We start from the raw sequence: 60,948 nt of genomic DNA on the forward strand, positions 1-60,948 counted from the left end.
ACCTAACCTAAACCAATAATTATGAATAGGACCGATTCGTTTCTGGAACTTGACTGAATGACTGGAGCGGGACTCTGGCTTCGCTCGCTCGGCTCGTGCGTTGTGGTCACAGTTCTAACCTAACCTAAACCAATAATTATGAATAGGACCGATTCGTTTCTGGAACTTGACTGAATGACTGGAGCGGGACTCTGGCTTCGCTCGCTCGGCTCGTGCGTTGTGGTCACAGTTCTAACCTAACCTAAACCAATAATTATGAATAGGACCGATTCGTTTCTGGAACTTGGCTAAATGACTGGAGCGGGACTCTGGCTTCGCTCGCTCGGCTGGTGCGTTGTGGTCACAGTTCTAACCTAACCTAAACCAATAATTATGAATAGGACCGATTCGTTTCTGGAACTTGACTGAATGACTGGAGCGGGGCTCAAGTATACGTGCTAATGCCAGCAAACTTGAACTTTAATATATCGTCAAAGAAAGAAATCTAAACAAAAAAGATATGGCTTTGAATAATAGTGTAAAATATGGTTATGTTTAGAAAATCTAGGAGAACAAATAAAAGTATAATAGATGTTTATTGCTAATGACATTATGAAGTTGAATGATTCGGAATTATGAACATTAGAGACAGAGTAGTTAGGAATTGTGATTGTTAGGATGAAAAATTTTAGGAAGAACATTTTCGGACTTCCAATTTTCGGAGTTGAAAATTTAGGTGAACTTTGGCGCACCCTTCTAATTTGTTGCATCGGGACCGCGGGGGGTCCCAAAAGTGCGGGGACTTTTTAGTTGACGTGACGATTCGGCGACGTTCCGAATTCAAATGAAGGGGATGACAAATTAGGAATGTAACTCTTTATAATGCTCAATCTGGCATGATTGATTTCCTTCTCCAAAAACATTAATTATACCTAATTCTGTTAATAAGTACGAGTGCAAATAAAACTAATACAATTTGATAACGGGCTAGGGTTAAACTATTTGCGGAATCAGGATGAGCGATCGATGGTCGTTCAACTAATAGCGAAAAGAGGGATTTGCATTTGGCTTTAGTGGGTTTACATACTCAGTGACTAATGGAGGATAGTCGTCACCCGTCAACGGAATCCCGCATGACCTGCTGTCGTCCCCACGGCGGTAGTAGGTTTGCTTAAATCCTTTCCACCTCATAAACAAGGAGCTAACAAACATGTACAATATACAAACTAACTATACCTTTTAACGCAGCTAACGATAGAATAAATAAAACTTTAAAAAAATAGATCGTAGAGAGTAAATTCAATATTTCGTTGCATTCGTTTGATTAAAAATATAGACATCAAAATAAATATGAAAATGTTAGAGGCTTTATATTTGAAAATGCTCGGGTTTCATAAAAGTTCAACTGAAAATATTAATTAAGTACGACTTCGCTCGTATTGCGGAATTTTAACGAACATATTAACGCGTCATTTCGCTTATCATCGGTAGGTAAATAAACATTATTTCGATGTGTCATATTTTTTATGTTAAAATAACGTACGAAAGCATTTCAGTTTGTAAATTCAGCGTTTTTGTGCTTTTGCTTACTTTATAATTCGCTCCGATTTAAATCGAATAATTTCGTTTGACTTTTACGAAATTATTTGGTGCTATTCTCGGCACTCACACTTTATTTTTCGCATACGAACATCCATTTGAGGTTTTATAATCTACTATTTCGAGCAGCCAAAAATTTCAACATTATTAAAGAGAACATCCTCTTGTTTAAAATAAGAACTCCTTTTATTTAAATTATAGCATCAAAATGGCATGCGTCTACATAATGGGTGCCTCACACGGTGCGATACGAACGGTGCGGATTACGGTGAGAAACGTGTTTTTAAGAATACGTTCGGTGCGAGAATATTAGTCTGGTTTAAGGTAACGGATGACGTCGATGCGTCACGGACTTTAAGTACCGTGTTACATACATGTGTGTTACACCCATTACTTATTACAAGTGTGTTTTAATACTGGGACTATTTTACCTACCACTGGTAGTGGTAGGGTAATTAGTGGGGCGTGTAAAAGAGCTTTTTAAAAGCCCACTTACAAACTAAACTATTTGGATTTGGACTGTTTCGAGACAATAAATATGACAATACTGAGAAGAAGCAGAAGGAAACGATATAATCCAAAATCTGTTTGTAATTGCATTATAGATAGCTCTATCTTTGCAAACAAGACATATAAGTGTTCAATGAACAATAAGTACCTACACTAACTAAAAACAAAAGTTCATATTACAAAGACAAAGTTCCTACAGAACAAAATGTTGTGTGTTGTTTACGGCATATTATTGCAATAAGTGATAAAGTGAAACAAAAGCAATATTTCAGATGCGTACGTGCGATACAGCTAATAGCCGTTATAAAGAGTGAATTAACGGAAATTTGACTGGTTTTTGTACGCTAACATCCAATTAATGTAATGATAAACCATAATAAAACCCATAACAATAGATCCGGCACAGATAAGAATTGTCACAAATGATAATTGTCGTTAATTCTTATATTAACACTAACGAAAGATACGTGACATACTTTTAAGTCACTGATCAATTAACTCAAACCTATTTTTATATTCGTAGCATATGGATCAATGTCATAAAAACAGAATTGGACTGCTTCAACTTAAAGTATATTATAAATTCGATAGAACTACTTAGTCTGAAAAATCTGTGCGTCTATTAAGTTTTCACGTCTTGGGCCTAACCCGCTTAGCTAATTTGGATGAATTTAGGTATAGAGAATGATTTGACCTAGGCGAAGGATATCGCCTACCCTTTGTCCTAAAATAGTTAGAAAGGGTAGCGAAAAGCCTATTTCTTAAATTCGGGATATGAAAATGCTTTTGCTAATAAATAAGCAGTGTTTAAATATTAGGAACGTTTTAAATCGCGTGACGGATAAAGCCACGAACAGAAACTATCAGTTTATATTTTATAATTTTAAGAGGATCAACACCTAAATTTCCCTCAAGGTGTGCTCTATAAAGCTGGCGTTATAAAACGCACAGCTCACACGATACGCGTTATAAACTGCCGGATCATCCGGATTGAACGCTCGATGGGACAGCGTTACGCTCGTACGCTCGTTACGTTCTTATCCCGTCCCGGGACGCATCGAGTGACAACTGTCCTGTCATAAAAATAAATGCGCAAAGGTAAATTGTTTTTTTTTTTCGCATACGAAAGAGAACGATCCTGGTTCTGGTAAATGGACGAGTTGCAGGTGGTACGGATTGTCTTTGAACATTCGCGTATCATTTTCTTTATGGAGAAGTGTATAGGAAATGTCAGCTGTAGATTATGTAAGATATTCGTTTTCCTAAATTGGGTACCTACTACCCGTTCGCGCTAAGTTTGCCGATCCGTGGAATGCGCGTCCCCTAACCGCGATTAAACGCAATTCGTTAGTGATTAAACGCAATTAATAATAAATATTTTAAAAATAGTTTGATAAAGTTATAGACGCTTCCCTTCGAATGACGTCATATCGCCAGCGGCAAACTTAAAGCGAACGGATAGTAGTCGAAACGACTCTCTCACATAGATTTTGTATAGCAATAGGAAGTAGGAACTCTATTATCATCTATCTCACTATTTCGCCACCTTAATTGACATAATTAATATTTGTTAAGTTCTAGACAAATAGGTTAGAATCTAATTTGACAATTAATTTGAAACTAATTGAGTTTTCAGATCCAAACTGAAATGATTTTTGTGTTCGTTTCTTAACTAATTCAACTACCCAATTTGGGTATAATTATTGAAAAGACTTTGAATATAAAGGCGGTTAGGTACTTAACGGATAAGCAAAATGAGTTCTAGTAACATTTAACGTTACAGGCCGATGTGATAGCCGTTTTTCGTTTAAACGGTTGATCTTACGTGGCAATTTTTGGTAACGACACGACTATTTAATGGCACTAAGGATTTTGCTCGCTGTTGACTGGTGGAATGAAGGGAATTGTAGTGCTGCTTTAAGTTGCTTTCGATCTACTTGTATAATATGGAAAAATTCATTTTAATTTTAAAAGTTGTGCAACACGTATAGTCAATTTGTCAATCTGTTTAATTTGTTTATTATTTTTAGCTATTAAATTTATAAGACTCTCTTAAAAAGTTATAAAATTTTAAAATTAAGTTATTAAAGTTTTTGCATATTACTACGTGAGAAAATCAATAGCCGCTTTGAAAAAAATAAATCAAGGGTTTTATCATGTTACATCAATATAAATTTCAAAAATTCCAATCATGAATTTTAAAAACTTTAAATGACTGATTTAGTTATCACCGTTATAAATTGACTAATAAATCTGAGGTTTTTATAAATAAAATTTTAAGTTCATAATTTAAAAAATATACTTAATTAATGTAGGTATGGGGTCAGTCTTTCAAAAAGAGTGATTTTTGTGATTTATGTAAACTTAAAAAAGTTGTAAAAAGTAGAGAACAGTAGTTACTTACAGCTTTTGAAGACTGGGCATATAAATTAATTATTGAAATTGATATATTTTTTAAAATTGTAAGTAGGTACTAACGTAACTAAGTTGAAAAGTAGTTTAAAAGTTTTGTAGGTTAGCCAGAATATTAATTAGAAATATTGCAGTTATGCAATACTATTTTAATGCATAATTAATTCAAATAAATCAATCAAAAGGCGAATTTCCATCGGCAAGCAAAAAAAACTTTTTTACTTTCAAAATTTTCGAACTTATAAAACTTGTTCCAACTTTGGTCGGAGTTGCAGTTGTTTTTAGAGTTCAGTGCACTACGATCGGTGGGTGCAGTGCATGCTGCGACCGCGAGCAACGAGGGTTCCGCGACGACTGTCCACTCCAGCACCAGGAGTTGGCGACCAAGAAGCGAAGCATTTCTTCAGCGCGACCACCGCGCATGCGTGAACAAACTCCGCCCAACAAAACTTTTTAGACTTCTATTCGCGTGAACTTTTGGTAGACATTCTTACTAGGTATTGACGAAGGAACACTTTATTACCAACTATCTATGATCATGAATTTATAGAACTGTGACGTCATAAGTACGTCAGCGGTTGCGTCACAGAGGCGATAAAGATTTCATAGCCGAATTTCAGATGATTTCATAATATGTTTGACATTATTATTTGCATGCTTTAACTGGGTTAATGTGTGTGTACATTATTACGTAATAAATCCATTAATTTCTGATTCCATTGTTATAGCGATTATCTTTCGTGTTTAAAGCTAGGTAACCTACTTACCTGTAACTATATTTTTTAACTTTCCCGTTGACGAAAAATGTTGACTAATTTTAATTAAGCAACCCCTATTCCAATGGCAATTCAATAACAAGGAATTCTGCAGGAATGGTTTATCCTCCTCCTAAAGATACGCACTCATATTTTGTGTAATTAAATGGAGGTATTATAAAGTTATAATAGGTTTCCTGCGGGTTCCAGCCTGCTTATCATAAAAGGGCCTACGCACTGCTCGCTCGTGATATTATGGCAATGATTTTTTTTAGTGCTCCAATATTCGTGAACTTTAATCCATTTTATTGGTAACGAAATTCCAACTGAAATAACAGAGAAATTACAAAGATTATGAGCTATACTCGTAGTTAGGTTAAAAAAATACACACTTACTCGTATACAGGATATAAGTAACTAGAACGAATTTTCCATTAAGGAAAACTGAAAGTTATAAGAATAAAGTGTTTCTTTTATCATATCATCTTAGTGTCTACAATATAACATTTTCAAATACCTACAATAAGACGTTTGAAACCACCTTAATATTATATTTCTAACAACCTTCAATTAGTTAAAAAGTATTTTGTGTAAATATTAGAGATGAAACGGATATCCGGTAACTATCCGGTAGGCCGGATATCCGGCCTAAATTTACTATCCGGCCGGATACCGGATAGTAACTCACTATCCGGCCGGATACCGGATATTAAAAAACTACAACAATTTCCTATTAATAAAATGAAATACATTAATCTTTGAGGTAAACATCAATAAAATGGCTTATAATAATGACGGCTTTTATTTAAAGTCCAAAAAGTTACAAAAAGCCATATTAAGGCCTTTAAAAAAACTAATTTCTTTTTCTGGACTATTCACCCTAATGACGAATACATAAATAGTAAATATCTGTTAAGTCGAAATATTGCCAAATAAAATAGGCAATCTTTTTTTCAATGATGATATCATGATGCAGTTCAGTCAGATTACGCAGCAAGTAAACTAATTTAATTTTCGCTATTCAATCACACACTCACGATGGCAACCGAAATCGCCCGAATTGATCTGCCCCCTAGACAAGTGGCAAAATCTGACATTCTACTCGGACTGATTCGATTTTCGTAAAGTGTGACTAGTCTAGTCTACTAATAGACCCACTGATCGCGTTCGAAGCACCTGTGCGGCGCTAAACTCGTCACGACATGCAACGAGACAATGGGCCAACTATCCGGCCGCCGGATATCCGGTTATCCGGCCTAGCAGCTGGCCGGATATCCGGTATCCGGTATCCGGCCAAACAACTATCCGTTTCATCTCTAGTAAATATCTATCTGTAACTTATATTAGTACACATTGCAAATTCTACAACGCCCGTGGGGTCATTCCAGTTAACCTCTGTACCGCTATCCGACGTTAAACAACTGTTCCGAGTATTCCAGGGATTCCAGATTAGTTTCACATGCAACTCAATATCAACAACCTCAATTGCACTAATTAGCTTTCTACGTAAATTAGTTGTGTTAAGTTTCACACGCGGAGTGCTTCAAACTGCGTCTTACGAGCTCAATCTTGAGCAAGACTAATGGTGACCACAATTTTTACAAATGCTGCGTGGATTTAGTTAAACGATTACTTATGCTGAGTTGCACCATCTTACTTTGACTTTAACAAACGTCAAAAATCTGTCAACCACCGGTTATCGTTCAAGTTACCGTTAAAGTTAGATGGTTCAACTCAGCCTTAAAGCATCAATATTGAAATAACTAGTAATTAGAGATGGGCCGACTAGTCGCCGACTAGTCGGGAAAGCCGACTATTCGGCATCATTTGTAGTCGGCCGACTAGTGACGACTATTCGGCAAAATATGCCGATTATAATCGGCGCATTACAAAAATAAATATGTGAATAAAATAAAACTCATAATCACCAAGATGAACATGAGGTAGACCTAGGGCGTTTAGCGAAACCACTTTTTACTGCAAAAATCAGTTAAAAGTGGTTTCATCTGATTTAAAATTTTGGCAATCAGTCTAAATTCTTACAAAGTTAAGATTAATTAAAAATACCAGGAAATCATCATAAATGTGTAAAGTGTATGCAATTTGTCCATATAAAAATGATGACACTTTTTTTGGGGAAAAAAATGCATGGAATTGCATACCTACCCTGCGGGGAAGTGGTTGATTATGTCAGGCTACTCTCATGGGAAGAATGAGGAATACCTACACAAATAGCCCCTGAGCTCCGTCGATCGCCTTAGTTTGAAGTACTATGGGAATCCAGACTAAGCCACCAACTATCACAGTCCGTCCCGGCAATTGCCCACCTGTATGGCGGGCCCTGCCTATCCGACGGTGGTGGTAGTCCGTGCAATGCAGGCAGACCCTACCCCCACGCCCTCAGCTCGCTGACCTTCACCGTGGAGAGTGGAAAGGAATCAGTGGGCCTAGGATGCGCGCCGCGATAAGCCTTTTTATCAATTTTTCCCACACATTTTGACGTCTATAAGAATTTCACGCGCATCCTAGCCCAGCAGGAGGCGATCATTATTATTAACTCCTATTTGACATCTACGTTAGGTACTGTTAGGTTAGATTGTAATGTTGCTTTTTATTTTTTGTCATATTAAAAGTTTTATTTCTCAAGAAGTAATACTCGTATTATCTCTTAAGAAATCTAGATATTCTTATTTCTTTGAGAAATCTAGATATTATTCTTCGGACAAGTAGGTATTAGAATGATCGGCATTGCCGACTAGTCGGCCGACTAATCGGCAATTTGAAAACCGATTAGTCGGCTAGTCGGTTAGTCGGCAAAGACCATAGTCGGCCCATCACTACTAGTAATGTCTGATTTTGGTATTTTATTTAAATTTTACTTTCTCTATTTCCTTAAAAAAGGCTTTAACCTTTTAATGTATCTTCATAAACAAGTTTCACCTACATGATCACCCATATTAACAAAAAGTTACTATAGTTGAACTCTGAAAGTGATGTTTAGTATGAAAATGACACTTTAAAACAGTGTTGCTAGGGTGAAATTTTTTATCAATATGTGGGACAGAGTATGAATTACACCTACATAATATAAGATATGACGTTGTTAAACTTTATGTCCCTTCGTTAGTACAATGTTCACTATAATTACAATAGTAGAGATTTAAAAAAATCATAAATGAAATTTTCTGCAAATAGGCTTAAAAACACTTCTATGTTGGTAGGTAGAGCTAAACTATGAGATAAAGGGGAACTATATTTAACTCTTTCAAACGGAATTCTCGTGTTATTGAACGTTCCCATGAATAAACCGTGTTCGTGGAATCTAACTAATGGTGTGACAGATAGCCGAGTATGATATTCGCGGAAGCATATGAAAGATGCATTCAAAGTCTGAGAATTTGCAATTTCGACTAAAGCTTTCAGTAACAATCGTTCTGTGATTTTTAGATGCTGTCATTTTATATTTATTGAAATTGAATTAAATATGACAAAAATTAATATCTACTTAAGATTATCTCTCTGCTTAAGGTCCAGAACAGACGGTGAAACGCAACTGCAACGAAATTGCAACTTTCTGATGATTCTGATGAATGAAACTGAAAGTTTCAAACTGACACTGACTCTCAACGGATGCTATGGCAGAAACTTAGATGCAACTCAAAAGTAACTAGCAGTTGCAGTTTCGTTGCAGTTGCGTTTCACCGTCTGTTCTTGGCCTTAGTCTAAGAATTATCAAGATATAGAGACAGCAGAGTTTTGTTTCATTATGTAGCAAGAGATTTCCGAAACCACTTTCCTTAACATTAATTGAACATTAAAATGTACTTTTTCAAACGGCTGTTATACAGGGTGTTGATTTCAATCCTCGCCATATTTAGGGAGTTGATTAAGTAGCTTATTCTGATCACGAACCAGTAAAAAAAATTAATTTGATTTAAAACGAACTTTAACTTTAGTTAGTCAAAGAAAAAGTTTACTTTTTAAATAAGGTACCGTATAAAATTAATGTGTCTAAAGAGTCATTAAGAAAATCTCTCTCTAATCACAGCTATATTAAGAAATTAGTGCCGTTAATAGGTCTAGCCCTAGTAGGTACTACTAATACCTTTTTTTTTCTTTTTTATGCATACAAGGCAGGTATTTGACCACAATCGCACCTGATGTTAAGTGGGATGCAGTCTAGGATGGTACATATCTGCCCTGTAAGTGCCTATTCACTCTCGCCTTGAAAAGGCCCGGATTATAGTCTTCGGGAAAGACAGCAGCAGGCAATGAATTCCAGTCCCTAGCTGTGTACTTTATGTAGTATGAGTAGAGTAGTGATTTGATGCGATAAACGTGTTCGAAACTCTCGCATTCGAGTATAACTAGCAATGCAACGAATGCCTGCTGCACAGAGCTGTTCCACCAAACTTTACTACCCTTTGAACATACGTGTTCAATTCCGGGATGCTCTCGTTTGCATAGAAAAATGCTAACACTAATCCTACCGGGAAAATCGTGGGTAAATATTTCGTGTCAGAGCTCAGGGTGCCTTTATACCTGCCTGTAAACCGTTTACAGCCGCGACACGGTCGCTTTACACCCAAATCCTGTTTTAGAGCCCATCCCGTTACCCGTAAAGCCAAATTCTGAATCGTATTTAATAGCCACACTCGATGCTCTATTCTGAATTTAACATCTGTTCAAAGGTAGGTTTGATAAAGATAGGTATTTTGGGAAAAAGTTATAGTGTTTTTTTGTGCATTAATAATTATTACATGTACATATAAGCATAAGGCTTTAAGATAACCTTGATTGATGATCGACAGTTTTACCAATGTTTCTACGGAGCGACTACTCTGACCACTGAACTACGGTACAGTGGTCAGAGTAAGTAGTCGCTCAGCAAGCCAAAGGTCTTGGATTCTAGTCCCAACTGAGGTATGTAATCAACTTTTTAAATATAAAAATAATGTATCACTTTTCTTTCACATGATTTTTTATTTATAAAGGTCATACATAAACTCGTAACTGCATGTATCACAACTATTAAAGAAATAATAGTGGTGAACGAACAGACAACTGCTGACGACCCTCGTCTATATGGTTATGAATATGATCGCGCTGTTTCAATACAGATTGTGTTACCTTTATGTATTCGAAACTAGTTCGATAAGTTCTTTATGTTTTTCAGTATTGGTAAAATCAATATTGGGTACCCCGCTAAGCAATTTAAAACTTATCATTTGATCTTAGTTATTCCTTCTTTTGCCGTTGGCTTTGTGTAGTTATAGGTTCATAATTTTTTACCTACATAGTATTTAAATATACAGGATGTTGATTTCAATCCTCGCCATTTTTATTTAGGTAATCTAATAGACCTATAAAAACGCATTATCCACCAAAAAATAAATTACAAACTAAAGTGGAATTTTTAGGGAATATTTTCCGTGCGTAATCACTGTACTGTGGCTCGCAATATGCAATACGTTTACACTGCGGCACCCATCCAGCTACGCGGATCGCTCGCTTATCATGTAGGATAGCCTACTGAAGGAAGCCACGTAAAGTAGGTAGTGTAAATATATATTTTTAATACCCTACAACTTTGCACAAAGCCTGTATTGCTAATCTAAATATATAAAAGGAGAAACTGACTGACTTAGTGACATATCAACGCACAGCCTAAACGGCTAAACGTAGGCACTTGAAATTTGGAAGGGACGTAGCTTAGGTACCGTAGAGGTGCACTAAGAAAGGAATTCCCGAAATTCCCACGGGAACGGGAATTAGCGGGAAAATCCTTTTGTATGAAAAATCTAAACCGCTTAAGTTAGACGCTTGAAATTTGGTATGTAGGTACCTTAGTAAACTTAAAGCTTAGTTACAACAGGATATTGCAAAATTCCCACGGGAACGGGAGTTAGCGGGAAAAAACATTTGTATGAAAAAATCTAAACCGCGTAAGAAGATGAACGGGATCTACGCATACGAAGTCGCGGGCGGCCGCTAGTTAATGTATAACCGTCCGTCCTTATTTATCCCAAATATTCACATTTCCTGGTTATACCATAAATTGTTCCTTTAACCCGTAAAGGACGAGTTTATAATGAGCGTTTTTACTACTGCCCCCGCTCGCGCCAGATTAGAAATGTTATCAACCGTTTAGCCGTATTCTGTTTGGATACACACAAAGTTGAAATTGCTTGCAGCCCGTAAAACAAGCGTAAAAGTTGCTAGCTAACAATGTATGATTACTGTACGAGCAAAAACATTTGAGGTGCTTTTATGAATGTTACGTTTTGGTTTACGGTTATAAATGTTTTATCAGGTTATTTGGCCTTTCAAATGATTTAAAAACTTGTAACACTGGCTAAGTTTTTATTGGCGGTCAAGCTGTAGATCCTGGCTACACAGGAGTTGCAGCGGTGAGAAAGAGAGGTGGGAATAGTCCCGTAAATGTATTACTCTTATGATTAGGCAAGTATACAATTGATTCGTTTCATGTATTTAATATGTTTTTTATTAACGAAGGACTAACGGGAGTATTAGTAATTTGTTATTTGACAAATTACTAATACTAAGCTAAATATGCTTGTGTCACGAGTGAGCTCACCACAATAGTCGAGCGGCGGTGAGGACCTAACCCCCGAACCCGCGTTCCCCGGATCACGAATCGGCCAGTCACCATTCGGCTATCGTGGATTAAAATGCATGCATTCATGAAAAATTCATACATAGGAAAGTTTAAGGACTTACGAATATTCTACTTTCTGTCAGGTAAGTAGGTATCTCAACATGCAATCATGGTTCATTCAACAGGTGTAGCATAAACAAGGCATCATGGCAATCACGAGCGACGTAAAAGGAGATAGTCCATAAAGCGAACGATCCATTCCCTTTTAAAACCACTATACACTCTATGGCTTGATAACTATTTCGAGCCCCATCTTTGTGGCCCCAGTTTTATGGGAGCTGATGAGTTCGGCCCCCATCATACGCCATAATAGACATTAACTCTTTAATCAAAAGAGGTATTTTATCTTATAAAGTAAAGCTATAAAATACAACTGTTAACAGGACCTGTCAGGACTATTCAGCACTATTGTGGAATTATCCAGCGGTCGATGAGGGTTGAAATAGCGAGCTGATGTCTCGTTCAGTTATGTATTTAAGGCTTTGGATTTCGTTTCAAGCTCAAAGCTAGAGCATGATTGAACTTGGTAAGCTACTTTCGTGAGAATTAGATTTATCAGATACTAGCTTTCCGCCCGCGGCTTCGCCCGCGTGGAATTTTGTCTGTCACAGAAAAACATTATCGTACGCGTCCCTGTTTCAAAAACCGGGATAAAAACTATCCTATGTCCTTTCCCGGGACTCAAACTATCTTTATGCCAAATTTAATCAAAATCGCTTCAGTGGTTTAGGCGTGAAAGCGTGACAGACAGACAGACAGACGGTCAGCAGAGTTACTTTCGCATTTATAATATTAGTATAGATTTAAGCCCTTTAAGACGCTGTTTAGTTAAATTTTTTCTCTATTTCAGCGCTCATTTTCGCTTGATAACACGTTTTCCCTGCTTATCACATTTCCTGTGCCATACCCAGCAGACTAAGCGTTCGTTAGACATGTAAAGGCGCTGCGGGAATCTGTAATATCCACTTCGGCGGATTGACGTCGGTGTCAAATAAAGGAGATCAAAGGAGCGCGGATCCTATAGTACGAGCACACGCAGTATTTTGTTATTTCACGTCACTGAACCGTTTCGGCGAACTATTTGTAGGGTTAAGTTGAAAGTCGAGTTTTATATGAAAGCTATAATTGCGTGCGGATATTTTAAGATTGGTGTTTGACTTGAATGAAAAATATCATCTGCACTAGACAATGATTTTTCACATAAAACTGTAAAAATAGATCACAGCTTTAGTTTAGTAAATGGATGGAGGTTTTGAGATGAAGTTTGTGCTTTAAGCTTGAATTTTGAAGTTTTTTTCCTGGTATAAATAAATGGCGTTTAATTCTCTTTTTGTTAAATAATTACTGAAAGGTAAATCATTTTGTTTTGTTTTCGTGACAGCTTATGAAAATATTTCAGATTAAACTTAGATTTAACTGTGTTATAAACCATATTCCTTTTCATTATCATCTAAGAGGCAACGACGTGCAAGATAGTGTCGTGTGTCTAAAGAGAATTTTAACTTCTCAATATCCATTCCCACGATCACGGCATTCGAAGCATTGTCTTCCACGCAACGCGATAAGATACAAAACATGGTTGTTGGATTAACATTTGTGAAAACTACCAAGGTTTTTTCTGTTATTAAAGTTTTATGTGGTTTCCAAATGAGCAAAGGAAGTGGTGCTTACGGTGCATGGGGCAAAATGTGTGCATTATAGTACCCGGTTCAAAATAGTCACGACCGATAAATGTAATTATTTTGTGACCCAAACACTGTCCAGGATATTGACCACCTTCTCAAAGTTTCTCCGAGATATGCCTGGTTGGGCCTATGTCCAACTTTCTTCTCTTCCTTTTCTTCGGTGGCTCCAACTCTCAAATTATCTAGCTGCATGAGATGGTTTCCCACTATAATCTGTTTATCGGATTCGGGGCCAGCACCTTCGCAGGAGCCAACCTTCGCGAAAGACCTCTATGGAAAATTAAGAAAAAACTCTATGTTGTCTTGAAACGTCTGTCAATGAAGTCAATGTGAAAAATCCGCTGAATATTTGCTGAAGATATTGAAATAATCAAAACCGCAAGAAATATCGACGGGTCGACCCTCGAAACCTGGTCTCCGTCTTCTGATCCGCAGGTTGGTGGTTTCCGTTTTATGCAGCTGTATTTTTGAGTTGTTTGGAGTCACCAGCCGACCCCCGCATCATCTTTCTTCCCCGCAATTTTTTATTCCTGGTGTGGCTATTTACACGCCACACCAATGCCCAACAAAGGGAGACACATGTAGCCCTATGTCATCACTTAGACGTGTCTCCATTCGACATACCAGCACTAACAAATAGTGAAATAGCAATTAAGTCTTTCGCGGAATTCTGTAAATATATTGTAAATGCCCTTAAGGAATATAATTATACATAGTTCATAAAAATGCATAAATAAAAATTAAAAAAACAAACAAAAAAAAATATAATTAAAAAAATGACAAAAAAAAAGATCTTGTAATATAACCATCATCATCATTTGCAAATATAACCATCATCATCATTTGTAAATATTGTCTCGCATCAATGTCTTTTTCAGTTTGCTCGTAGAAAATTGCGAGAAACTATCCTACTCTCTCAAAACTCAATAAAAGTAACTTAATAATAACTTAACATCCAATTTTAAAAAAAAACATTGATTCTGGTAGCAAAATACCAGTAAAAAAAAAGTAGTTTTCAACTACTGATATCCATTTAGTCCCAATTTCATTGAATTTTTTTATCCATGCAAATGGTCCTTCTTCTTTCTTCCCATAAAATATTATAGCTTTATCAATGGACACTTGCCTAATAAAAAACTTCATCTAAAATAGCGGATAATGTACACTTAAAAACACGTTTGTTAAATTCACCAATTAGTTTTAAATACAATACTGTGGTTTACGATTCAATGATTCTAAGACCGCTATAAATTACTGTAAAAATTTACGGTGTCCGTAGTGTGTTGCATTTTCTCTTGGATATCGCATCACTACCATAGATCCATCATCATCATCATCATGAATTTTCTTGTAAGTAAACTTATTATTGTTATTATCATTAAATAATTTCACAAATAAAGCTTTTGTATTGTGGTAAATACAATACAAAGACTTACATGTAGTAAACTTCTAGAAAAGCGGTATAAAACAAGTATTGTGTAACAAGGCGGGTGTGGGCACCGTTAACCTAAAATACATTCATATCACGTAAATTCTGTGCACGTAAATAATGGCTATGTTTTATCAGTCTAAGAGTAGGCGCACACCGTTGATTTTTGTCGGCCGATAGTCGGGCTGTTGATCAGTATGGGCATGTATGGGAGTGCGCACACTACGCCGATTCGATTTGGCCGATTCTTCATACAATTTGAAAACTATCGGCCAACTAAAAAACAACGGTGTGCGCCTACTCTAACTATATTATTATGATATGAGCTTAGGTTTTTGATAATAACCTTGTTTTTTTTTTTTGTATTTGTACTATTTTGCACCGCCCACTTAAATTCTCTGTTTTGTCTAATTTTCTGGTTAGCTGGAAGAGAATGCCACATGGCATTAAGCTCGCCTGTTGTACCACTGTTTCTTATGTGTGCAATAAAGATTTTAAATAAATAAATAAATAAAACCTGATCTTATATTATGACCGAAAAATTAGGTAACTTTTCGCGTGTATGGTTAAAAAGTAAATGATAGTAATTAATGGGAACTGTAACTGAAGGTTACCTTAAATAATTAAATAAATAGACTAATTTATGATGTTCCAGCTTTTAGTTCACCTGCAAACCTTAAAGTAACATGCACACAAATATTGAGTACCTATGTTATAAAGTAATCAGCAAATAACTTACTTGAAACGCCTGTTTTTTCCAGAAACTTTTCTTCGCCATGATCCTCCTAGCCGCCTGCTTAAGCTTGAGCGCTGCCAGCCACAAGGTTCTCAAGGTGGACAAGCCCCCGGTAGACCCATTCCTGCCGGTGCCCCCAGCGGATCCCGACCGCGCGCGTATCTTGACCATCTTGGAAACCATCCGCAACCCTGGCACCGTCAACCCGCTGCTGGCCAGCGCATCTGCAGGACGAAAGTGAAACAAATGAAAGTTCTGAATTCCTTATTTGAATTAAGAATGACGCATGAATGATTTGAATGAGTCAATCTTTTTTTCTTATTCTTTTTTTTAAAGGCTGTTTGACTTACAAAACTTTTATTACATTATTTCTTTTTAATTTTTAAGTGATGAGTTAGCTACTCTTTGCAATATTTCGTTCCTTATTTACCGTCATAGGTACTCGTTGTTTGTGAGGCTTCTGTCTCTGTTCTTATTAAACATTTTGTTGAATTTTCATGTTTCTTTATTTAACTTCTGAACTACTTTTTTGTTTGGTTCTGACCGTTTGTTTATTCAAACTATGGCTTTATATTTTGATCTGTGCTAAATGATTTTGAATTACGAAATTAAATCTGGTCGCCGAAAGCAAGCAAGAAAGAAATTAAATTACTTAAAACGATCGCTAAAACAGGCTTTAAAACAAAGCTAGATCGCAGTAAATAAGGTGTCCTTTCTGGTACCTAATGGTGCAAGTAATTTTGAATTGGATGCAGCGGCTGCGCGGCCCGCGCCTCATCACAACGCAGCGGGGCGGAAAATAGTCGCGGGCGCAATGGACTGGCAGATGCAGCTACGGAGTACTAAATCAGTCTTACATAATACGTATTTGGAAGACGTAGCGTGGGCAGGCCTCCTACTAGATGGATCGACGATCTGATAAAGGTCGCGGGAAGAGCCTGGATGCGGGCAGTGCAGGACCGTTCATTGTGGAAAACCTTGGGGACTTGGACGAATAAACCACTGGACGCGTAACGAGTGACGTTTCGTCTTTACCCCGCTAGCACTTACCATGGCTAAATTAGCCATGGTAAATGTTGTCAGGTTGTCACTTTGTCAGTATGACGCCAGCTCTCGAAGAGTAAAAATATCACGAAAAATGGGTAAATGCGCCGTACTTTATTGCAAAAATTATTCCTGTCACACAAGAAATGTTTCTTATCACGCGTAAGTACATTTTAAATCTATTATAGTAGCTATTTTTTCGTAAAATAAATAAAATTTGATATGTAAACAAAATGTGATTACGTCATTTTAAAAAGTACTCATTGTACATGTAAATGCTTAAAACATGTAGCATATTTAATTTGGTTGGATTATAGGTTTCATTCATTCATTCACATCTCATTTTTTATGACGTAAAGGGCTTGAAAAATGTCGATAAGTTTATCGATATACCAAACAAACTGAAACTGAAATTATTCAAATTAATTTTAGATTTTGATAGATTTTTTTGTTTTGATAATTTTAGTCACATGAAACAAAAGATTATGAGATAGACATAGATGGAACATACAAAACAAGCACACCAGTAAATGTAAGTAATAATTACACCTTTTTTGAAATATGTTGTACATCAAAATACTGGTCAAATTTGAATAAAATATTTTTGATGTTGATTGATTTTTTGGCTTTATTTTAGTCACATGAAACAAAAGATGATGAGATCCACACAGATGGAACATACAATTTAAACTTTTCATTGCATCTAAATATTAATAATGTCATCACAAAAATACGCCAAATGACTACAATTATTATTTTTTATTTCATTAACAGGTTTTATTTTCGGTATGCAATACCGAGGTGGAACCTTTTAGATCTGTGTCATCCCCTCACGTTTAGTGAAATACCGGGGTGGTTGGAACTTGATTTGGTCCATCCTGTCATCAACTGTTTTTCAATGGGACGACTTCTGAACATCAGAGAGATCTTGACTGTCAAGATACGTGAATTAGGCCACTGAACTTTTCAAAACAAAACCAACACAGGTGAAATATCTGAGCATCTCCCTTGACAATAAATTGAACTGGGCAAGTCATATCGACAACATGCATAGTGCCTAGCAAACATAGCGGCCATGGGTTGTATGAGAACCACTCTATCGGCATCACTTGACTTCTTTCTGAATCTCAGACATTTAGACCTCATTATTCAGGAGGAAGCACAAGCACCCACTCTAAGACTTAAAGGAAACGATCTATGAAAGCAAAACAAGGAGACAGGATATTCCGCGATTCTGCACAAAACCCTAAAAGAAATACCCCTCATCAACAGGATAGGTACCCTGTGTACACATCTTCGACCAAAGATAATATCCAGCTTACAGCGGAAACGCGAAATTGCTCTGGAATCAATGAAGTTAGGATATACCGACGTCTTCAAAACTGAAATAAGTACTAGGAGGTCTTCTCGAATGACCTAAACATAAGAATATCAACAACATTAGATAAGAATTAAATATTCTCAGATAGTGCATCCGTACTGCAAGCGCTACAAAGCAATACAATTGTCATAATGTTATCAAATTGTGTTTCATGAAATGTATAGAAATAGGCTATTGATGAAACTTTTGTCCGTGACGTGAGACAGATTATAACATTTGTTGAGACCAAAAGCTAGTTAGCAGTCGATCGTAACAGAATATTACTTGTTTATTGCTTTACGAATTTGATAATGATAACACAGCCAAAAAATATTTCACCTACTTACCTACCTATATGAATAATTTGTAATATTATTTGTACCTATGATTTGTACCTATGATTTACCAATGGCATTATAATAAACACGATACAATAATTAATTATAGTCTTTCAATTAAAGGTCGTTAGGTTCATTCATTCATTCATTTACATAACTATCGATAAAAATTTACGATCTTTTCCCAGCACTAAATGTCATTATTTGACAATTGTCAAACCTCTCCCCCCGCAAAAAGTGGTTGATCGTGTTTCCTTAGAAATCTTGTAGGTTTCGTGTCCAGTGGTTTATTCGTCCAAGCCTTGGGGAAGGTCTTTGTCCAGAAGTGGACGTCTTTTGGCTGAAACGTACGAACGAATACGTATTTATGACACTCAGAACTCGATTCAACTCTCAGAATAGGTATTAGGCATCGATACTTAGTTTGTCTTTTAGGCAAAAGCTAGAAAATATTCCAGAGACTGCACGTAACGCGATTAGTACCTAATCTACGATATCGAATAAATAGTACAATGTCTGACAACACTAGTCGTCTTAATCCATCATCGATGGGTACCCTGCCAAGTGACAGAAAGAAGAAAATACCAAGACGTAATTAATATTTATTTATCCTATTTGTCAGGGATTCTAATATTTATGAATACGGAAGTTATTCTCATAAAGGTTTAGTGGCCATCTTATATTAATCATCACTGATCCAAAGCATAATATCCAACTCATTTCACATTTCATCCAACGCGTAAGGAACGTATTAATTCTAATCAGCATCACTTTATCATAATCAAAGATCGATAAGAGCTAGTTTCGCTGGAAAAGCCATGTATATGCTATTAGCAGATTTTCAAAAAATCTTATTAAATAATAACTAAACATAATACCTCAATAAGTGTGAGCTTTCATAGAAAGGATGGTAGATGCCTCAACTAAAAGTTTAATCTCTCTCAACATTTGTCTTATGATTTTAGACTAGTTTCGCGATTAAATAGATCCCTTTTACTACTACATATTCACTGGCTCTTGGCTTTATAAAAGGGCTCGAAAAACAGCATCCAAATACTAGCCAAACCAAATATCAAATATCTATTAGTTAGTCGCAAAATAATAAAATGTCTTGATACTTCTAGCATACTCTACGTCTGCAGTGCGTCCACAATGTGGCGCTCAACATGTTGCCTGCCCAGATGAGCGTACAAACGAATAACAATCGCCAATCAGGAAATAATCTTTGCCTTTTCCAATATGAGCTATCTCCAGATTCTAGAGCTTCTACAATGTGGGTACGTTGCATCGCTCCGTTTGCCCGGGCCGGTGATCAAACGCAGTGACTGCGCAAAACTAACCAGGAAGATTGAACTTCCTTTTCCATATTACTTAGAAAATTGATTCTGCTGCAACATAGTCCTGAGAAGTTTTAAAACCTGATTAACTTCCAAAGTAATTTCTTATCGAACTCTCAGCAAAAATATTATTTGAACTAATACTTGAAATCCTTGGTCTTTAGCTTTATTCAGTTTATTTCGTGTTAACGAACACTATTAATTTGATTCTGACATTTCTAGCACGTCAATTTGTCAACCCATCTCTCCTCTTTCTCTAAAAAAAACCTTCAATCTTCGTTATTCTTCAATTTCATTATATTTACCCACAAAATGATTGAGTCCACGCGACATGCTAGTAATTACTCAGCAAACATGCGAAGCGATGACCTATAAATAATCAATTTACCAGCCAATTATAACCACGATCCTGCGTCTTTTGTGAGCCGTGATTTATGAACACATTCATGGAAGCAAGTAAAATTCTATTTAGTTAGCTAGAAATTGAACCTCGATTGTATGTAACTAATACTCGATCCAAATATTATAGAACCATTCTAATAGAAATCTATTATAACCGTGAAAATTGGAAAAATACGCTTGCGAATGTACTCATACCAAAAATCTATCATGCTGTTCTAGGCGAACATTTAAACCTCAATAATAAAGATTTAAAAATCATTAAATCCTGTCCGAAACATGAAACTATATTCCGTGTTCTTTTTTGACGTGGTAAATGTAACTGCAACGAAAGTCAATTAATTTTCCAATTTAACCACAATCTATAAAAAGCGTGCGCGTTCATATCTGATTTCCACCATCCTAATAGTTACTTTGTTAAAGTACAGTGGCTAAACCGAAACTCAAATGGAATGATAAATTTTAAAAAGTCCTCAGTCAAAGCTATCAGATAGCCAGCTGGAATTTGTGGCAGAAATTAAACCGCAGCTTCGACCCAAAGTGTGAAAATTCCGGGAAATGCTGAATGCCCCCAGGAAAAGCCACCAAAATCTGTTCTGTTAAAAATTGAATGGATTGCCGAATTGGAATTGTGAAGCTAGCAGATACATTTTTAGTAACTGTAAGTTAATAACCCGATTTTTATTTTTTGTGGCTTGTTGGACAAAGCCACAATATAACAACCACGATCTATTTTCTTTTTTCTTTCTGCTTCACCATACCATGTCATATTGTCCTGTGGGTAGTAAGTACCTACTATTTTATCCTACTTTTAGTACTTTCTGTTTGTTTAATGTGTGTTTCTGTTATGCAAATAAACGTTTTATTTATCTATCTATCTAGTAAAAACTAGATGTACTTACCTACGTAAATTTTACTAGTTTAAAATAGCTAGCAAAATTATCATAAAACACTATTGCAGCTAGATTTTAATCATAATATTGTAGCCATAAAGTCATTTTCAACTATTCAAGCGGCTTCAACCAGCGGCAGCACTACTCTACAAACTGCCTGAACCACGCATCTACTCCTTTTAAAACCATTACGGCTTTAGCTAAACGATTTAGAGCAATTATAGTGTGGTAGTCATTTTCATTTCGCGCGCGCGGCGCTGAAGCGATTGATTCGAACGGCTGCGACCGGCGGCCAGCGGCACTAGCCCGCCGGAAAATTGGACTATCATGCGGCTTGCGGATATTTTTAACTGCCGTTTGTAGATTCTTATAGCGCTTTGTGCTACGTTATTTAATTTTGTGACACATTCCCATATACATTCCATGATACTGAAGAAAAAATATTCCCCACGACACTACTGGTAGTGTGGTTTGGTGGTGCGGTGGGTCAGAAGGGAAATTTTATTGGGTGGAAGAAAGGTATTTGAGGAGTCTTTGTATTTTTTAAATATTTATTTCATACGTTATTTAATTTTGTGACACATTCCCATATACATTCCATGATACTGAAGAAAAAATATTCCCCACGACACTACTGGTAGTGTGGTTTAGTAGTGCGGTGGGTCAGAAGGGAAATTTTATTGGGTGGAAGAAAGGTATTTGAGGAGTCTTTGTATTTTTTATTATTACAAGCTTTATATTGACTTCACTTGTTAGTATGTGTGGGACAAATCTTGCAACTGAATTTAAGACCACTTCTCCTCAACCGATTGAGCTAAAATTTGGTATACTTATGTAAGTACGATGACAATGCAATGTTATGGTACCATTGAGCTGGTCTGATGATGGAGTCAGGAGGTGGCCATAGGAACTCCTAAACGAAACGGCGGAATCGCATCGAGTTTGGGATCGTTGGATTTGTCTTTTCGAGCAGTTTAGTGCTAGATGATGTCCAGGGTCCTGATGATGGATTAGGGAGGTGGCCATAGGAACTCCTAAACGAAACGGCAGAAACTCATCGAGTTTAGATTCGTTGGATTTGTCTTTTCGAGCAGTTTAGTGCTAGATGATGTCCAGGGTCCTGATGATGGAGTCAGGAGGTGGCCATAGGAACTCCTAAACGAAACGGCGGAATCGCATCGAGTTTGGGATCGTTGGATTTGTCTTTTCGAGCAATTTAGTGCTAGATGATGTCCAGGGTCCTGATGATGGATTAGGGAGGTGGCCACAGGAACTCCTAAACGAAACGGCGGAATCGCATCGAGTTTGGGATCGTTGGTTTGTCTTTTCGAGCAGTTTAAACGGCAGAAACTCACCGAGTTTGGGTTCATTGGATTTTTCTTTTCGAGCAGTTTAGTGCTAGATGATGTCCAGGGTCCTGATGATGGAGTCAGGAGGTGGCCATAGGAACTCCTAAACGAAACGGTGGAATCTTATCGAGTTTGGGTTCGTTGGATTCGACTTCTCGAGCATTTTGGTGCTAAATAATGACCCAGAGATTGAGATACAACTAAAAAGTGTAAAATAAAATTATAATAAAAAAAACTTTTTTAAAAACAAGCTTTATCCTGAAATGCAGTTGTACTAAAACAAAAAAAAAATAATTGTTTGCTTGGTTCAAAGAATTTCGAAAGCTTGTAGCGCAAACAGAAAAAAAGAGGGAAAAATTCCATGCGCGATACAAGCTTTCGAAATTCTTTGAACCAAGCAAACAATTATTTTTTTTTTGTTTTAGTACAACTGCATTTCAGGATAAAGCTTGTTTTTAAAAAAGTTTTTTTTATTATAATTTTATTTTACACTTTTTAGTTGTATCTCAATCTCTGGGTCATTATTTAGCACCAAAATGCTCGAGAAGTCGAATCCAACGAACCCAAACTCGATAAGATTCCACCGTTTCGTTTAGGAGTTCCTATGGCCACCTCCTGACTCCATCATCAGGACCCTGGACATCATCTAGCACTAAACTGCTCGAAAAGANTGAATACTTTATGAGAAAAAAAATTAATTATATTTCATTATAACACATAAACATGCGTTTTGTACATTCAGTCGCTGAAAGTATGAATGTATGAAATAAATATTTAAAAATTACTTATAATAAAAAAAACTTTTTTAAAAACAAGCTTTATCCTGAAATGCAGTTGTACTAAAACAAAAAAAAAATAATTGTTTGCTTGGTTCAAAGAATTTCGAAAGCTTGTAGCGCAAACAGAAAAAAAGAGGGAAAAATTCCATGCGCGATACAAGCTTTCGAAATTCTTTGAACCAAGCAAACAATTATTTTTTTTTTGTTTTAGTACAACTGCATTTCAGGATAAAGCTTGTTTTTAAAAAAGTTTTTTTTATTATAAGTAATTTTTAAATATTTATTTCATACATTCATACTTTCAGCGACTGAATGTACAAAACGCATGTTTATGTGTTATAATGAAATATAATTAATTTTTTTTCTCATAAAGTATTCATGCGAAATATCTCGTCCACCAAAGCACAGTCAAAATCATAACGGGTGATGCGTGAAACGCGTGCGCGACATCTGTTACGATGAGAACCGCGCGCTCATACTGTACCCAATTAATGATGATGACATAATATTATAACAATAAATATGGAAAATTACTATTGACATATTTTATAGGTCTTTAGTGTTTCACTTTTAAGAAAACACAACTTAATAAGAAATATAAATGGGCTGACCTTACTATTTAACTATACTATAGTAGTTATAGGTTTAATCCCGGGAGGATAGTCTGTTATACTAGTTACAGTATTTTATTTATGAATCTATCCGTTATTGTGGTACCATTGAAAGCTTTACGACGCTCTCTTTAAGACACTTCCACTATTCGTTCGTTCGTTCGTTTCATCCGAAAGACGTCCACTGCTGGACAAAGGCCTCCCCCAAGGATTTCCACATAAACCGGTCCTGCGCCGCTCGCATCCAGGCACCTCCCGCGACCTTCACCAGATCCTCGGTCCATCTAGTGGGCGGCATCAGCGGCCATCAGCTCTACGAGCTATGTGTCCCGCCCACTGCCGCTTGATTTTAGCGATTCTGCGGACTATGTCAGTCACTCTGGTTCTCTTGCGGATCTCCTCATAAAACAACACTCTCACCTCTCTCTCATCTCTCCTCATAAAACTTCCACTATAAAACAAAACAAACAAGACAAATGAATGTGTCAGCAGAAGTCATTTACCTCCAATAAAGATTAGCCAGCGTATTCCACAATTCCACATGCGTTTCACTCAGGGCTGCGGGCGCGTCTAGTTAATGTCAATCAAATAAAAATTCCGCGCGCGCTGTGTCAACCCTGAGGCGGGGTAATTCGTCAAGTCGCAGGGCTGCGGCAACATCAGCTAATCTTCCTCAGGGGTAAGCGATAAATAAATATGTGTGAAGAAGTTGTTCTGTTATATGGCATAATATAATTGTAAACTTACGTCATAGTGTGCTATTGGTATTCTGTGAGTGTCAAGGTTCTTCAACACTAAATACATATTTATATTGACCTGCCAAATTGGATCAGCAACGTCAAACATCTTTATTATTACCTAATTAATAATCAAATCCTGACTAAAACCTATATTAGTGTCTAAAATAGCGGCACTTTACTTTGAAGTAGCGACTTTGCTACGAAAACCAGCTTTTGAACAAACATTCCTTACCTAAACTTCTTACGATGTAGAGTTAAGTTAGTTTTCAGGAGTCGAGAGTTCTATCGAATTTTCGTATCGAACAATTTACCTACTTATTTACTGGAAAAAAATACTATGATATTGATTACTCTTATCTCTTATTTTTACTTAAACCAGCATTTATAGATCAGTTAGTTATGTGCAAACTTTGTAGAACCTAGGTTGAAAATAATATTTCCCCAACTAAGAGTCCACTTATCAAAACTTTCTACCTCAACACTAGAAAATGGTGACAAATCATAAGTAGAGGACACATAGACCGAAAGGAAATCTAATATCAACGTAACACACTGTACAATTTCCAATAAGTAATCAAATCTTAACTCAAATCAGCAGGCAAACTTCAACCCGGTTCATTTTCCTGGCTGATCGGGTCCACAATTAATCCCTGATCCCGTCGCTAATCCGTCGCGCCGATTTATTACCTCCTCGACTTTATGGCCCGGGCAAACATATCAGGCGCTAAACCGACCAGGGCCGGGCTAGGACTATTGAAACGTAGCCGCGGTCGAATGTCCAATATTAGGACAATAACTTGCGACTTCGTTTCAATGGCCCCGGAGGACACCGTCGGGTTTTAGTGGTCCCACATAACCCACTGACTGACTGCCTCCATCAGCCAGTGCGTATGCGCAAAGCGTTTCCCGACGCAAAAAAGCGCTATTAAAACGTAAATGGCACGTAGATGTGACCTTAAATTGTTAGGCTATCGCGCTTATTTCAGAGTTACTAACTTTAGTACGTCAAAAGGATATAAAACAAAGCTTGAAGCATTATCCTTAATTTGCCAACACATTTGTGACAAAAATAAAAAATAAAATATCTTTTGCGATTTCTGATATTAAAAATCATAAGACACACACATAGTACGACACTTGCACTTTGCAACGACTAGAGAGAATGACGTGTGCACGTTATAATTGTTTAATGTGGTTAATGTCTCACTTTTTGCGGCAACACCGAATCCGGCCCCGGCAGGACCACCTTATTGTTTCACGGCTGGGAGACGGGCCAATTTGTCTATCCGGTTTCTGTCACCCTTTTTATCTGGCCCGAAATGATGTACTGCCCGAAGACAACTTCCGCGCGGTGCGTACTCTGGGATACATTTTATTTGAGATTGTCTTTTGTTTATCTTCCTCTGTCGGCGGCGAATTTGCTGTTAAAAAAGGTTTAGGTCCCCAAAGTCCAAACATACGTAAATCTGTTGGCTCTGAGGGTAATGTAAAAGCAACGAAAGTTGTTTGGGCTAAATACTGTTTAAAAATTACACCGTCTGTGCGAGGATAAATAAGAAAATAATAATTTATAGGTTTCTGACCAATACACCAAAACCAAAAGTGTGTAAGGATCTGTTATGAGTAAGTGTCGAAAGTATCAATTTCGTGGAAAGTCTACTTGACACTTTTGTTTCATAAAACGCGCTCAAGCAAAGAAACTCATCTTGTCCAAGGTTCCAAAGCAACATCGCAGACATTTTAGCCCCGCGTAATAATCGCTTCCACTGTGGTGCACTGTGCATCACATCTGCAGCCAGCAATGGCCCGGGTCCAATGGTGCGTGGCTGAACTACGTAGCGGCAAATTGTAGCGCGCAAACTCGATATACATAAACACTTTTTGATAATAAATAAAATGAAGTACTCGTAGGTACTCGTAATTTTTCAAATGCGTGATGTGTTTATGACTGGAAAGAAAAGCCATTTTTCTATGTTTTTTTGTATAGAAACAAGAATTGGTATAATGTAGAGATGTAGGTACCTTAAAATAAGTTGCAAGATTTGCCTACACCAGACATGTGAAATTAAATAAAAGCTTGTAAAAAGAAGTAAAATAGTCGAACTTAATTCTATGCAGATGTAACATAATATTGTACATACAAATAATCATAAATTTTATAACAACCATAATATGTCACCATAGTATTAACAGTCCAAACAATTTGGTACATTAACCAATTCCATTTTTACATTAAACTGGAAACCACAGAACCGTTTAAGTCGCGTGACTACACCGCATTCATAGATAGATAATATGAGTACCGACGACGGTACATCATGCTGAATGCTATAGAACCTTATGTAGTAGAGCTAAATGCTATTTTTCAACAAAAATATAGAGCCTGATACGGCCTCCTGTACAAAGAGTAATATTAAATATTAATTGAAAATCATTGTGTGGTCGCGAACATAATCGCACACAGTTGCAATAAAGGCTTTTTTCGCCGAAAGCTTTTCAGCTTTCGGCCAGTGTGCAGTGATACGAAACAATGTTGTAAATATAAATCTCTTGCCTGATTAATTTTACCTAATTTATGTAAGTAGGTATGAAATGAATTCAATTTCGACTCCAAATTCTTCTTTCAGAATATTTGAGTAGGTATCTTCCTATAATAATTTATGTCTTGAGCATAAGATACAGGTGTAGATAAGTTTTGTGGGTTTTGAGGTGTGATCAATACAGGTCATTAGTCAGATTATGTTGTAGGTTAGTTTTCATCCAACTTGTGGTGTATTTTTTCATTATTGGATACTATCTGTTCATATACGTTCTGATCGTGCTCAGACCTGATCTGAGGTGGAATTGTGTAAAGCAATCGTAATCATTTGACAGTTCATAACGTACGATTATTCTGTCAAACGCTTTGTTTAACTGACTTTATCGTACGTTATGAACTGTCAAATGATTACGATTGCTTTACACAATTCCACCACTGATCTGTTCCTAAAATATTCGCGATCGACGAAACCCTGAATCTATTAAGTAATTCATTCTCCAAAGTATTTGACGGCTAATGTAACCGTGAAATATTCGGCGACAGACTATTACTCTTCCAGGGCGGGATCTAAATGTTTTTCAGCCGCCCCTCCCCATGAAAACAGATTCATTTAAGGTAAGTGTCATTACGACCAAAAATATCGCGAAAAAACATTTTTTTAACTGCAAACGTCCAAGAAACAACGAGGGTAACAATTTTAAAGATCTCCTAGTCGCTGTCTGCGATAAAAAGGACCCTCGTCGGATGTAAAAGAAATATTTCATTTTCTCGAGAAATTTACTGATGCCTACAAATATTTTGCCCGGGTGAAACGTCATAGATTTTGTAATAGAATTTTTGGAATGTTGTGTGCATGACTTTGTACGAACGGGTAACAGGATTTTAGCTTTATCTTATCATTCAAAGGTTTCTCTTAAATCTCATTTGGGTTTACTGTTACGGTGATTTAGGTGATATCTATTTTAGACAGCTGAAATAAACCGTCCTTCTTCGATTTGTGAGTGATCTCTAGTTTGTTTTTAATGTTAGCTTTTAAGACATTAAGGTACCTACCTAAGTAGGTACTTTTTTTTAACTGCTATTTTGCTACCAGAATCAATGTTTTTTGTTTTAATTGGATGTTAAGTAATTATTAGGTTACTATTATTGAGTTTTGAGAGTAGGGTAGTAGATCATACTAAATACACAATGCAATTCATAGCTAAATATAGATCTTAAACAATTCCTTTTACTTGGGTAAAATATATTTACTTCGATATAAATCCGAGTATAGCATTCAAGGCTATAAGTTGTACTTTGTTACGTTCATAGCAAAGTCACAGTGACGATAAATTCAGCTGCGATTTTAGCGGCAGGAGATTTGTTTTTGCGTCGCGACGGTTCAGGATTTCGGCAGATACGCAGATAATATCTTATTAAAATAAACCAAGTAATTGTAGTAATCTAAACGAAGTATCAAACACAGCCTTTGTTGAAACACTGATAAGAAATTGCTAGATTAAGTTGTTGTTTCTAATACCTAATTAATTACTTACCACAGGTGGTTTTTCTCACGGTTTTGGGATCTCGGTGGGGTGTTCGTCAAAATTATAAATAAATATTTCATTTAGTGACAGTAATCAAAGAAATGGTTTATCTTTAATTACTCTTACTACTCTGTAATCTGGAATCCTTTTAAATGTTTATCTTAAACAGTGATAAAAACTTAATATAGAGCCATTCAGACAACGTAACATTTCATATCGGATCGCTTCATTACATCACCATTTTACTTATACTAAAATAACTTCATAAGCACCTAGGACATTATAGGTACCTAACATGTCTCAGAAACCTACCATATCATCTACAGGATCAAATATTATGTCTACGAATGGAATTCCAATACTTTAACTTAGTGAACAAATCTGGTTTCTAACTCAGAATTTATTTTTAGAAGGGCACTCGCACAAAAAACTGAATCTAATAATGACAGTCTAGGACTAACATACTCGCCTTTAATTAATATTGAAGGCCTTTGCCACAGTGTAGATTGACGCAGAATCTTTATTCCATTCCATCAATCGGAAAACCAGAACTTAAGATCAGCGGACAAATAATATTGGATGTCTGTGAGAAAGAGTAACTCTACATTTTTTTACGACCGTTGTTTACTTCAAATAATCCTCCAACTGTGGCTAATACCACCGGCTCCGGGATAAAACTGGGTAGGTAAAACCAGTATATAGAAAAAATCTGCCATAGTTGAGAGGTTAGAAGAATTAGAAGATATAAGATTTTAATTAGAAGATAGGCCTACGACAGTCTTCTTCTTCTCTTTTCTTCCTACAGACATCCACTGCTGGACAAACACCTCCACCAATGATTTTTACAACGAGCGGGACTGGCGCTGTGTACCTAATGTGTTTACACATTTTCATTTGAATTGTCAAAATTGTTAAAGAAAAGGTCTAATTCTTAATTAATCAGCTATATTGTGGTAGTGTTCCTAACGAAGAATTCGAGGCTTGCGAAAGTCCCATAACTCCGGCGCCTACACAATGTGGGGCAAGCGCCCGCGCAGCCTAACACTCGGCGATTTATCTGCCCGATCGATTGCCAATACACTGTTTAAACTTGGTGTTAGACTATAGCTCAGCTATTATGGCAAACTTACACTGTCTAAACATCTACTTGGAAGATTGCGAAGGAGAACGCGTAATAGGTCTTATGTCTTTCATCTATGAACGCAGAGCGATGTGCTAATTGTTCTAAATAGTGGCTTTAAACAACATTAGATAACGACTTGTGAAATTAGGAATAAGACCATAAACAAAGATTGACAAGCCACAAGGGGAGAAATCAAATTTATTTGGTGATAACCGGTGAAGACTGCACTAGCTATCACTCAATAAAAAGATCATATTATCAGACACTAGCAAATCAATTCAAGTTCAATATAAATTCGCTTAATTGAAAAAAAATTAGGGATAAAATAGCAAAAATAAGCACTCGTTTTTCATGAGTAGTTCAATTAATTAAATAATTGTATTTTGAGAAAACTCTCAAGAAAATGTTTCAAGAAAGATGCTAAAAATAGAATTTGCGTAAGATCGCTTGCAGATTTATCTGCGACCTCACAGCATCCACCTTGATTGATGGACCGCCCGATACGATTCCTCGCGATATGTAACTTTGTCCAAGGATATTGCATAGAGCTGTTATCACCTTTTCCTTATTGATTCCTATTAAACTTTACAATAATACGTTTTTTTTTAATATAACTTGTACAATAATTAATAGGTATCTTTGTTAACCATTATGAAGCGTGAATATTTTAACAAATTATTTGTCGTGTTCCCATTTCCTCAGATATTGAGATAATTGACATTTATTAAATGCGGCGGTATACCTACCCTACATCCTAATAGTTACGTAACTTACTTTTTCATAATAAAATCTTTACTTGAATTTAACTTTAAACACTTAAATAATCTTATTTCCGTCGAAACGTTAAAGTATCACTGGCATAATAATTCACTTTTTTATATCTCAAAAATACCCAAGTCATACGAACTAACAGCCGAAGTTTCTTTTACAAATTTTCTTGAAATGTGATAATAATTGGTTTGGCACTTAAGACCATGACTTTAAAGCATCCGCATTTAAAATAATGACACCGCCTAGGACGGTGTATCAATGTAAAAACACACCTTCCGAAGTAGCTACGTTATTTACTGGCCTTACCAAAACTGTATGAAGATTTTTAAGCAAGATAATACCGGTTCCGGGATCAGGAAACTTTTTAAATACGAGTACCTACCTGGAATTTTATTACTTACCACCAGTGTAATTCACAAAAAAACTGTTTCCGAGCAAATGTTACTCGTATACAGATAATAATAGAGATAAACGTTGTCAAAGTGAAATTATATCTTTAATAAGCGGCCGCCCGCGACTTTCGTATGCGTGGATCCCGTTTTTCCTCCTTAGGGGTGGAGTTTCGTATTATCCTTTCTTAGCGGATGCCTACGTCATAACATCAACCTGCATGCCAAATTTCATCCCGGTCCGTCCAGTGGTTTAGGCTGTGCGTTGATAGATCACTATGTCAGTCAGTCAGTCAGTCACCTTTGAGTTATATACATATATATTTAGAAGATGGTTCCAACTGTAACATCAATCACCAAACCCTTATTTGTCATATTATTATTATTGGCAACTACCAAACACGACAAAAACATTACATTATGTAAGTTTATTATTAGTTTTGTTAATGCGCATTGAATAGAAGTTCTTTTCAAGAATTAAATCAATGAGAAACTTCTTCGAAATCAGTTAGTGACATTATAACAGCTCTATGTATTTATACATCTTCAGGCAACTTGTTTAAACTGGATAAGTGAAACAACAAACTACAACAGGGATCCTTTAGTTGCGCTCGCCGGCCGGGCGACTTTATCGGACGCCCCTCGGGCTGCGATAGCGCTCCTAAGCGAGACTACTATACTTTATACAACTTCTATTGTATTATAAGAACTAATAAATAACTATCCTACTCCTTCTTCTATCGATCAAAACGTACCTAATAACTGGAGCTCATCCTGCCAGAATTCTGCATCTATTGTTCAAAACGTAGAAATTAGAGCTCAATATGCCAGAGTCACAATAAACATCTGACAGCTCAATCGGACCGATAGCTTACCCTCCGAAAGACTGAAAGATATTACTTTTTTTCAGGTTGAATCATTTATGCTACCTTACCAACCAATTTGATTTCCAACTCGACCTTACCAATCTGAGAAAATAATATAAAAAAATATTTTCAGTAGTTACACACATTTCTAAGACACAAATTCCATTCAAAAGCAAATTTCGATTCAAAGCTCAAAACTTCCAGAGCCTTCACTCTCTTACTTCTCGCCACTAGAACATGGAGGCGTTAACCTTATTATGGGTATAAGTACAAGTTGTTAGTCGGTGATATTCTAGGAACCCATAAAACATATCCCACATAAAGTGAGCTTTAAAAAAATTATTTGCTTATCCTACAAATCCTACAAAACGTGCTAACAACTAATGTTGTAAACCTTTGTAAAAAAATGCTTCATAAATCGTCCAGAACATGTAAAAAGTTTACATTGCGGGTAACATTAAAAAACCTGCCTAAAGCATGATTCATACTCGACAGAAAGCTCTACTAAATTTATTCACCTGAAAGACGAACCATCATTGGACGAACAATCTTCAAAAAACTATTTTTCAACAAAAAATTGTTTGGAAGTTTGGACAGTTGAAATTGAATACCATCTACGAGAGCATAATCCTAAATGCATAGCTTCATCTTATAGGCTAATGTAATGCATTAGCTGTCAACACTAGAATATGGAAACGAAAAGTTACGAATAGAAGACAATCGCAAGAAAGAAATCAGTGTTGAAAAATACGGTCACTAAAACACATTTTTTACGACCCATCGTACTTTTGAATTGCCTCGATAGTTGTTTTGACTACAAATTACTTAATTACCTTAATTTACTTAAATAAACAATAATTTTACTTTAAGCATCATAGTGACATTAAATGTATTTTAAACATTAGGTTGATTTTTCTGCCATAGTGAAGCCAAACACAAAAGTGTGCCTAAACTGCCAAAAATATTATTGGTATGCAGCTAGCAGTCTGCATTTTGAAGAATTAATATTCTAAACACTTGCGATAACATCTATTGTGTTTTTATTTTAAATTATAATGTAAGTTCGTCATAGATAAGTACCTACATCAAAATACCATTAAAGGTACACAATAATAATATTTTGTAGAATACCACAAATTAATAAGAAAAATATGTGATATTTATTTCCGTTGCTTTTAAAATACATGCATGTAATTTAATGTAACTGTATAAAAATACATCGGAAAGATGTTAATGTATTGCTTAAACCAACAAATAACAACACCAACCTGTTAGATGTACCATAATACTCACCTAAGTGTTTAAGTCCCAGCAGGGGTTTGCAAAGCTTTTTACAATAGTTTTCTCTAAACAGCCTCTTTATCAACAGGCTACATGTACTAGTAAATTTATGGGAATGGAAATGGAAATCCCATAATTGTATCGTAGTAGCCTTCCTCGTAGGTATAATAATGATCACTATTTCGTCTCTCTCTCTTTCGGTCCGCGCTGCAACTTGAAGAATGCGCCTAGGCTCAGCATTATGTGCAAGTATAAATAGTTAGCCTGAGAACTATTTATAGACTGCTCTAGTATCTAGTAGTATCACTCTGAAAGTAAAAGTTCCGATATGGTATGTTATCAAAGCATAGATGATGATCCGATAACTGTAGTATGACGCGGTGGTCGAGTTAAGTTGATGCTTTGACCTTATTCTACCACAAAATCGCAAATAATCTCAATTATTTAAACCTCATACCTTCTAAAGATTAACCCTACTTCTTTCTATCCTTATTTACCTATTGCCAATACTGAAAAGTGTCTGAAAATGATGACTTAGGTTTTTCCGCTGTTTTTCACGCAAATTCTCATATTTTGACCCAAAACAATATTAGGGTTATTTGATAGAGCTTTTTAAATATCCACTTGAAAAAGTTGAAAGTAACTTTTATGACTCATCGAGAATAATAATTATGAATATCGCCTGTTAGCAATAAATCGTTTAAATTGTAACAAGACTTAACAGGGTTATGAATACGTTCAGCGTGTAATGTGTTAATCAATCAACAACGCCAGCTAACCTTCAGGCAAAATAACTGAACCACGTCGTCTGACAATCCCCTCCAGAATGACTCCCACTACAGATATTATACATAAAATGTTAGTTATACTATGGGTTTTTAGATATTTATTTTTTTAATATTTGCTTTTTGATAAGGCTTCTGAAAGAAAATGACACCCACATAGAACTCACACAGTGTCACCATAATAGTAATTATACCACCATCCACCATAGTAGTATGTTACGTCGGGTTATCGCAATTTTTACAAGAGAATTACAATATTTGCCGAATCTTTTGTTAATAAGTAAACATTTTAGATATTTGGCACTGGAACAAACCTGTAAAATAATTTTTAAAAAAATACAAAGAGCTACTATGAATAAACGTATAGGACTGCCGTGACAGATCTTTTAAATAAGTAGGTACTTATTTGTGCGTATTTATATTCTCAGTTTTCCTTATAACTGGGTTCATCACCCGATGTTCACAAATAAATAAGTAGGTTTAAAAAATCCCTGAAACAATTACATTGTTGTTGAATATTTATGACTAGATATCGCATAATAAACCGATATTTTGTTTTGACAAGCAAGGTCTTAGGAATTTTAATTATTATGTTTTTGAATTCATCTCGTGTACTCGTAGCAATTGTTTGTAAAAAATAATCAATTCAAATTATTTTTATGCATGTCACATAATATGGTGTTGGGTTAACAAACCCAAAGCTCATGTTAATAAAATAGGTACAAGTTGTAACACTCAGTTACGTCTGTAGCAGGAGTTAGTAGAGTAGTTATAGAAGACAAGTAACGGGACTATTCCCACATCTCGTTTTCACCGCTGCAACTCCTGTGTAGCCAGGATCTACAGCTAGACCGCCAATAAAAACCCAACCAGTGAAGGTCAAGTTGGTCCCGGGGGAAAGTTAAACTGTCATTGGACCCGCAATGAAATTAATTATTAGAAGAATACAGGAGGAGTTCGAAGTTAAGGAAAACAAGTAGTAGAAGAGAGATACTCTCTCGCCTATAAAGAAGGTTCTGGGTTCCACTCCCAGGCAGGGCACACATCGTTGACAATCACTGTGTGTTGTGTATTTATGCCTAGTCTAGACAGGAATTTGATAAAATTTGCAGTCTTGCGATGCGACCAAGCGATGTGGAATATATTGAGGGAGGTCTATGTTCAGTAGTGGACGTCTTGTGGCTGAAATGATGATGATGCAGTCTTAAATCAATCCGATTGCCTGAAGAAATATGATCCCGTGCGAAGTCACGTCCCGTCACGTATGGTGGTTCATCCAGTATCTCTGACCTTAGTTGTTACATCCCACACAATGGAGGATATGATGATTGACATAATAATACCCGTGTTATCAATAAGGTAATATCTGTTTAGGATTCAGAATGCACCTGACTCGCTTGATAATAAAATATATATCTGCAATAAAAATGTTGACAGCAAATCACAAGGGGTAATCCAGTGCACACTAAAATGGGTATAATTTTTATTTAATAGATAATCGCTTTTCCTTCAGTTCTTTAGTATTTTCCCTCATTGAAAACCAGTTTCATGGACATTAACATGACTAAGCTGATCAGGGTGTCTTTTTATATAATTGTGATTAAGTTTATACTCGTAGTTCCCAAATTACTAAAACATGTTTTGGGTTCACCAGAATGTTGCAGCACACGACGAGGATTGACCTGCAATCCCTCGAATTGGCATGGACTTGGACACCGTTGGGCTATTGTCCTATCTTCTTTTATTTTTTAATACGAGTACAACTACTTTATGTACCTACTTTTTTTTTCTGATTGTTTGTTACATAATGTGTATTATCTGTTATGTTGGTGAGAAATAAACATTACTTTACTTTACTTACTTTACTTTACTTACTTACCTCGGATACAATCTCAATTTTTCTCATATTAAAAATGTTAACCACCAAAATAATCATATATTGTTGTGATTTGCATAAAAAATGTGTTGTAATAGGTAAACACGGATATTTATTGCCTGTGTGTAGATCGTCAGAAAAGGTGTTTTATCACTAGCCCCCGTGAGATGAACGGGATCGTAAAATGTTTATGGTGATGTTCACTGCACTAAGCTCGTCTAGGGTAACTATCACCTCTCATTTACATAAACCTTATTGAAATAGCCATAGAGTAAATTTTGATTTGCCTATTTAACTGCGGAAACCTTCTATTGAAGTGTAGGCACTTTAAGTTAATAAAATAAATACTACACGACTTATTATTTAAGAAATCTTTGTATAAGCTCATTACTACAGACTAAATTATTACCATGATGAAGTGTAATGTAATGTGTGTACGATATAAAAGTATACTGTAACTAAAAGTTTATCAAAGTTTTTCATAATGTGATTATAATATAGCTTTGAGTAACAATACACTACGTATTATTATAATTACCTACTCGTAAATCTTACATCAATATCGGGCAAATTAATACAAAAATTAAAGAGGGAAATAATTTATTTACTACATTAAAATAATATTTACAAACGAACATGCATAATAACAGTAGTATTTTTTTTTCTTACACATAGGCGAACACTATCCATGTAAACATTACCTTTGGCAGTAGGAATGATTGGCAGAATTTTTAACCCAATTTGGATTTTTTCTAAGTACAATAAGCCAATTATGAATAATCCAACATTATATTCACAAAGTAACATCGCGTGTTCTATGCACTGTTCATCCGGCGATACATTCAGAGAAACTAGAGCGATTAACTATTATAGTATATTACACACGAATATATTATCACAAGGTTATCACACCGAGATAAACTTTGTATCACACATCGGCTAAAGTCAACCAGAACACTAAAGCAACCAGAGAGAGTCCACACAACATTACTCTCACAGAACTAAGATGAGAGGAAGATCTACTGATTCTACTTTATTTACATCACTAATACTTTGCATTAACAACAATAGACGTTTGGTGCTAGATGGGCTTGACATGGTGACCTCTTTTGTAACTGACACCAGGCAAACTGTGTCATGTTAAAGAAGCTTCGATCGTGTTGCACAGGACGTATGAATCAGCCCATCCTCATAATGTTGCGGCGTCGGAGCAGGCGCTCCACGGCGTAGAACACGCGATCCGACCCTCAGTAGGGGCACACGATGCCGCCGGCGCCGGGCACGGCCACGGAGTCGGGGAAGTGCACCCTGCAGATCTCCTTGTAGGTCTTCCCCTGACGCGGCGCGCGGTCGACGTGCTTGGGCGCGTTGTAGCTTGGATAGTAGCCGTTGTAGCCGCTGTAGTCGTAGTTGCCGTAGCCGTAGGAGCGGCGGCCGTTGCCGTTGATGGCGTCGTAGATAGCATCGAAGAATGGCGCGGCCTGGCAGGCTACCAGCGTCACGAGCAGCACGGCGAGCACCAGGCGCGGGGAAGCCATCGCGGAAGGGTTGGGAGCAATTGTGCCAATCAGTTCGCGGTCAGTCTGGCCTCGTTCTGCGGAAGCTCGCGGCGGTGGCGGTTAATCGCGAATGGTGCCGGGTGTTCAGGCCGCCGGCTTATATACCGGCCTCGGATCATCCGACGCGAGTAAACAGATGCGCGCGCGACGGGTTCACGGTCCGTACCCTGGAATCGCATTGACGCGCCGATTACTGCGGAATATTGGAAGGGTACAATTTCGTAATGCGCTCGTTTCGACACAAACAGGAAGCGTTTGATATTGTGGAACCCAGATAACATTTTATTCGTGAGCAAATTGGAATGAGCTTACAACACAGGCGGCCGGAATCGGTTTAAGACATTAGGGCATATTATGGGTATTATCGCACGTATTGAATAACGAGGCGCGGTGAGTATTATGCAACATTGCGGCAATGTTTGTAGTGAACAAAGCAAAGGTAAATCCGAGTCAAGTTCACCGCGAATGTCGTGCGTTCACCTCTGCCCGCGAATGCGCTCCTTGGCCATCACCTGCGCGATGCTGTCTACTTGTGCAACGCTTCTCACAAACCGAACATATTTTTCTTAAACATCTTAAATACTTGTTATTGCACAAGTTGGCTCTAGTGCTATGGGGTCTATAGACTGTCGAATAGCTGACCTACATAGGTAGTTTATTTAGTTGCGGCAACGGTTAGGAACCTATTCTGTTATAAATCGGCCGGCCGTTAACTGGTAATAATTGTTGACATTAGGTGTAGTAAATTATCATTTACTGTCCTACAGCAATTTAAAACGTGAGTAATATGCACTGAACACGTCAACCTTAGGAGTGCCGATGTTTCTTGGCCGACTCTATGAAACACCATATAAGTGGACGACATACTGATTAACTATATTGTCCTCAGACAAGGGCCTGTCATTATTTTTTACGGCTTTCCAAACATAGTGAGCCCGTTGCATATGTCAGTTAACTAGAAAGGACTAAACAAGGCCTGATAGACACAGTTCGTTAGTTTTTGTAGTCACACTTCTTCTTTCAACCTTCATTATTTCTTAACGGAGTCTTACGTTAGTTCGGATGACTACAGACGACACATCAAACTAAACTTTGCGGCATCTTATGTTATTCTGAATTATGCAGTTGCTTTTTTGCAAAAAGTATGTACTCATATAATCGACTCTACCTCCTATGTACACTCATCTCGTAAGTTTGCATGTAGACAGACTTAGAGGTTGTTCTCAGGATATAATTGTAACGTTACTGTAACAGTCTTGCTTGTTTACTTGGTAATAAATATACATTTTCCTCATTAAATGACGGTGATTCAATTCTAATTATCTTTAATCATAGAGACTAAATACAATTAATATTAAAGCTTATCTTTTACACGAAATTGCGACGTGCGTACTAAGTTTAATAATATTTCCAGTTATTTACATAGACTACACACTCATTACATTGCGACTAATTAATATCTACTGACAAATTACTTATGTAACGCTCCTATAAATAGAACGTTCTATATAAGATTTATGTGATAGCAGAAGCATAAAATAATAAAACGCTATGTCGCATACAAACTTTGATAATAATGACCCGTTCATTACTTATTATGCGACTTTCTTATTTACTTTTTTCTTATATACTTTATACTCAAAAACAGACTAAACCATTGTAGAAAGATTTTGAGATTGCGCTATAAACACAAATATAATTGGTCGACATTTTAAAACGGCGCACCCAACCCTAAATATTGCCAGTTAAAAGTGTCTGCAAGTTCATAAATCTATTTTCCATTAAACGTAATAATCATAGGTATTAAATGGAAATACTAGTCATGGTAGCACCACGGAATCGATAATGGTGGTAGTACGCACGCCAGTGCGGCTGGCTGCGCCTACGGTGCTATTCTGTAAGCCGATGTGAAAATTTCTTGCTATATTCATCTCTCTCACACAGCCCGAGATACCATGGGGTGTGAATGTGACAGGTAGAGCTGAAAATAAGGAAAAACGTTGCGGAATAGGCCCTTTTGCGCGGGCGCCCTTCACTGACCGATATTGCCACGCTGCGCGAGAGGAAACCACGTCTTTTGACTGCACACCTACAGACAGATCAAATGTGAGCACCAATAGATCAAATGTGAACTTCATGATCCAGAAAGTTCGTCGTTTCATCGGAAAGGGGCACTATCTACATCTAAAACATAATTACCACAGTTAATATTAACTTTAACAGAAACTGAATGTAAACGTATGAAGGAAGAGTGGTATTCCTTAACATAAGTGTACGCTCTAACATGTAACTTAAATAACCAGTGACTAGATTTAAAAAAAATACTCGGTATCTACATTTGATCCCCAGGTAAAGCAGGCAAAGTCCTAAAATCAGTTGCAGATTAAAGACAATATAAAATTAAATCAAACTGATTTTCCGATAAAAATTATCGGCCATGATGACAGACAGACATCTAATTTTTCATAGAGTCAGCAGACACAGTACAGTTTTTACTCAGTTGAAAACCCCCTAAACAAAAATAAAATAACTTTTAATGAAATTCTGAAGGAACAGCTCTTAATAAAACACGAAAGACACATGAATGTTAGCATAAAACAAATAAGAACCACGAGCCTTTCTCCCACAGACTTTAATTATATGCGGAGCTAAATTTATTGAGGGTAATGTAAATGGATAATGCCAAATTAAGTGCTAACTTTCCAATTAGGTATTCGAATTTATTAAAAGTTTGCCATTTCTTATGTAAACACTGCCGAAATGTGAAAACGTAGGCGCAAATAAATGGGGTCTAATGGAGTCCAGCCTCGCATAATTACGAGTATCTTTAAACACAATTTTAACCGCAATTTCAATAATACGCACCTAGGTACTTCAAGCGAAATTCGTTCACTTATTACTCGTCAAATATTTGTTAAATATGTTAGATTAGTGAGTTTAAACAATGTTAAAATACCAACATAAGAACTAAACCTGCTATGTGAATAAAGGACGTAGGTACCTACTTACTTACCAAAGAGTCCTAAAATTTAATCTGTCATTAATTTTATGGAGCGTTGGTCTAATAAGTCTTTGTCTATTTTTAGATCTTGGAGTAATACTAAATTACTAATATACTTACTTAATTTATGACGCCATATTAAAGAGCCGGTGTACTTAAACCCATTCCGCGGCTGACTCCATCTGTCCATCAATCTTCGCTGAAACGCGCTTCATTAGTGAGGCCCCTACAAATGGCGGCAAATGTCGCGCCTCACAGTTGTGCACTATCTCCGCCGTAATGCTTGCGTCATATCACAGGTGATGTAGGGTTCTCAACTTTATGCTGAAAACTTACTCAGATAATAGAATGTTTGTACTAAAACTTACTTGATACTGGGACTCGTTAATAGCAAACTAGCAACAAACGTTAATAGCAAACTAATTAGCTAAAGCTAACAAGCAGCTTTTATAAAAATATAGTATCCTTTCATCAAATAATTTTAGCAAATATTGTTTCATAAAACAAAACGATTGTTACATTTCTGTACTTTCTATGTATAGTTTATTAGTGGACTGGATTATACCGATTATGCCGTTCTGGCACTATACCGTAAATTAAACTACGAAATCGAAACATTTGACTGAAATTACCTGAAAATCTCAAAATGCACAATAAACAGATTTGTGGTCAATTAAAAAATTGCTAAATTATTAAACTTAACATCGCCAACCCTGCAAGCTAGCGGTCAGCGCTAAATCACAAGACCTTACAGCCGGGTTACTGACGCCCATCGCCGTTGTATTCTCTTTATAGGGTCATATGCAGATAGCTTGAACTTTATTATTGAACACTATTCTAAGCACCAATCCGACTTTACACCTCTTACATAACAACAAATAAAATGTAGTTTCTGAAACCGGAATGCTTTAGGGCTTGAAAGCTCTCTTAAATCGATAGATCGCTATAGATACAGTCTTCCCTAAACCAGATCTGCTGCTATAAATTCTAGCAATCCTATGTCGTTAAGTAAGGCCCTCCGAGCGATTTTTTTTTATTCACAACGAGGAAGCTCTTCATCTTTTTTTATTTTAGAGATTTCATCTTCTTTTATTTCATTGCTGCAGTCCACTGCTAGACGTTTATAGAGCACCAAAAAGCTCGATTCCGCATATTTGATTCACACTCTCTAGGATCTTAAAATTGTCTTGTTGTTTTAAAATCGTTTGGCACAGCTAAATTAAAGTCGGCAATTTCAAGACTTTGCAGTAAAACGTTTAACGTCATCACTCAATTTTGTTGCACCAATTTCAATCCCCAGACGGATCGTAGCCGCAGTAAAGCACTGCAAGACGTATGGCCACTGTAAACGAGATATAAATGCTGTGGAACCGATGCTTGAATGACGTCGGCCAGACACATGCTGTGACCACACGTTACGGTGTCAAAAATAGGATAACTACCTTGGACGCAAGAAAAGTTGAAGAATTATTACTGCATGACATTAAGGAGATTACAGACATAATAACAGCTGAATGTACGCCAATTTTGTAGCCCTACCAAATACAATCCCTACCCTACCCTACCTTATCCGTGGGAGAGCCACGCTTCGGCATGAATGGGCCGGCTCGACCGGAGTGATACCACGGCCTCACAAAAAACCGGCGTGAAGCAGCGCTTGCGCTGTGTTTCGCCGAGTGAGTGAGGATACCGGAGGCCCAATTGGGGGCGAATGGGATTTAAAAGGTTGGCAGCGCACTTGTGACTTCACTGATGTTGCGGGTGTACATGGGCGACGGCAATTGCTTACCATCAGGTGATCCGTCTGCTCGTTTGCCTCCTATCACATAAAAAAAAAATACAAGGTTTTGACAGAATGGAATAAACTATCCGCACTCGTCCCGTGGTTGTCCTAAAGCGACACATAGCCTCCCCAACCCATAGAGCATAGACCTCCCCAACTCATCTGATCAGCGTGGAAATGTAAGCCAATCTATCTCTGAAAATTAGAGAGGATTGCGCTCCCGCGGTACAGACTAAAATAGCCTGATGATCATAATATCAAATTGAATATTTTTCTGTCTGTCTATAATCTTCAAAATATTTTATAAGTAGAGAGAGTCTATCCACATCATTATATGTAGGTAGTTGGTCTCTCACCGTAAGCTTTGCCGCAGTTTCGCAAGCACGGTCGCTGCAGTCCGGAGGCAAACGAATAATTAGCTCTTTGAGCGAACCACTCCAAATGTATCAAATATCAATCATTAATTCAGCATCGCTTTACGATTTGTTTTTAGACAAACATAGTCTCATCTTGGGTACTATTGATTAAGTAATTAATACCTAAAGGAAATAATTGAAAAATAACTATATTGAGTTTTCAGGGTTCAAAGGACAATGTTCGTTCTCCATACATTGTTCGCCTAAAGAACCAACAATTTTGACATATTACTACCCGAAANCGTTAATGATTGTAACGAGTTGAAAAAGTACTGTTTTTGCGCCAAACGGCGTAAACGCTCTTAATACAATAGTCTTTGACCAGTGTGTGTTGCCAGTGATGGTATATGGATCTGAAACGTGGTCGCTATGCTCGGAGTTCCCCTGCGTGATCGAATCAGAAATGAGGAGATCCGCAGGAGAACCCAAGTGACCGATATAGCTCGCAGAATTGCTAAAATCAAGTGGCAGTGGGCGGGGCTCATAGCTCGTGAGGCGATGGCCGTTGGGGCAGAAAATTTCTCGAGTGGCGACAGCGAGCCGGAAGACGTAGTGTGGGCAGGCCTCCCACTAGGTGGACCGACGTTCTGGTGAAGGTCGCGTGAGGTGCCTGGATGCGAGTGGCGCAGGACCTGTCTTTGTGGAAATCTTTGAGGGAGGCATTTGTCCAGCAGTGGACGTCTGTCCGTCTTTCGGCTGGAACGAACGAACGAACGAACCAACCTGAATTATTGCATTTTATTCTGCCAACGGTGTAAGCACACGTGTGTTTAAAGAGAGTCATACCTGAATTTAACTCTCGAGCTTTTCTTAACAAATACTGGCGGGTAATAATCGTCGTCTTCGACTTCTTCGATAGGCGGAAGTCCTTCGACCTAGAAATGAAATAAATTGTAAGGTGATTACAAAAGCAAACACTAACAAATTGATCGCAATTTGTGTCGCAAGTCACTGTCAAATGCCGGCAATTGTTATTGAAATTGTGTTTACAATTTCACTCGCATCAGGCTTCGTTAGCTACTAATAATCATGTAAAATACTAATGTCTGTAAATAGCTAAGAAAGTATGTTACTTTGTGAGTACACATCGTATCTCGTCGCTGTCGGTGTTCCGAATAAATTAAATTTAAAATTTACGCCAGGCAATTGCCTCGACTGGCTTGTGTACACATTTGACAGTCGAGAAGCACGCAACGCACCTCCGTATAGAAGTGTCCATCCTCGAAGTAATGTATGCCGTTTTCCTCGGCAAGCTCGCGCAGCGGCTGCGGCGGGTAGTGGTCGAACACCGTGCCCTCGTCGCGCTCGGGCTCGCGCTCGTGCTCGCGCTCGGGCTCGGGCGCGCGCTCGGGCTCGGCGCGAGCCTCGGCCGGCAGTTTGCGGTCACCGCCCGCCATGCCGTTGTCCGCTTCGAGGGACACGAACTCGTAGCTCTCGTCCACTGACTGCATACTGGGGACGCAAAGACGGGTTTGTAATAATAACCATTTTGTTAATTTCTGATGCGGGACTGGCGATTATTAGCATAGATAGATTACGACCTAAATTTCGATTCTAAACAAATTATATTTTCAGGACTTTAATGAAGTGTTTTGGAATTTTCGGAATTACTGATTTAATAGTGTCAACGGAAACGTGGCCTCTCACTATAGGCCTTATACAGAATCTCAAAGTTGTACAGCGTGCTATCAGGGGCTATAATCATCGGTGTTTTTTTACGAGATCGAATTAGAAATGAGGAGATAAGTAAACGAACTAAAGTCGCTGACATAGCTCGAAGGATTAGCGAGCTGAAGTGGCAATGGGCAGGGCACATAGTACGCAGAACTGACGGCCGATGGGGCAGCAAAGTTCTGGAGTGGAGGCCGCGTACCGGAAAACGCAGTGTGAGACGTCCCCCCACATTCTATGGTCCTATGGTTGAAAAGATGATGATGATGAAGTGTCAACAACCTGAATCGAAAACACGAGTAACGGGGATACTCACCTCTCGTAGGAGAGTACGGACTGGTAGCTGTCGTTGAGCGAGACGCCGTTGTCGTGCGGCAGCGTGTGCGGCGACAGCATGGCGGCGATCTCCTGCGCCTGCTCGTCCGACAGCAGAGCTTCTTGCCTGCAACCCACCACCACACGCTTAGCATTATCAGAGTAAATACAAATGAGTAGGTCATCTTCATAGGAACGCCGAGCGCGGTTTGTATGTGAGCGCGCGCCAATACGTATGCGGCGCGCACGCACATACTGACAAAATTTAGCGTGGATTAGCGGGGTGTTGCGCCGAATTTTGTCAGTGTGTGCGTGCGCGCCGCATACGTATTGGCGCGCGCTCACATACAAACCGCGCTCGATGCGTTCCTATGAAGATGCTATTCATTTGTATCTACTCTGGCACTATACCCAAGCCTGTCTCCAGATAACCAGAGGATCGTGGACGTGGCTTGAAGAGCGATATCAAATTTTTACAAATACCTCCCCATTATAAATGGCAAATGACTCGGTATCAAGAATTATAATAACGTATTCTAAAATTCTGAGAAAGTAAATAGAAAAACGAAGGAAGACTTATCTAAAATAATAAAAGTAGAAACAAGCAAACAAGATAACAAATAAGTATTTAGCACAAACTAGCTAGAATACAAAGTAAGGTAGCCAAACTTAAGCTATGAACTCACGTCAGGACGGTTTTCACGGTTGATTACACTAAACTTGACATAATAAAAAAAATCAAGATCAAAATCGCAAACAAACTAGTATATCGTGCGTTCGTAGCTTTAGATGGTTTGAAAATGCCAATAAAATAGCTTACCGAAGTTTTTTCTCCAAAATACTGCAAATGTGATCAGATCAGGTAATAATGAAGCGTTGTGCGGACAGGCAGCATGCAAATAATAAAAAAATACGATTAAAAGAAATAAAGCTAATAGAGACATACTCAAAACGGCTACATTGTTATTCGAGTATGTCATCGGTCAAATACGAGTGAAACAACACACATGCACTACAAAGGAAAGATGTTGCTACATAGATTTTTATTGCAACATACAGAACAGAGCTATTAAATCCGTACACATTACACAGTCCGTGCATAAATGCAGTTTTTGTTCGATTTGTAAGTGGATGTGAATTAACTTTTTGTCGAAATAACGTAGCATAAGGATCGAGAAGTGGTCGAGTATAGCGGAAAACGTCGTAGCGGAGTTTACATTGGTAGCATTACCTGGAGCTGAGGAGGATCTCGGCTTCGTCGGGTGTCATGCTGTCGGGCTGCTTGTCGTCCCAGCGCGGCTCGGCGTCGGCCGCGTCGGCGCCGCGCGGCTCCCCCGACGCGTTGTCCGCCTCCGACACGCTCCATTGGCTGGTGGTCGACTTGTCGAGCACCTCTATGGAGCCCTGGCTCGCTTCGCTCACCACTACGCCCGAGTCCTGCAGGCGAGATGTTACAAAATATATCATTAAATTGTTTATATCCGTTGTCTAGTACCTTTAGTACAAGCTTTGCTTAGTTTGGAACTAGAAGCGTAGTGTAAAATGTCCAAGGATATTTATTATTATTATTATTTATTATTAAAGTGTACAAACGTTCAAGGCCATGCCGGTTAGTTACTAACGAGAATCATCAGAAGGAATAAGGGAGGTTACTTTGCCGAACCCTTGTCATTTTTCCCAATTGCGCGACTCAAAGGCATTCTGTGTATGTTTGTGCTCATCACATCACAATTCAAAATAGTAAGAAATTATGACAAAGTTCAAAATATTTGACTGCAATACTTTAATGAACATGAAAATGGTTCCTTTCAGAACCGTTGAGTTTGCGTGTGTGAATACGTCGCGTGTTCTTCGTAAGTAACTTCCGCTTTGCGGCTCTATGCGAAAATTTGGTACAATTTGCTTAATCGGGACGTTCGTGACACAAAGGAGTACCTACCGCATACACAGAAATCTTTTTGAACTATGACGTTGATTTTAGCAAATCTTCAATTTTTCAAATGACGATTCATCATCATTTCAGCAGGGCATCCACTGTTGAATATAGGACTACTCCAATGCTTCCCAGATTAGCCGGTTGGCAGCGGCCTGCATCCAGAGCCGCCCTGTGTCCCGATTGCGCTAATTTATTCGCGTTTATCTCCAGTTGATGTGCAATTCGATAAAGTTCACGCGCTAACAAAGACGAAACAACACATTTATGATCTTGCCATCAAAAGTCCGAACACCTTATTTTAGAAACTAAAATTACTAAAAAGCTAATGTTCGTGATGCATTTGAGAAAAAGTAACTTTGTGTCAGCTTTTACGAAAGGCGCAGTTGCGCTCCGTTTACGTTTCAACTTCGTACTAGCTGTCAAAACGATACCGCTATACGGATTCGTCATAAATCTGAATTTTATTCGTCGTTCAATCGTGTTGCAGTAGAAAATTTTTAGCACAATCGGGGCCCTGCTACCTTCACTAGGTCACATTTATAAGTAAGTAGAAAAGCACGTACACACGGCCACACTGTTAACTATTCATTTCCGTTTTTGCTCTCGCTCTCATCAAATGGTGATTCTTTGCGATAGAACGAGACGACATGACAGGCAATGGATAGTTAACACTGTTGCCGATGGTACCTGTTGCAAGACAGACAGCGTGTCGGGGTCGGAGCGCGCGCGCTCGGCGTCGCGGTGGTCGCGCGTGAGCGGCGGCGGCGGCTCGCGGTAGTCGGCGGGCCGCAGCCGCGCCACCACGCCGGGCGACGGCTCGTTGAAGCCGCCCTCGTCCGACACGCTGGACGCGCGCGAGCCGCCGCGCACCGGCGTCTCCTCCGCCTCCGACGACTTGCGGTTGCGACCTCCGCCCACTGGAAAGCCACATGCCATGATGACAAAGTCAAAGTCAAAATTTCTTTATTTGTTTAGACTAATAAATAGTTCTTACAAATCGCCATTTTGCTCTTAAGGAGCCTCTACATGTCTCATAATCTTTTTACCCTACCAGCGCTTCGAGACGACCAACATTTGGCAAGTGCTGAGACATCAATAATATCATAAATATACAGGGTGGAATTTTGTAATGCCACCTGGAGGGAAAGTACTCTTAATACTGTAGATAGACAATTTCACTGAAAGAAAACATTACTTTATTTTTGAAAAGAAAGAGAACTGCATTCCAAGCGTCCTATTTTGCTATCTTACGATTTCCTTTTTTCAACTCTAACGTTTAGACGCCCAAAAGAAGAAAATATACAGGGTGGAATTTTGTAATGCCACCTGGAGGGAAAGTACTCTTAATAGTGTAGATAGAAAATTTTACTGAAAGAAAACATTCCTTTGTTTTTGAAAAGAAAGAGAACTGCATTCCAAGCGTCCTATTTTGCTATCTTACGACTTCCTTTTTTCAACTCTAACGTTTAGACGCCCAAAAGAAGAAAATATACAGGGTGGAATTTTGTAATGCCACCTGGAGGGAAAGTACTCTTAATACTGTAGATAGAAAATTTTACTTAAAGAAAACATTCCTTTATTTTTGAAAAGAAAGAGAACTGCATTCAAAGATTTTCGAAACTTCCAAAATTCGCCACCAAACCATATAATTTTCTGTAAATAATTTAAGATTCCATGGTTTTCCTTTCATTTGATTTATCAAGTTTGTTAGAGAGATTTCATCCTTATACTTAACCCTAACGATCGATGAAATAAAAATACAGGGTGTAATTTTTATCAAATTTTAGTTGGTTCGATTCCTGGGTGTGGCAAGCTAATTTTTTCCCTCCAGGTGGCATTCAAAATTCCACCCTGTAGACTGGGCGATCTTATTGATCTCTCCCAAACGACGCAGTAGGAAGTGGTCAAACTAACTTTTACCGAGGACAGAAAAGGATCTATAAATTAATCATTTTGTCAAAATAAAATGAGTAATTGCATTGCAGTCTATCGACGAAGTAATGCAATTAATGCGTAATATTAATTCATGTGCCTTAAATTAATTAATTGAAGAATAATACGAAAACTTTATCAATAATTTGGATATAATTTAATGCTATTGTCAAATATTTGCTTAATATTTTTTTATTGCCTCGTCTATACCTGTAGATGTATGCTGTATTCCTAAAGTACAATACCTGACGTTTAATTTAATTCAATAATAGGTACATTAACGTGAATATGTATAGTTACTACCATCTAAAAACCACATGATGAATGGACCATTAAATTAAAGTTTATTTTTTCCTAAATTACTAGTTATTAATTGAGCATAAATATTTACGTTCTAATAATAATCCTTGCATACATTTAAGCCATGTTTATGGCATCCAGGATAATGCTCACTTCACCCATTACGTTAAGGAAGTGGTTCGTAATCGTAGTGCAGCAAATTATAAATTTCGGCTACTGAAATAGTTATTTTTAAAAGCACTTTAACTACACGGCATCGCGGTAAACGCGGCGTACATTCATAAATACCTCACAATATTACTCATAGTGAACCTAAATTTTGATAGCATGTACACAATGATTCTAATGTATAATGTTATCTTATTTTTGTTGGTATTTGCATCCTTAAATAGTTGCAGACCCTTATCCTAACACTCTGCTAAAAGATTCCAGTTGGAACTTAGGCCGGAGGAGCATTATAGATGGCTTATGCAAAACATGAATTTGCAATAACCGTTGCACGGAACGATCACGCGATCCCGCCTCAGCGAGAGCGAGTCGTATGCTCATATCCATCCACTTTACTAATTAATGCTTGGCCACACTCGACCGGAACGTTATTAGAAATTAGGTTTGCAATACTGAAACAAGCGCCGTACAAACACAACGGGACCATTATTGTGTATTATGGCATAACAGGTAATTCTAGTAATTAATGTTCTTCATGTTTCAAATTATCTTGAACTTATACGTGCTTATTATGAGATAGTGATAATAGCACGTGAGCCATGCAGTTTGTGTTGTTAGTGTTTACAACAAGTAACAAAACACAATTAATCACCTATATTTAAAAGCCTACTGCGTCTTTTTATGTGGATCTAGGATCCCTCAGCCACATTTAACAAGGAAACCAATGTATTTTAATTCAGCGGAGTGGTTAAACCTCAAATGATAAGATTAATAAGAACGACCTTCCCAAATAGACAACGACAGAGTCATATTCTTAGTACGTTGCTGACAATAATGTGGAAAAACTAATGAAATCGGATGAAATTAAGATGAATATGAAATAAAGTCATTATTTTTGCATGCAATATCTCTTTTGTATAATTAGTTCGAATAATTTGATAACTTTTTTTATTGTTTTAGTGGATTTTACATACGGTATAATATGCATCATGATTAATTTAGAGACTTGATCACGACATTTTCACCAACGCAATGAAAATCGAGCTTAACTCCAACAAGATAAAATTAATAGTAAAACAGATGCTGTGTGTGATTAAGATTATGGATTCTTTGTTTAACATAAAAAAATAACTCGTCCTAAATGGCGTCTGTTTGCGTGACAAAATTTCAAACATATTTTATATGTTTCAGATATCTTCATAATGTCTACTCTATAGCTAAAACAACCCACAAAATATTAATAAATTTTCGATTTGTTATTCTAAAAAATAGACGTTTCCAATCTCCATACGAAACGGCAATTTTATATTTGAACAGCCCTAGCACCTGTTTACGCAATAAACTTTATTTACCGGACACCCTGTAATAGTAACACGGTTACCGGTATTTTAAATGGGTTAACAACACTGTAAACCGGCCATGTGTTAAAAAGGCGTAAAACTCGAGCGACTCATGCAAGAAAACTGTAACGGCGAGCGAGCCATTAAGCTTAGTATTTGAGAAGGTGGCACTAACCGAGGCAGCATCCACAGAGACGCATGTCGGGCGAGCGCGCGCGGGCCGGCCGGCGCGAGTCATCACCGCATGCACCACTGTCGCCAGGCCCTACACCCTGCACACTCACGCGCACCTTCAACTCCAAGCGTCCTATTTTGCTATCTTACGACTTCCTTTTTTCAACTCTAACGTTTAGACTCCCAAAAGAAGAAAAATACAACAAAAGTAAATTGTAAATGTACTGAAATACATAACATGTTAAGTGAAAGTAAAACTCTTGACAGTAACGATTCTATTCATAACGTAAACAAGAGACAGATAACTTGGCAAAGTTGCTACGCGACGAATTTATTTGTATTCTAAAATACCAGACAAGATTACTAACATGGTGTAGGCAGGTCACGTTTCAATTCAGGCAGTAGAGGTCAATTATTTTGGACTAGAGAAAAAACAAACACGTTGATGCTCAGAACCGACTGTACATCTACACGGATTTTGATTGCTCATTGTAAAGGACACACATTTGATGGACGTTCTTCATAGAAAGAAATGTGTGAAGTTATGTCTCACACTAAAATGAAACGAAAATATAGAAACTGAAAAATGAATAGCTTAAGGTCGACATATTTGCATCAAAAAATAATTTGCATAGACTCACAAACTTCCAACACTGTAGTCCAATGAAGTTGAGAGTTTATTTTGATGTTTTGTTAACATTCCAAAGAAAATTATCTTACACGGGAGAGAGACGCACACACGCGTATGAATGTAAACAGAACCGTCTTAGAGTCGACACAGATACAGTTACACGTCTTGAACGAACAATGCAGTTGTTAAAACGGATGTCCCAGTTAATGATGCGAAATAAAGGAATAAATGAAAGGGAGCGCATGCGCGCAGGACGACGTCGCTCGGGTTACTGCGTCGCGACGGCGGAGGCGGCGCCGGAGCATCTAAATCGGGATCGACTCGCTACTCTCACGACGACTCAAATACCTTGACTTCCTCAATATTACATTGAACCCGTCGACCACGAGACCGCCAAGCGTACGTCAATCGCCGCCCACTGAACTTCTTAGGATCATTTACTTCCCACGATAAATTGATACAACGCGAACTTCATAAAAGATAGTGCTTTTATATTCCAAATTTTCATCAAACCAAAACAACCTTATCCCACTCGTCTTAGGAAGCTTTTTCAAATATTGTGCTTTATGGGATCCTTTGAATCCTACTATGGATCAGTAAAGTTGATTAGTCTAAGTATGTTAGTTTCAAAACCTAACCGATATATTAATATTACTTTACTGTTTTCATTGTTATACCAGCAAAGTCAATGTGTCATGTTATTAATACAATCCATGATAGTTCTACGATAATACTGTTCCCTTTAAAATACATTTATTAGATAAAATAAGAAACCAGATAAGAAATTACGTAGACCTTCGTGTTCGAAAACAATAATTTAGCATGTTTATTACATGGCAGATAGTAATTTAATATTGAAATGGTACATACCCGGCGAAGGTGAAGTGTGGAGCGACGGAGGAGGCGAAGAATACACATGGTGATGCACAGGAGAAGCTAGCGGCGACGCTAGCGGCGAGCGCGTAGCTTCGTCCGCCTCCGTAACTCCTACAGGCGATTCGGGCGTCGACGAACGTCGTTTTGATTTTTCTTCCCATTCTGCATCATACTGTACCGCCTCATAACCATCATCATCCAAGCTCACAGTGTCTGATGGCTTCGGTGAAGTATCCGTCACATGGTATTGCTCTGGACTCAGTGAATCAGGTTGATCACGATCACTGCCGTCTCTTGTTTCGTGGACTCCGTAAGTTTGTGATGGAGTTGGGGACTTAGGCGATCCGTTGTTCGGAGATTCACTTGCTTCTATATCCTTGTCTAAAACATCTGACGTCAGATCGATCGGTTGATCTTGAGGAGATGGTGATTTGGAATGGTCGTCTCTTAAATTATCGTCTTCTCGCGACGTTGGGAATAAGGGAGACTTTGGTGATCTTGGTGGGGGTGACGGTGGCGATTTCTTATATCTAGGAGCGGGATCTACCGCAGATGGCACTTGCGCCGGAGGTGTTGGTGTAGGTGATTTCCATTCATTTGATTTGGATACAGAATTTGGAGAATGTAAATAATCACTCATTTTATTAGTCAATAATTCGTCTTTGTGTTTAGATACATCATTTTCAACTTCTGGCGATCTTGATGATCTAACTTTTGGGTAAACTTTTTCACTAAATTCTTGTGACGTCTCTGGATTTGTTTTTGTAGGAGAACTTACTATATTATCTCTTCTTATTGCCGGAGATGGTATTTCTGACCTAGCAGTAGGTGACACTAAATTATTGGATCTAGTTAAGGGCGACACTGAAGCTAAATTTTTTACAGGACTAGGAGACTTTGCACTAGGTAAACTTCTACTGACTAAATTAGAAGGAAGAGTAGTCGGACGTTCAACTTGAGAATCACCAGCACAGGGGGATAGGGGCGGTGAGTAAACTCGTGAGGGAACTACATATTTGTCAGTTGCTTCCGGCGATTTCCTGTCTTGATAACCACTCGTATATCTAGAATCCCTTGGTTCATGCTCATGACGCGTTTGCCGATTTTTATTAAAATGAGCAGTCCAATTTCTTTGCTTTTCTATGAGTTCTTTATTAAACCGTCTATCTGGTTTTTCCGGCTTGGGCAAAACGCTGGGTTTCGCAGGTTTAGGTGGCGGTTGGGTTGCACCATTGGCCAGTCGGTCGCCGTTGACGGCCGGCGCCGCAGTGGGCGTGGGCGTGATGATGCGCCGCGGGGGACTCACGGAGCCGGCCGAACTGGAGCGCGACCGCGCGGGCGCCGCCGGAGGGACGCCCCGCGTGCCGGCGAAACTCGCTGCTGCAGATGGTGACTTTTCAATTCTGAAGCCACGATTCTCTTCTCCTAACTTCTCAAAAAGAGCCCTTGCGGTATTGAACCTCGCCAGATGGCTCTCGGTTCGGACCACCGTCACGTCGGTACCGCGCATCTCTTCTTCCTCTTTCGACGGCATTCCTTGAAATATATTTGCAATTTTCGAAACTTTAGTGCCTGAGTGTCTCTTCTTACAGTCCTCCATGCTATCCGGGTACGCCCGTTTTAATCCAATCTGAAATAGGAATTTCTTAATGTGAATAAGCGTACACAGTCATGTATTCAAAATAATAAATGGGACGCGGTGTAAGTAAACTAAAGATAAATCCGATAAGCGATGTGCGAAGTACGCACGCGGCGCAGGTGTAGCGCGCTCGGGGCGGGCACTGGCGCGGCGCGACTCGGCCCTACTTGATATTGTTCTCCGCGTAATTTAGCTTGAGATAGCGATAGCGCTGATAACGATACGTTCTTATTAAAACGCGCAAGTGCAAACCTAACATTCAAATAAAAAAATCTAAGAGATTAACGCCCAATAACTTATTGTCAGTAAAAATCTTCACGATTAATCATCATTATTGTCTTATCTACAAAATTACCAACACGAGTAATTATTATTATTATAACGTTTTAGATACTACAAAATATAACAACTGTTTTTAGGTGCTAGGTATAATAGAAGTAAACGATGTTAACGATGCTCTGAAAAAAGATTCAATTGCGAAGGTAAATAAAACTTTGCATTATATTATTTATATGCACATATTATATTATAAGTATACATGGAGCTACGTAGATAGATAAGATTTCACAGATAAGAACTCAATCAGTAATTACCGGGTACGTTACCTACACTTTCATTGTTTCAGTATTAATTGTTTAAGGCGATCAATTATATTTGCTTCATTTATTTCACGATGATGAAATATTTTGTAGTAGTTTTTACGTTTTTATTTCTGAGGTGTAAAACAGTGGCCAACCAGTGCCAAATAGCGCAAAAATGTGTGACAGACCTATCTCAGGAAAATTGTAGTGCGTTTGAAGTTTTAACGCAAAACTCCGTTGTATTTGGTTGCTGTCCAAGCTGTCAAATGTCCACCAACCCAGGAAATCCAGGTAATATGAGCACATTATATTTTAAAGCCTGTTTTGGGTACAATTAATAACAGTATAATACAATACAATTTAAATCAAATAGTTATTCTATACTTTCCTGGAGACATGTGTCATAGATAGGTACATATAAAAAGTAACAAGTAAAAAGAACAAGACATAAGGACATACATTACATTACACATAAACAATAATGCTACCATTTGATTCGGTAATTGATATTAAATCTGCTCACAAAAGACAAAATGTTTATAAACTAAAGTAATGCACTTGATCGATTAACTATACTGCTTTAGTTCTAAAGCATACAATAATAATTTATTAGTCTTATAATTCATCGGCATGCATTACAGAATTGAACACACATTATACTTTTTACAAAATTTCCGATTTGTTTTTAATCATTCGTTGAAATTACAGAAATGTTGCTTGGAATTATACTTTGTTAACAAAAAACATGAATAATACCCGCCTATTGATAACGGACGTAATGTTTTCTCTGTAACTATCATGACGTCGGTGAAGTACACGTTCAATTTACACTAACATTTGAGATTAGGAGTTATAAAATAGCAATATTTAAAATCTCTACCGATTAAATTATTTTGGAATTACTTGGAGTATTCATTTTCATGGACGTTTGTCACTATTCAGAGGAGGTGTGATTCATTTACAGGTGATCAAATGAAACTAATATAATAATTTAACATGAGTCCACTTTGATCACCCAGGTCATCTTATCCATTGGTGATCAAAGTGGTGTATATGTCACCGTAAAATTGTGAATTCCGTCAGATTATAATCTGACGCAGTTAAATTACAATCTAACCTAACCTAACCCACTGTCAGTTTACAATCTAACGCGTTATATTATAAACTGACAGAGCTCACAATTTCACGTTGACATATACACCAGTCCTGGGTAAATAAATTTACACGTGCGTATGTTCTTTTTAGGAGAACATACTCAGCTTCTTAACTTTGAAATACAATAGTTTTAGTCACACATTAGCAAAAACAATGATGTTCCGTCAGTCAAGTTTACCATGTAAACTTTTAATCGGGACTAAACCGCGCCTCAGCTTTAACTAGCCATGCACTTCAATTACTTTTTAATTCTAGAACCTGAAACGGGATGCACAGCCCCTTCCAACTGCCTCCCGAATGGACTCTATGCTCCTGTACAATGTAAAGGTGACATGTTTACGGGAAGGTAAGCAAACACGTTCGCATTACAGTTCAAATTCAAAAAAGTTACTTTAACTAAGTATAGCTTAGTGCATTTATGAAAATGTTTACTTTCTGAATTTACCTACACAGGTGTTTCTGTTCAGACGAAAAAGGGAACAGAATATTTGGACAAATGTGGAGAACTGATGCGAGCGAAATGACTTGTGGTAATTTAGTGTAATATGTACTTATATTAGATAGTAATTTGATAGTAATGCATTACTACTTTGTCATATTTTGCATTAGGTAACTACTCTATATTATATTCGACACAGTAACGTGAAATAGTATGACATTAAAACACCAATAACAAAAACTATATTTTTCAATGACTTACATACCTGGACAGGCATCATTGAGCTATTATATTCGGTTGTTACTGCACAGTTACAATTTAACTATATTTAAATTTATTTAGGTACTTTTCACATAGTTTTGTGATAATACTATAAACAAATCATAAAGGATCTTATTTTTGAACCCAGCATAATCTGGGTTTGTTTTAAACCTTAATTATTAAAATAGGTGGATTTAAGTACAATATTTTACTGATGTAATTTTATATCCCTTTTTAATTGTTTTTTCGCATTCACTAATAAAAATAACAATAATTTTACACATAAAACCACTCAAATGTCAGAAAGACGTGTGTCAAAACACAAGATAAACATAAAAAACAAAACCAAACCACCAAAGACTACAATAAGATTTAACGAAAGAGGGATGAACTTATTTTAACTAAAGATTATACATAATCAGCTTTGCACTTCACTGATCTGCAACGTCTGGGTAATCAGAAAGTTGAATTTGACCCATTCCCAAGTGCTAAAATTTTGATTGCAAAGCTTGTTAATTTACCTATATCTATTGTGACTTGTGTCTGTAACATTTATTAGACAGGTGCACGATCTCTATGCGGGTGGTTACGCAATTGGACAAAATTATTATCTCACCAATTCAAGATATCCAAACAGGCAAGACTCGGAATTTGTGTGGTAACGTGTTGGTTGCATATTACAGCCTGCAGTCGACATAGAGCCCAACTAGAAGTCACAGTAAACAGAGGCGTGACGTTACACTGTACCGCGAATGGAGACTATGAACCGCTACAGTGCGACGATGGAGTATGCTGGTGCGCCCAGCCGAAGACGGGCCAGCCTACAGCCGGACCGGTCCAGGAAACAGACATGAGGAATCTTCCATGCTGTGAGTGATATTCCAACCCTCAATATGAATAACTCAAATGATATTTTCGTACAAGAATTATAAAATGGAAATTAAAAATGTTGCTCTATTACAGATAGCTCGACAGTGACTGGAGAGCAATATTTACGACGATGCGAAAGTATAGTCCATTCGATAGCCACCGTGCATCGAGAGCAGTCTGAGCACGGGACTGTCTTTTTAGGAAATCCGGTTACGTTCTGTGACTATGACGGTAGCTACGGACCATTCCAAATTACTAATAGCATGTAAGTATAATATACACTCGCGAGCAAAAGTNTTAAACACTGGTGTGATTTAAATTAATTTGGTATCAATTTAAAGTTAAAAGTTTAATCTTTAAAATGGTGCTACTTTTTTTGTTATTAACAAATTCGTTGTACACAAGATCGCGTGGAAACAACTTCATGTAAGTGATTCCATACTTTTGCTCGCAAGTGTAGATACTTAGTAAAAGTATCTGAGAGAAGGACCGATCCGAAAACACGGACATTGTTAGAGAGTTGGGAGGAAGTAGCTCCACAGATCCGCCAGATGAGAACTCGTCAGTTTTAATGGAAAATGTTCACCCTTGACTTAACATAATCAACTTATTACAGCGCCTACTGCACCGGACGAGGTGGAGAAATTTTGGGATCATGGCAAGTTATGTCAAGCGAAATGAGTGGCATGAATTGCAGTAAGTAAAATGATGCATTCATTTTGTTCAGAGACAGGTCGTCTAGATAGAGGATCGGATTTTTAAATGACTTGTGTTATAGTGAAGTTAAAATGCAGTGATGTTAGTCGGTAGATGTTCACTCTTACTCGCATTTGAGATGGAAGCCGTACCGTTAACATCGTACATTCGCATTTTATCACGTCACGTCGTCGCCGACCTGTTGGCGGAGGCGACCGTGACCCTGTTTTTGATACCGCATCATGGCTATTACTGGACTTATTAAGGTTTTGAGACAAAAACCTTAAATAACTAATTATTAAAATTTTCATAGTAAAATTAAAATTCTTTATTTGCTTAAAAAATAGGGTAAATACATAAGGTGATGGTATTTTATCAAAAAATAGATTCTAAACAAATAATGTTGCAAATAAATTAAAACGGGAGTAAGTAGTTAGGTAAACTACATTTATGATGATAACACGTCTTGTACGATAATCGAATTGACAACCCTAACAGGTTCACCCATTCCACTCGACCAGTTGGAATGCGGAGATCGCGACACTTGACCGTTTAAATTAATTTATGAAGAAAAGATAATCATATTCAACACTTTCGAGATGCAAATGAAGCATTGTTTTTGAATGCAACAACAAAAACTTACATAAGAAACCAAAATTTTTTAAACTACCTGGTGATTGTCCTCACGTGAATAATTTATTACATACCTATTTCATCAAAATCTTGTTTTGCTGTGTGATAGAATTATTAAAAGTAATTTTACCTATATTAGTAAATCATAAGCTTCAAATGGGACCTTATTGGGGAAAGTGTTATTTAAAAACAAACTTCCTTAAAATTCAAAGAATTTTATCACAGGATCGTCGTGGCTAGATAGGTTTTTTATAAATATATCATTGCTTTTGCTTACATACATTTTAATTTATTTACTCTATAAAATATTGATTTAGTGAAGAATTAAAAAAACTCATGTTAAATAATTATTTGTAAGTATAAAATTAATGTTGTACACAAAGAATATTAAGATCGGGATGCTGCGTGATTCGTTCGTTTTAAATGTTAAATAATTTGTTGCTCAAACTATTTAGGCAAGCAGCGCAGGCGGTTGTTATTATACCTACTTAGCCATATTTGGTAACGTGGGACTGGCTTACCATGATTCACACTAAAATCGCCTTATCAATCTCTATTACCAAATGGGAACTTGTTAGCTGCTATTGTATGTAACAACATTGTAAACTTGAACCACGCCGAACTGAACCGCCGTTTTCTCTTGCAGAGTGAAAGTATGCGTTAAGATATCGAAGATATAATAACGATTCATAAAAATTCATTCGTGAGTTTAACAGTTAGCTGTCGATGTTGCAAGCTGTCCGAACAAAAACTTTGTTAATTGATCGGTCGATTGTTGAACAGACTGCGCCCGTGACAGCGCGGTGTACTTCCCGGAGCGCGGCATGGCGGTGACGGAGACGTGCCAGGCCAACGGCAACTACATGCCCAACCAGAACGTGGGCGGCGTGTTCTACTGCGTGGACCGCGACGGGTACCCCACCACGGGCATGTTGGAAGAGTGGCCCAGCGACAGATGTCAAAGTTATGCGTAATTTCTCTTAATTTAATGACATTAAATGAACGTACTATGTTCGTTGATTGCTACCTATTTGTATTTATTTTAACGAGTCTCGGCGGCATACTGACATTATACGATACACAGACCTTCCTCGTGCATCAATCAATCGACTAGCGAAATCCGTAACAGAAATTCCTACAATAATTTCTAAGATTATACTGCAAAGACAAACGCCGACATGCAGGCGTGACATTAGTGATTTAAATAAAGCTGTATAAGTCAATAATTTTAATAAATTAACATTCCAAATTATAGAAGGAACAAGATCTTGACACGACGTGCTAATTTTAAAGTGCACTTTGTAAAAAATAGATACTTAAAACTGCAGTTATGATTTTAATTGCAAAGAGACACTATTATCTCTAAAGCCGTTTCCTACTTGTCGGATCCTAAGATTATGAAAACGGCTCTAGAGAAAGTAGCCCTAATTCATTAAAAAAAAACTGAAATTAGAATAGACCAAATAAACTTGCAACTTCATAATATTATGATTTAACTGAGCGAAGCTGAAGTGGAGGGTCCACTACCTGCAACTTTAATAAAAATGGGCTAATAATCTCTCTGCAAATCCAAATCACTATATTCATACCTATTGGACAATAGTGCACTCGGTAGATGTCCAGAGCGAGTAGCAGCGCATGTGAGCCGCCGCGGCAGGCCCGCTGCCCGCTCGCCGCGCGCGCTCACCCATCTGGAACACACGGGTTGGGTTACCCACACGACACCGCGGCCGCACCCCGACCTAGCCACGGCCGCGGGGCAACCGTGGAAGGTCGTTACATTTGCATTCAATCAGCGCAATCGTGATCTTAAAATCTTACTAAAACATTGTACTACACCAGTAAATCACGTTTCATGGTTGGTCCCCCTTCACTAGCTATTTTTAAATGTACGAATTCCAAATTTAGAATTCAGTAAGTACCTACCTATGTACTAAGCACAGTTACGTAAACCATGTAAAGGGTCGTTAATAGAGGGTGCATCGAAGGGTTCAACTGCCTCGCCACTTGGGCACGTCACAACCCCTCTTATTAGCACGCGAGCGCGACTGAGTGTATAACAAGTACTACTGCTTACACATGCATGTACGACTAAAGACTACGAAGATATTCTTGATGAGTGAGCAGCACCTATTCTTTTATAACTGTTTATTTTGTCTCATAAAAGATATTTTCATCTAATTCCATTTGAGCAGATAGGTAAAGGCCATAGGAATGCATTATAATTGTCGTACCTACGTGTACACAGTAGGTAGGTATCTGCAGAATTTCGAAGAAATGTCCTAATCTCATTAATATTTAATAATATTAATGTATGATGTGCGAGCTAATTTACAGTCAGCGACATCTATTGGTAAAAAAATTAAAACAAGCTTTGATTAGTATCATAATCATGATTTAGTTCTATCAACTATCATCTTCAAATCAGTAGCCCAAATTTCCTGGAGGGGGGGGCGCACCAGACCATTCTGGGGGCCGGCCCCACCATATGCATATGCACATGATTTTAAGGCCAGTTTTTATATGGAACTAGCTTTCCGCCCGCGGCTTCGCCCGCGTGGAATTTTGTCTGTCACAGAAAAACTTTATCGCGCGTGTCCCTGTTTCAAAAACCGGGATAAAAACTATCCTATGTTCTTTCCCGGGACTCAAACTATCTCTATGCCAAATTTCATCAAAATCGGTTGCGAGGTTTAAGCGGGAAAGCGTAACAGACAGACAGAGTTACTTTCGCATTTATAATATTAGTTGGGATTGGGATATACAACAAACCTGATACTTA

General features: G+C 37.7%; 2 protein-coding genes and 1 long non-coding RNA gene across 3 annotated transcripts; 2 read left to right on the forward strand and 1 right to left on the reverse strand.

The window, feature by feature from the left end:
• The first annotated feature begins 16,952 nt into the window (after nucleotides 1–16,952).
• LOC114365592 (uncharacterized) lies at nucleotides 16,953–18,252 on the forward strand. The gene is made up of 2 exons (XR_003656966.1): nucleotides 16,953–16,990; nucleotides 17,295–18,252. It is a non-coding gene; the product is annotated as an uncharacterized LOC114365592 (long non-coding RNA).
• Nucleotides 18,253–37,825: 19,573 nt separating this feature from the next.
• Nucleotides 37,826–54,148, reverse strand: LOC114365563 (serine/arginine repetitive matrix protein 1-like). The gene is made up of 9 exons (XM_028322167.1): nucleotides 54,143–54,148; nucleotides 51,887–53,522; nucleotides 47,159–47,388; nucleotides 45,767–45,972; nucleotides 45,356–45,376; nucleotides 44,537–44,662; nucleotides 43,749–44,001; nucleotides 43,336–43,424; nucleotides 37,826–37,889 (listed from the first exon to the last, which is right to left on the reverse strand). Exons 1-9 carry the CDS (start codon nucleotides 54,146–54,148, stop codon nucleotides 37,826–37,828), a joined length of 2,631 nt encoding a protein of 876 aa, XP_028177968.1.
• Nucleotides 53,999–59,156, forward strand: LOC114365583 (uncharacterized). The gene is made up of 8 exons (XM_028322189.1): nucleotides 53,999–54,013; nucleotides 54,157–54,403; nucleotides 55,523–55,613; nucleotides 55,721–55,797; nucleotides 56,651–56,836; nucleotides 56,931–57,102; nucleotides 57,454–57,533; nucleotides 58,950–59,156. Exons 2-8 carry the CDS (start codon nucleotides 54,205–54,207, stop codon nucleotides 59,138–59,140), a joined length of 996 nt encoding a protein of 331 aa, XP_028177990.1. The 5' UTR covers nucleotides 53,999–54,013; nucleotides 54,157–54,204; the 3' UTR covers nucleotides 59,141–59,156.
• The last annotated feature ends 1,792 nt before the right edge of the window (nucleotides 59,157–60,948 follow it).

The sequence above is a fragment of the Ostrinia furnacalis genome, unplaced genomic scaffold (assembly GCF_004193835.3).
Source record: "Ostrinia furnacalis isolate ACB-3 unplaced genomic scaffold, ASM419383v2 OfSCF7604, whole genome shotgun sequence".
NCBI classification, from domain to species: domain Eukaryota; kingdom Metazoa; phylum Arthropoda; class Insecta; order Lepidoptera; family Crambidae; genus Ostrinia; species Ostrinia furnacalis.

Excerpts from the sequence above, each read along its gene's own strand:
- LOC114365563 (XM_028322167.1), bottom strand. Across the intron at positions 44,663-45,355 it reads ATTTTGGAGAAAAAACTTCG|GCAAGAAGCTCTGCTGTCGG; the intron begins GTAAGCTATTTT and ends GGTGGGTTGCAG. Across the intron at positions 44,002-44,536 it reads TCCGTACTCTCCTACGAGAG|TATGCAGTCAGTGGACGAGA; the intron begins GTGAGTATCCCC and ends TTGCGTCCCCAG.
- LOC114365583 (XM_028322189.1), top strand. The coding sequence starts at position 54,205 with ATGATGAAATATTTTGTAGTAGTTTTTACGTTTTTATTTCTGAGGTGT. Across the intron at positions 54,404-55,522 it reads CACCAACCCAGGAAATCCAG|AACCTGAAACGGGATGCACA; the intron begins GTAATATGAGCA and ends TTTTAATTCTAG. Across the intron at positions 55,614-55,720 it reads GGTGACATGTTTACGGGAAG|GTGTTTCTGTTCAGACGAAA; the intron begins GTAAGCAAACAC and ends TTACCTACACAG.